Source organism: Prionailurus viverrinus, chromosome E2 (genome assembly GCF_022837055.1).
Source record: "Prionailurus viverrinus isolate Anna chromosome E2, UM_Priviv_1.0, whole genome shotgun sequence".
Taxonomy (NCBI): Eukaryota; Metazoa; Chordata; class Mammalia; order Carnivora; family Felidae; genus Prionailurus; species Prionailurus viverrinus.
This window is the reverse complement of record NC_062575.1, coordinates 49,543,512-49,611,876: the sequence shown is the minus strand read 5'-3', so window position 1 is coordinate 49,611,876 and position 68,365 is coordinate 49,543,512. Positions and strand designations below refer to the sequence as shown.

General features: G+C 54.6%; 4 protein-coding genes and 1 pseudogene across 12 annotated transcripts; 1 reads left to right on the top strand and 4 right to left on the bottom strand.

Annotated features, from left to right (window-relative positions):
- Positions 1–17,802: 17,802 nt before the first annotated feature.
- DEDD2 (death effector domain containing 2) lies at positions 17,803–36,281 on the bottom strand. 3 transcript variants are annotated; one of them, XM_047836380.1, is made up of 5 exons: positions 36,221–36,281; positions 33,719–34,085; positions 32,103–32,225; positions 27,532–27,672; positions 17,803–19,021 (listed from the first exon to the last, which is right to left on the bottom strand). In XM_047836380.1, exons 2-5 carry the CDS (start codon positions 34,044–34,046, stop codon positions 18,630–18,632), a joined length of 984 nt encoding a protein of 327 aa, XP_047692336.1. In that variant the 5' UTR covers positions 34,047–34,085; positions 36,221–36,281; the 3' UTR covers positions 17,803–18,629. The 3 variants fall into 3 exon arrangements, with proteins under 3 accessions (XP_047692336.1, XP_047692335.1, XP_047692334.1); XM_047836379.1 differs by lacking the exon at positions 36,221–36,281 and adding an exon at positions 34,651–35,480; XM_047836378.1 differs by lacking the exon at positions 36,221–36,281 and adding an exon at positions 34,689–35,472.
- A 104-nt stretch (positions 36,282–36,385) lies between these two features.
- On the top strand, positions 36,386–41,277 carry ZNF526 (zinc finger protein 526). 7 transcript variants are annotated; one of them, XM_047835801.1, is made up of 4 exons: positions 36,404–36,513; positions 38,132–38,231; positions 38,397–38,488; positions 38,579–41,277. In XM_047835801.1, the coding sequence occupies exon 4, from the start codon at positions 38,600–38,602 to the stop codon at positions 40,625–40,627; it is 2,028 nt and encodes a 675-aa protein (XP_047691757.1). In that variant the 5' UTR covers positions 36,404–36,513; positions 38,132–38,231; positions 38,397–38,488; positions 38,579–38,599; the 3' UTR covers positions 40,628–41,277. The 7 variants fall into 7 exon arrangements, with proteins under 7 accessions (XP_047691753.1, XP_047691757.1, XP_047691752.1 ...); XM_047835797.1 differs by having other exon boundaries at positions 36,386–36,404; positions 38,132–38,488; XM_047835796.1 differs by having other exon boundaries at positions 38,132–38,488.
- A 2,149-nt stretch (positions 41,278–43,426) lies between these two features.
- GSK3A (glycogen synthase kinase 3 alpha) lies at positions 43,427–53,579 on the bottom strand. Its single transcript, XM_047835803.1, has 11 exons — positions 53,172–53,579; positions 51,091–51,278; positions 49,678–49,761; positions 49,404–49,514; positions 47,130–47,260; positions 46,929–47,035; positions 45,879–45,976; positions 45,703–45,798; positions 45,111–45,297; positions 44,689–44,781; positions 43,427–44,122 (listed from the first exon to the last, which is right to left on the bottom strand). Exons 1-11 carry the CDS (start codon positions 53,452–53,454, stop codon positions 44,049–44,051), a joined length of 1,452 nt encoding a protein of 483 aa, XP_047691759.1. The 5' UTR covers positions 53,455–53,579; the 3' UTR covers positions 43,427–44,048.
- A 4,050-nt stretch (positions 53,580–57,629) lies between these two features.
- ERF (ETS2 repressor factor) lies at positions 57,630–65,144 on the bottom strand. Its single transcript, XM_047835128.1, has 4 exons — positions 64,984–65,144; positions 60,313–60,547; positions 59,819–59,934; positions 57,630–59,713 (listed from the first exon to the last, which is right to left on the bottom strand). Exons 1-4 carry the CDS (start codon positions 65,003–65,005, stop codon positions 58,425–58,427), a joined length of 1,662 nt encoding a protein of 553 aa, XP_047691084.1. The 5' UTR covers positions 65,006–65,144; the 3' UTR covers positions 57,630–58,424.
- A 2,469-nt stretch (positions 65,145–67,613) lies between these two features.
- Positions 67,614–67,712, bottom strand: LOC125153872 (uncharacterized; annotated as a pseudogene).
- Positions 67,713–68,365: the final 653 nt, after the last annotated feature.

Here is a 68,365-nt window from a genome sequence, read left to right as displayed (position 1 = left end):
GGAGACAGGAGAGACCGTAGTACAGGAAACATGGAGGCAGGGAGAGACTAACAGAGGCAGAGAGATGTCAGAGATACACAGAAACATATAAACACAGGCACAGTGCAGGGGGTGAGAAAGAGAGGTGGGGATCGGTAAACGGGGGCACGCAAGCAGAGAGGCACCAAGAATCACAGAGACACCCAGAGACAAAGCGATAAGGGGAAGAGGTCTATGCAGAGAGAAAAGAGATGAAGCGCCAGAAAGACAGCCACAGAGAAGCAGACACACAGACAGGAGATGGAATTATGTATCTCTATCTATAGATATAGAGACATAAAGAGAGAGCGTCAAAGAGATAGACGCAGAGATAAGAGACACAGACATGCAAGAATCAGAGATAGGAGAAAGAACTACACTCAGAGTTGGAGAGATACAGAGACAGGAAGACAGAGACAGAGAGACAGAGACAGAGAGATAGACATGAAGATAAAAGAGACATGCAGAATCAGGGAGTACGAAGAAAGAGCCATGGGGGAGGGGGGCAAAGCCAGATAGACACACGCAAAGACCAAAAGATACAGAGACAAGGCAGAGAGAGACACACAGAGAGACAGAGGCAGACAAGAAGACAGATGATTAGTGAGAAGTAGACAGAGAAATAGACAGGGATTCTGAAAGAACCTAAGAAACAGAAGGAAAGAAAGAAAGAAATATACAGAGAGAGACACAGAAGTCAAGATGGGAAGAGACAGAGACCATGAGAGACAGAAAGCAAAGACCGATTTGAGGGTCTGAGCAGAGAAAGTGCTGAGCAGAGAAACACAGAGATACACAGAGAGACAGTGACAGAGAATGCAGGAGACAGAGAAGGAGACGAAGACAGACACTAGAAGAGGCTTTCTGGTGGACAGAGATCCATGGGGAGATACAAGACAGAGATAGTAAGAGATAAATGAAGAATCAGAAATTGAGACTAAGATTTGGAAGAGGAAGGGGGACAAAGAGACAGAGTCTAGGGAAAGCATAAAGGGGCAGGCTGGGGTGAGAGCAGAGACCAGGAGAGTGACAAGTGGGTCTAGGGGAGCACCCAGGGGGAGAGAGCAGGTGGGGGGAAAGGAGAACAGCAGGGATAAGAAGGGGAGGGGAGGGAGGAGGGCAGTATCCGCTCAGTGAGCACCTCCCCTGTGCCAGGCACTGTAAGGCTGGGAGGGAGAGGAAGGAAAGGGGGGCTGAGGGGAAAGGGACCCTGGGCAAGAGAAGGTGTGCTCTGGGTCCGGGGAGGGTACGTGGCTCCCACCCCAAGTCAGAAGGGGGCACTGCGATGCGGGGAGGAGGATGGGGCTGTGAGTGGTACCCAGACTGACAGGGTTGGGGGAGGGGGGAGGAGGAGGAGCATCGCGCGTAGTCTCAGCTCAGCAGCCACAGCTGCCCAGCGCTTTGTTACCCTCCCTGCTGTCCCGCACAGACTGCGTGGGCACACGGGACCCTTGTGACATGTGTGTGAGAGAAACACAAGAATCACCAACTGCCCACGTGTACAGAGAAGGCTCCAGGGACCTACACTGCAAACGCGGAACAGAAATAAATACAGGAAACACCTACCCCGCGGGCGTACAAAGTAAGTACACGGGACATGTGCAGTGCATAACAGACTCGGAACTACCTACTAACCCCTGTACTCGGCAGCCTCTTGGGACCCACACTGTGTGCACAACACAAATAAATGCAAGAAACACCTATCCCATGCGCATACAAAGTAGGTACAGGGACTTTGGCAGCACGTGCATAAGAGACGTGGAACCACTTAATACCCCCTATACAGAGCAGGGCCCCAGACCCCACGTTGCTTGTGCACAATACAAATAAATACAGGAATCACCTGCCCCACCTGCACACAAGCTAGGCACACAAGACCTATAGGCCATGAACATAAGGGACACAGAATCACATAACAAGCAACTTCCTGGGACCCATACTGCGTGTGCACAACGCAAATAAATGCAGGAAGTACCCTATGGCTCGTGCCTATAAAGTAGGCGCACACCTCACTGACCTCCCTGGTATGAACATGATAGGCACCCAAAAGTAGGTTCTGGGGACCCACAGGCTGCATATAACCCACGGAAATAAACTAAATACCCACCCTGTTCACATACAAAGGCACACGGGTCCCACTAATAAGGAGGGAACTCAAAAGGGGTGTGTGTGATGACAACACAAGAATGGCCCACCCTGGAAGGATCCAGAAGGAACAGTGGGCCCTGCCATGAGTATACCCAACAGACTCCCAAGAACTCCATTGTGTGCGTGCACAGACAGGGGCACTGCAGACACCCCGATGCCTGTTAGAAGGGAAGCTCTGGCCAGGACTAGGGCCAAGGATATCCTGTTCTCTACCTCGCCCCCAGCACCTAAAAGGACACACACATGGCGGGAGCTCCTCCCTCCCAAGAATGTGATAATTATGTGGATGATAAGTACACACTAAGCACTCAAGCTCCAAAAATGTTGATTTGATACATGCAAAGCCCTCATCGAATGCTTACTGGACAGTGTGCTGAGCGGTGATGGTCTGCTGCCTACACAGGAAAGGTGCCTTTTAATGATCCAGGGTGTCCATACGAAGCACAAGCTGACACTGCTCACATCCCGCAGGCACGTCCAGCAGGAGTCTCAAGCGAGCCGTAGCGGCAGGTTCCCTTAACTGCTCCGAGGGCTCCACCAGGTCCTGAGTCAGGACCCCGTGAGGGTTGCGGCAGCCACCAGGTGCACACAAAGATGCACACGGTACACTGCTCACAACACGGGGAAACTGTGTGCTCCCCCTGCTTCTGAAGGAGCCCCGAATCCAGAAGCGCTGGATTCCTCTGAAGAGTGTGCGCACATGTGAGCCTGATGGAGGCTCGGTCTGGGGAGGGGTGTGCAACTCTGCCTGTGCTAGAGAACTTGTGTGCTTAGCTCTTCAGAAATGTGTGTGTAAGCATAACAGTACCTGGTGTGTGCTAAGTGCAATGTACTGTAAGCTATGGATAAGTCGTGTGTGTGCATCTATCTGAACACACGTCTAGATGGATACACGTGCTCACTAATGCAACGCGTCTGTCTGCTCAGCCGCGGCCAACAATCTGTGTAAGTGTGCGGGTGTGGACATCGTTGTGTCTGGGTCCCCAGTCTTCTGTCTCCCTTACAACCTGAGGAGAAAGGGTGTAAGATAAGGGAAATAGAGGCACACAGAAGGGAAGGAGGAGGGAAGTGGCACAGGAAGAGGGGAAGAGGAAAAGAACCAGCACGTGAATGGGGCCTCGAGAAGGAGAAAAGAGGCTCCAAGGAAGAACCAGTGGGAGAGGATAGGTGAGGAAGGAGGAGCACAGGGAAGGAGGAGAATGGGCTGGGAGAAAGGAGGGAGGCTGGCAGAAGGAGAAAGGGAGGCGAATGGGACCCACTGGAGAATGCAAGAAGAATACAGAGGAAGGTGACAAGAAAAGGAAGGGGCCTGGGAATGGAAGGAGGGAGGCGAGGGAAGGAAATAAGAGAGACAGAGGTTCTTCTGGTCTGTACAAAATTTAGAGACTCCCCCAAGGGCCTCCCACAGGCAGGTGTCTAAGTGGGGGCTGAAGGGGAGTGGCAGAAAGCAGAGGAGAAAAGGAAAGAGAAACCATAATGTAGCTCCCCAGCATGGAACAGCCAGTTGCCACCAGCATCCTAAAAAGGTCTCGAGAGAGGGGTTCCTGAGGCCCAGAGAAAGAGGTACACAGAACAGGCCAGGACTGGCATAGAGGCCTCTGAGGGGATGTGTCCTGGAGAAGGTGGGAGGAGAGCCGAGGGACTGGGGGCTCAACAGAGCCTCAACAGAGACTTCCAAAGGCCAGAAGTAGGCTGGAGTGGGCTGGAGAGGGGGGTGCAGAGGGTCAGGTGGAGGGACGAAGCTTAGCAAGGGGTGGAAGAGCAAGGACTTGTGGACTGGAAATGGCCAGGGCAAATGGAGGAGCAGCTGGAAGGCACCGCGAAGGCCATGGGCACCTGGTCAATGAGCCCGGTCTGATGCACATCCAAGGTTGAGAGGCTCTCCTAGGTGGTCTCCCCCAGAGCATTCGGTTCAGTCCCATTTAAGAAAACATCTACCAAGTCCTAGTATGGGCTAGGACTGTGTTGTGAGCTGAAGACACAAAGGTGACCCGAGGCACAACTCTGCCTTCACAGAGACCTTGTCTGAGGGTAGGGGTGGGGGCGGGAAACAGACAATAAATCTTCAGCTATTGATAGCTGCAGAGTGAACCCCAGAGCAAAGTGAGAGAAGCTGGACGCAGAAGACTACATAATGTAGGATCTCATTTATATGAAATTCTGCCCAGACCAAAACTACAGCGACCAAAAAGCAGATCAGTGGTTGAAAGTGCTGAGAGTGGAGGGGGCTCGTGGGGTAATGGATAGGTTTTGCATCATGGTTGTGGTCGTGGTTACATGACTCTGTGTGTGTGTGTGTGTGTGTGTGTGTGTGTGTGTGTGTGTACTCACAATACACTCAAAACTCATGAATGCTATATTTAAATTGTACTGCAATAGGGGTGCCTGGCTGGCTCAATCTGACTCTTGATCTCGGAGTTGTGAGTTCAAACCCCACACTGGGAGTAGAGATACTTAATATACTTAATATAGTTAAAAATAAATGCAAATAGATTGGATGCCTGTGTGGCTCAGTCGGTTAAGTGTAGGACTTTGGCTCAGGTCATGATCTCATGGTTTGTGAGTTCCAGCCTCCCATCAGGCTCTGTGCTGACAGCTTGGACTTGGCTTCAGATCCTGTGTCCCCCTCTCTCTCTGCCCCTCCCTTGCTCATGCTCTGTCTTCCTCTCTCGCTCAAAAATAAATAAACATTAAACATTTTTAAATCAATCAATCAATACAATAGGGGCCCCTGGGTGGCTCAGTTGGTTGAGTGTCCAACTTCGACTCAGGTCATGATCTCACAGCTTGTGGGTTTGAGCCCCACATCAGGCTCTGCACTGATAGTTCACAGCCTGGAGCCTGCTTCGGATTCTGTGTGTGTCTCTCTCTCTGCCCCTGCCCTGCTTGTACCCTATTGTAAATAGATACAATAGGGGCGCCTGGGTAGCTCAGTCTGTTAAGCATCTGACTCTCGATTTCAGCTCAGGTCATGATCTCATGGTTCATGAGTTCGAGTCCTGCATTAGGCTCTGCAGGATTTTCTCTCTCCCTCCCTCTCTGCCCCTCTCCCGTATTCTGTCTCTCCCTCTCAAAATAAACAAGTAAATAAACTTAAAAAAATAAGTACAATATTAAGTATAAAAGATTACACTGAAGTAAAGCTGACCAAAAATAAATACACAAATAAGCAATTATAAGCCAGAACATTAAGACTCATAATAAGGGGGCACCTGAGTGGCTCAGTTGGTTAAGTGTCTGATTTTTGATTTCCACTCAGGTCATGATCTTGCGGTTCTCAAGATCAAGCCCTGTGTTGGGCTCTGTGCTGACAGTGTGGAGCCTGCTTGGGATTCTCTCTCTCTGCCCCTCCCCTGCTCGCACACACACACTCTCTCTCTCAAAATAAATGAATAAATTTTTAAAAAAAAACTCACTAAGGAAAACTGAGTACTCTGTAGGAGCCAAGAGGAGGTAGAGGGGGCAGTGAGAGAGGGCTTCCAGGAAGAAGTGATGCCTGAGATAAGACCTGAAGGATGGGAGAGAGGGGTGAGACATTTCCATGGAGGAGAGTCGTTCACATGGAAGCAGGTGAGAACAAGAAAAGTTCAGTATGTCTTTTTTTTTTTTCTTGAGAGAGAGAGAGAGAGAGAGAGAGAGAGAGAGAGAGAGAGAGAGAGAGAGAGAGAATCCCAAGCAGGCTCCATGTTCAATGCAGGGCTCAATCCCATGACCCTGGGATCATGACCTGAGCTGAAATCAAAAGTTGGACAGTCAACTGACTGAGCCACTCAGGTGCCCCTGTCTTTTTTTTTTTTTAAGATTTTATAATTAAGCAATCTCTATATCCAATGTGAGGCTCAAACTGACAACCCCCAGATCAACCCCCTCCACCAACTGAACCAGCCAGATGCCCCAAAAGTTCTGTATGTCTTGAGCACAGAATGAAAATTGGGGCTAATGAGAGTAGAGAAAGTCAAGGTCCAATATATAAACCCCACAACTACTGGGAGTACCATGTTGGATAAGTACCCCCTACACCCCTAAAGGCCCACAAGAGGGAAACTGTAAGATGGGACGGGGAATTGTGAATCTGTCCCTCTACCCTACAAAAAGGACTTCCTTCCCCTGCCCTTCCAGAACTTCTTCCCTACTCCCTTCACATTGGGATGTCTCTCCTGCTAGAAAACAGCGTCTGCAAAGGGCCAACCCCCCTAATTCCTTCCACAGCCCACATCTACCAGCAATCTTGCAGGTCACAGTAAATCCTTCCAACCTGGATTCCGTGTGGCCACTGCCCCCTGGTGGCTAGAGCCATGCATTACTGAGGATGAAGGGACAATCCCAAAGCCAGGCCTAGACTCTGTCCCTCCAGAGCCCGGTCCAGGCCACTCCCATCACTGTCCCCTTCTCATACTGCCTCCTTCTTGCTAAATCAAGCAGATGCTTTTCAGTCCTATGTGACTTGCCTTCTCTGCAGCACACGGGCACAACCATCTTTGAAAAATCCTCTTTTCATCTAAGAAAGCTCACTCTCTTGGTTCTCCTGCTCTGTGTCTGTTCAGGCAGGGTGAATTTTCCCCCTTTCACAACTGCCTTCTCTAAGCTGGTAGCCCCAAATTTGTCTCCATCCTATCCCTGTCTCCTAAGTTTCAGAGCCAGATATCAAAGTCACCTCAGAATCCAAATGTCCAACCTGAACACCCTGCCTTCCCCACCATGCCCCACCCCCACCCTGATATGGGTTTCCTCTCTCCATACTGGCACCTCCATCCAACCTGGCAGTCAAGTCAGAAAAACGGCCCCCAGCCTTGACAGCCAATTTGTCACGTTCACCTCCAAGTCAAAGTCCCATCCAGTTCATTTACCTTTAAAAAAAAAAAAAATGTTTATTTATGTTTGAGAGAGACAGACAGAGCATGAGCAGGGGAGGGGCAGAGAGAGAGGGAGACACAGAATCTGAAACAGGCTCCAGGCCCTGAGCTGTCAGCACAAAGCCCGACACGGGACTCGAACTCACAGACCGTGAGATCATGCTCTGAGCCGAAGTCAGCCACTTAACCGATTGAGCCACCCAGCTGCCCCCATTCATCTTCTTAATATTAAGATGAGCCATATAAAACTTGCCAATAGTCAACTGGCTGTTTCTTACAAAACAACAGTTTCACAAAATTCAACCTATTTCTCAAATCTGTCCCCTCTTCTCTTCCAGTGATCCCTGCCTCCAGGCCCTCATTCAGGCCTCCACACCTCCTGCTCGGCCTGATGACCTGCTTCCTACCTGGTCTCCCAGCCTCCAGTGCTGCCCTTTCTAGTCCATCCTCCACACTGGCCACCGGGGTGATCTTTCTACAACATGGCTTTGATGAATTCACTCCCTGCTTCAAACTCTTTCAGGGCTCCCCATTGCCAACAGGATGAAAGCCAAAACCTTCCTTAACCAGTTTTTCAGGCCTTTCCCAGTATCTGGCTCCCCTCCTGCTTCAGTCAGCACCCACTACACACCATATACTCCAACAACACCAGACCACCATGACTTCCTAGAATTGGCTTCCTCTGACCTCCTACCCTTTGCACATGCAGTTCCCTATAACTGGAATATCCTTCTCACGCTTCTCCCCCAGGATAACTTCCATTTGACTTCAGGAACCATTTCATAGGGGGTGCCAAGCTGGCTTAGTTGGTAGAGCCCGTGACTCTTGATCTCTGAGTCCAAGCCCCACATCAGGTATAGAAATTACTTTAAAAAATAAAGCATTTTGGGGGCAACTGGGTGGCTCAGGCAGTTAAGCATCTGACTCTTGATCTCAGCTTAAGTCTTGATCTCAGGGTCATGAGTTTGAGCCCCATGTTGGGCTCTGCACTGGGCATGAAGCCTACTTGAAATAAAGTTGTTGTTTTTTTTTTTAAGAAGAAGAACCATTTCGTATATCCTAGGCTATCATAAATCTCCAGTTTATACATTCATGCATTTATTTTTTTTAAAGTTTATTTATTTTTGAGAGAGAGAGAGAGACAGAGCATGAACAGGGGAGGGTCAGAGAGAGGGAGACACAGAATCTGAAACAGGCTCCAGGCTCTGAGCTGTCAGCACAGAGCCCAACACAGGGCTCAAACTCACGGACCGCGAGATCATGACCTGAGCCGAAGTCAGCTGCTTAACCGACTGAGCCACCCAGGCGCCCCTACATTCATGCATTTAATATGCAGAGCTGGAGTACCCATATAAGTACGGCCTCTATGGAAGGTGCTGGGGATTCCAAGAGGGAGAGAATACAATTCCTGCCCTCAAGAGCTCAGGGTCTCGTAGGAGAGACAAGCATATCAATAAATCAAAACACATGATGTGCTGGGACACACCAGCCTGGAGAAATTTTCTTAAGTTTTAAAGGGGAAGTAATGCTCCTGAAGTTGGAGGGGCATTAAAATCAGAGAGGACAGTATGAACAAAAGCATGGGTGTGAGGAAGAGGAGGTTGCGGGCAGGCAGGCAGGCAGTGAGGTTGCTAACGTAAAAACTGTGACAGAAAGATGCTGCTGGAAAGGCTGGATGGTACCCTACCATTAAGCATCTTTTGATCTCAGAGGCCATGGGGGTTTTCATCAAGGACAGCTCTGTGTTTCTGAGAGGATGCATGTGAGGGGACAAGAGTAGAGGCAAGGAAAACCAGGAAGCTGTTGCAATAACGGAAGCCAGAGGTGGTAAGGGCTGATATTGTGACACCGTTACCAGCACCACAGAGCAGGTGACGGGTTTGAAAAACCTTGAGGTAGATCAAGTCAGCAAGGCTTTACATTTGGACATGAGGGTGAAGGAGAGGGTGGCGTCAAGGATGGTGGCCATGTTTCTCAACCGGATGACTGGGTGGATGAAGTTGCCATTCACTGAGATAGGAGAAAATACAAGGAGGCAGAGAACTTATTCAAAGAGGTTCTTTTCTTACGTCTAAGGTGCCCATGGGACGTGCGCTGGGTCCGGTGGTCTATACCAGTTCTGCAGTCGATATTAGGATATTTTCGAGTGCAGAATATTCATGGAGAGAATCTAGGCTGAAGGTCTGGACATCATCAGCATACTGGTGATAGCTAAACCCTTGTGGGTGGATGATGTCTCTCAGGAAGGACATGTGGAATGAGAAGAGCTATGGGCCGAGAAAGGAGCCAGGGGAGAGTCACATTTCAAAGATGTGTAGCAGAGGAGGAGTCCCTATATGGACCGGAGAAGAAGCTGTCAGGGAGAGAGAAGAACCACGAATATGCCACGTCATAGAAGCTGCGATAGCAGCCTCAAAGAGGCACCCAGTGACCCCCGCCTCCTGGCAATCAAGCCTTTGTATAATCCCCTCCCCATGAGTGTGGGTTGGACCTAGTGACTCATTTCTAATGAACAGAATATGGCAGAAGTGATGGGTTATCACTTCCAAGATTAGGTTATAAAGAGACCACAAGTTCTGTGCATGCTTGCACATCTTTTTCCCCTTCTCTCCTCTCTCTCTCTCCTTCCCTTCCCTGATCCCTCTGTTGGATCACCCACCCGGAGGGGAAACTATGGCATGCTATCCGCCCCACACACAACCCGAGCCTTCAGACGAGATCACAACCCCTCAGCTAAGCCGCTCGTGGAGTCCTGACCCACAGAAACTATGAGATAATAAATGTTTGTTGTTCTGCAACGCTGTCTTACAGGTTGATTTGTTGTGCAGAAGCCGAGGGAAGAAAGCTTTTCAAGAGAGAGGTACTGGTCAATGGAGTCAAACACTGCAGATAAAGACTGAAAAACGTCCTTGGATTTGGCAAGAGAATGTCACTAACAAGTTCAGTGCAAACGGTTTCAGTGAGTTGAGGCTCAAGTGGGAGATGAAGGCTGGGGCTGGTGAGCAAAAGCAGGATGTCACAGACATCCACTGTTTCTACCTGTCCAGCATCCATTTCCCCCTCATCCATGACAGCTCCCTGATTTTTCTCTGAGTAACCACCCATGGCCTACCAGATACGATTCCATGAGACTGTCCGTCAGGGTGCCCAGCTGTCCACAGGCCAAGGGGAGGCCATGTGATTCAAGCTGCACCAATCAGAGGCTCTCCCCTGGAATTTGAATCATGAGCTTACGTGACCTGACGCTGGATCCTGGTTGGAGGCTGATTCATGCAGCAGCCAGGGCCCTGAGGAAACGGTGATTCCTTCCTGCCATCTCGATCCCTGCCACAGCCCTGATTCGAGTCCTTTCCGAAGCGAGGCTCTGCAGTCTCTCCTCCCTCATGTGTGCTTGCCACCGTCATTTCCTTCTAATCGATTCCTTGCTTGCTTACAGTTCGCAGGAGTCAGTCTCTGTTGCTTGCAGCCAAAGAACCCTAACTCATACGTGTTCTCTCAAGAATGTCGGATGGGATGAGGAGGAAAAAGGACAGGCACTGGAGGTAGAGGCTTTTTGTTAGTTTTTAAGGCGGCAGAAACTTGGACATGTTTATAGGCTAAGAGGGAGGAGAGAGAAGGAAGGGCAGTTGAAAACAGAAGGGAAAAACGACGGAGTAATACCCTGGGAGTCATGACGGCTGGGTGATGCACAGGTGGAGAAGCTGGGCTGGAACACAGCCTGGAGAAGTGAAGTAAATCTGGGTGTGGATACCTATAGGTTTGAATAGGAAGCTGAAGGAAATGACAACTGATTTGCCTTCATTGTATTTATTGAGACTGGAAGGGTAGGGTCAGGGGATACTCATGGGAGAGTGGTGACTGACAGAGAGGCTGACCAAGATTTGGACTGGCACCCATATGCACTACTTTGCCACCATCCTTCTCTGAGCCAGTGTCAATCGCCTGGACCGAGGCTGGGGATCTGCTGCTAGATGAGGCAGGAGGCCAAGGTGTAAGGCAATCAAGAGTGTGCTGGTCATTTGCCCTTCCAGGTCCACTCTCCACCCTTCTCTACCCATATGGACAACATCACCTGGGCTCCCCTGCCCCCTGACATCTACCTGGGTCCTCCATAGAAGCACCGGCAGGATGTTAGAGTGGGAGAAGGAAGCATCATTCTGGCTATTTCTTCTCCTGCTCCCAGATCTCTGTCAGTACCGTTGTTTCCGGCAGTGGCTGTACCTTCCACAACTTCAGCACCTCTCAGGCATGTTCCATGGCTCTCACCAGGCTCCGGTAATACCATTTCTTTTCCTTACCCCTGCAGACCTAAGGGTGGTGACAGCTTCCTGCTGCTTTCTCCTCCCTTGTTGGTTCCCTCAGCCCTGCCCACACCTCTGCAAATAGTTCCTTCATTAAATTATCTTCAAAATCCCAGCTGTGATGCCCTCTGTTTCCTGCTGGGACCCTGACTGTTAGAGAGCTAGTGAGAGAGATCAGATAGTCTAATCTGAGGCTCTGGCTGGGCAGGGAAGGGAGAGAAACCAGGAGGGGTCTGGCCAACTGGCACCAAACAGAGGGATCAGGGGAGAGGAGCTGTTTGTGAGTTAATGCTGCAGGTGTGATGGCAGAGGGGGCCTGTGGGCCTGGAAGGCAGGTGCTGGGATCAGACTGCAAGATCCTGGATTCTGAGCATGGAAAACAGCACCAGGTGGTGGTTAAAACCAGGCCTTTTGTTTTCTTTTGTTTTAATATAATGTATTGTCAAATTGGCTTACATACAAGACCCAGTGCTCATCCCAACAAGTGCCCTCCTCAATGCCCATCACCCATCCCCCCCCATCCAACCTGTTTGGTTTTGTTTTAAAGATACTATTTTTGGGGGCCGCCTGGGTGGCGCAGTCGGTTAAGCGTCCGACTTCAGCCAGGTCACGATCTCGCGGTCCGTTGAGTTCGAGCCCCCCGTCGGGCTCTGGGCTGATGGCTCAGAGCCTGGAGCCTGTTTCCGATTCTGTGTCTCCCTCTCTCTCTGCCCCTCGCCCGTTCATGCTCTGTCTCTCTCTGTCCCAAAAATAAATAAACGTTGAAAAAAAAATTTTTTTTAAATAAAAAAAGAGGGGCGCCTGGGTGGCGCAGTCGGTTAAGCGTCCGACTTTAGCTAGGTCACGATCTCGCGGTCCATGAGTTCGAGCCCCGCGTCAGGCTCTGGGTTGATGGCTCAGAGCCTGGAGCCTGTTTCCGATTCTGTGTCTCCCTCTCTCTCTGCCCCTCCCCCGTTCATGCTCTGTCTCTCTCTGTCCCAAAAATAAATAAACGTTGAAAAAAAAATTAAAAAAATAAAAAAAGATACTATTTTTTTAAGTAATCCCCACACCCAACGTGGGGCTTCAACTTAAAACCCTGAGATCAAGAATCACATGCTCTACCCACTGAGCCAGTCAGATACCCCTAAAACCAGGGCCTTTAAATTTGGGACCCAGAGTGTCCTGTGTTAGCATCCCAGCCCTATGTGTCAGCCAGGGAAGTGACTTCACCTTCCTGAGTGTGTATCCTCAGCTTTAAAATGAGGCTACTAATACCAACCTTACAGGTTTCTGTGAGGGGTAAGCACATGTAAACCACTTGGCACCAGGCCTGGCAGGTGGGATAAGTGCTCAGCAAATGTTCACTATGCGCACTGCACTTCTAAGTAGTGACTAAGTCCAAGGTGTGGTCACGGGAGTGAATGGCTAGAGTGGGATCAAGGTCAGCAGAGATGAGGTGGAAAGAGATCAAGAGGCTGGAAGGATGGGTCATCACGGGAAGGTTAAGTATCCCAGCAGGATGGTGGCATGGGTAGAGATACAGTCTATGAGGCGGTGTTAGAGTCTTCAGGAATGAGGGCAAGTGACCAGAGAGCCAAGAGATGTCAATGAGGAAGTGGCACAGAGGATGGTGGAACCTGAAGGCATAAGCCTCAAGGAAGCCCAAGTTCTGTGAAGCCAGATTAGAGTCAGTGTCTGCCACACCTAAGCTCCCATAGCCCCTTGTATGTCCCTTTGAGATGCCCCCAGTGATCATATCCGCCACTAAGCCAGAGCTTGTCAACGGAGGCAATGGATCTGACCCATCCTGTAGTAGCTAGAACAGAAGTATACACTGGTAAATGACTGTTGAATGACTGGGGAGGTCTGGAAAGGAACAGAGTCCTGGGTGACATTTAGTAAAGTGGCAGGGCCAGGAGGTCGAGGGAGATGCTAACACCCAGGACTCTCTGGGTCCCAAATTTAAAAGCCTTGGTTTTAACCACAACCCAGTATTGTTTTCCATGTTCAGAATCCAGGATATTGCAGTCTGATCCCAGAACCTGCCTTCCAGGCCCACAGGCCCCCTCTGCCATCACACCGGCAGCATTAACTCACAGAGAGCTCCACTCCCCTGATCCCTCTGTTTTGTTTGGTGCCAGCTGACCAGAGCCCTCCTGGTTTCTCTCCCTTCTCTGCCCAGCCAGAGCCTCATATGACCATCTTATTCGACCTTGTTCCATTCATTTCTCTGCACTCTCTTTTAATAACCTAGTGCCTTACAAAAGACCTCTTATTCAATTTAAACACATGTTTCCTGGGGTCCCTGGGTGGCTCAGTCGGTTGAGCATTCGACTTGGCCTCAAGTCATGATCTCGCAGTCCATGGGTTTGAGCCCCGCGTCGGGCTCTGTGCTGACAGCTCGGAGCCTGGAGCCTGGAGCCTGTTTCGGATTCTGTGTCTCCTTCTCTCTCTGACCCTTCCCCATTCATGCTCTGTCTCTCTCTGTCTCAAAAATAAATAAACGTTAAAAAAATTAAAAAAAAAAAAAAAAAACACGTGTTCCCTGAGATCTCATACATGCTATTTCACCTATCTGGAATACCCTTGCCCATTCTATCCACCTAAAGACTCCCTACTCCTCATTCAAGAATGAGCAGAAATTAGCCATCAAGGGGAAGAAAAAGAAACCACAATGACACCACACTGTTCATCAGATTTGCAAAATTAAAGTGTCTGACAATACCAAGTGTTGGCGAGGATGAGTAAAGAGAGGATGCAAAGACAGGGGTGCCTGGGTGGCTCAGTCAGTTAAGCATCAAACTCAATTTCAGATCAGGTCATGATCTCACAGTTCATGAGATCAAGCCCTACATCAGGCTCTGCACTGACAATACAGAGCCTGCCTCAGATTCTCTCTCTCTCTCTCAAAATAAACTTTAAAAAAGAGAGAGAGGATGCAAAAAGAACTCTCATTCAGTGCTGGTGGGAGAGTAAACTGGCACAAACACTTTAGAAAAATAGTTTGGTGATATGGTAGGCTGCAAAATGTCCCCAAAAGGTATCCACAGCTTAATCCCTGGAATCTGTGAATGTTGTATGTGGCAAAAAGACTGCGGATGTGGTTAAGTAAGGACTTTGAGATGAAGAGTTACCCTGGATTATTTGGATGGTCCTTAAATGCCATCATATGTGTCCTTATAAAAGGGAGGTCATGGGAGATGTGTCACAGAGAGAAGAAGAGGCAATGTGACCGCAGAGGCAGAGATTGGAGTGATGTGGCCACAAGCCAAGGGATACTGGCAGCCACCAGAAGTTGGAAGAGGCAAAAAGCAAACTCCTCCCTAGAGTCTCTGGAGAGAGTATGGGTCTGCTAACACCTTGACTTCAGTCCAGTGAAAATGATTTTAGACCTTGGGCCTCCAGAACTAGAGAGAATACATTTCTGTTGTATTAAGCCACCAAATGTGTGGCAACTTATTACATCAGCCGTAGGAAACTCATATAAGCAGGATCTACCAAACCAAGGTCTATGCTGGACCATACCCATGTCCAGCAATTCCACTTGTAGGTATACCCCTACAGAAACGTCAGCATTTGTTCACCAAAAACCATGCACATGAATGTTCACAGCAGTATTATTCATAACAGCCCCAAACTGGAAATAACCCGAATGTCCATCAACAGTGCAACGCATGAAGTACTTATTTGTGGGATGTTCATAAAAACTGAACCAACTACAAACACGTGGAAGAACTTCACAAACAACACTGAGCAAAAGAAATCAGACGTGACAGAAGGCATACTGTACGATTCCATTTTACATCAAGTGCAAGAAGAGAGAAAGTTAACTACATCACTGAGTGGCATAAAACTAGCAAAAAAACAAAAACAAAAACAAAAAAACGGCAAGGAATTATGACTGTAAAACCCAGGATAGTGTTCCCAGCTGGGGGAAGTAGGGGGTTGTGATCAGGAGGCAGCACATGACAGCAGGGGCCGGGGGGGGGGGGGGGGGGGGCGCGGGGAGGCTCCTGGGGTGCTGGCAATGTATTTCTCAGTGTAAGAGGCGCAGGTGTTGTACAACTTCCTAACACCACCTACCTGTTGTAAGTACTTTTCGGAATGTTATCTTTCACAGTTGAAATGTATCGTGGTGGTGGTCATTTTTAATAGAATGAGCCAGGGTCCAATCCATGAAGCCTTCCTGAGGCCCTCCACTCAGGGCCCTCTGGGCTCCCCCAGCCTCTGCTGCTCATTCGGTCACTGCCCGCTCTGGGTGTGGCTTGCCCACCCCCATCAGAACAGGAGCTCCCCGGGGCCACCACCCCGCCAGAGCGTCGTCAGGGGCCCCGGCGGAGGCCGGCGCAGGGCCAGGGACACAGGCGCCACCACGCCCCAGGCACACGGGGCCCGCCTCACATTACCAGCTTCCGCTGTAATTGTACTGTAATTGACATCGGCCGCAAGCCTGGGCGGAAGGGGGGGGGAGGGGCAGATGGCAGCTGTGAAAATGAAGGGGCGACTGACTCTCCACAGCCACTTACCTCTGACTGTGTCCATCTGTCTCTCTACATCCCATTCAGGAATGTTCCCTAAAGGCCTTCACAGGGCCTGTTCTCTCTGCTGGAACGCTACCTCTCTGTCATTCGGTGGAACTCCTATTCATCCTTCATGAGCCAGCTCCAGGCTCCTCTCGTCTGTGAAACCATGGACTACCTTCCTCTGAGCTCCCACAGGCCCCTATTTCGCCTGGTCGCAGCCTGTCCGTGCCCTGCCCCACGGAATCTTTCTCCACTCCTGAAGCTCTTTGATCTCCCTGGGTTGTCTTTATGGCCTGGGTCTGACTCACTTCTGGGCCTCAAGGGTGTGTCGGTCACCACCGGTGCCCGGCGCCGGCTCTGGCAAGTCCAGGCGAGCTCCACAGCGGACGCGCTTTGAGAGGCTCAGGAGGCGCTAGACAGCTCAAGGTTCCCGCCACCGCCGGCTCCTAGCATGCACTGCGCCTGCGCGGGCTCCAGAGGCCTCGCGGTTAGGCGTCGCTACCTCGGGCACGCGCGTGCCAGCGAAGGAGGCGGACCTCCGGCTGACGTGAGTGGAGTGGGAGGGGCCTGAAGAATAGGGATGGGCGGAGCATGGGCAGGGCCTGTGCCGCGGAACTGAAGCGTGGACGGGGCCCGAATCTCTCCCAGCTAGGAGGCGGGGTCCATCACTCATAAGGGGCGGAGACACACGCTTCAAACCCTGATGGAGAGGCACACCGCGATTTGGCGCAGCAGAGGCAGGACCAGCAGCAGCTTCCACTCCCAAGTACGGAAAGCCCCAAATACCGGAGAACCTACTCCCGCCCAGACCAAGGAGGGTCCCCGAACCGGAGGGAAGGGGTGTGGAAATCCCCCCACCTGTCTCCCCAACCTGCCGTCCACTAGAGGAGTTGTTTTCTATCCTCTAGGCGAGGCACTTCCCCTCCCTGAAGCCCTCTTCTGTCAAAAATGGGGGTAAAGCGGTGCCTGGGAGACTCAGTCGGTTGAGCGTCAGAATTCAGCTCAGATGATTTCACGGTTCATGATGATTTCAAGCCCCGCATGGAGAAGGGGGCGCTGCTGTCAGCACAGAGCCCACTAGGATCCTGTCCCCCCTCTCCGCCCCTCCGCTACTCACACTCTCAAAAATAGTTTTTTTTTTTTTAAATGGGGATAATAGATCTTGAGTGGGTGTCCAGCAGACCTAAGCTCCCTCTCAGAGAGGGTAGAGGTATGACAGTCTGAAGTCACATAGCCACTAGCTAGACCAGGTCTTGACTCCTGGACAGGACTCAACTCCTAGACTTGCCACTCTGCTCCTACACACCAACAGAGGCCAGGGGTCCAGGTTCCCAAATGTTAACAGGAGCCCCCCACCCCCCATGAAATGTTAGCAGTCCCTGCCCACCCCCTCTCACCCCACCCCCATCCCTGGTTCCCTTCCCACGCAGTAAGGAAAACATGGGGTATTAAGAAACCTGAGTTCCTAAGCCCTTAAACAAGGGGTGGGGAAAGAACAGGAGGCCACAACCTCCTGTAGCCACAAGCAGCAGGAAGAAGTGTTGGGCCTCAGGTGGAAGCATGCAGGTCCAGATTTAGGAGAGGACTGTTCAGAAGGCATGAGGCGCCATCTGGACAGGGATTCCAGGCAGAGAACTGTGGCTCATGATCCACTCGCTTTCCATTGCTTTGGGCTAGATATCTAGCCCACCTCAGTGAATAAAATTAACACTGGTTAGTACTCCCAGGAACATCCAAGAGCCAAGCATGTGCAAACGGGGTTGAGAGAGGTATGACCCCAAGGCAGTATTTCCTTTGACACATGAGGAAACTGAGGCCCAGAGAGGTGGGCAAGCCTCTGGCAGCAGCGGCAGATGATACTCCAGCCTCCTGCCCTTCCTCTAGCCTGATACTGGGCCAGGAACTCCAGGATGGGTACTGGGCCCAGGACCTCATCAGCTCCTTCCTCCAGCCCACAAAGAAAAGAGTCCTAGGGAGTCTCGATGCCCACCCTAAGCCCCAGTCCAGGGCAGTTTTATTGGCGCCATTTATAAAAGGCCTTTCCCATCAGCCCCAAGCCTCTGCCTTCCCTTTCTGAGAAGGAAGTTGGGTTTCTGATCCTGGCCCCATAGGCAACACACTTGGTCTAATGCTGCTGCACTGTGGTGTGACATGCACTGCGGTGTGACACGCTGGGTGCAGGTCCATGTCCAAGTCTGCACGTCCAACTCTGGGGGGGCAGGAGGATGTGGAGCCAGGTCTGTGTATGGAAGCTGGGCAGAGCCCTGGCCGGCTGTGGAGATGTGAGGGCAAGGTGAGCAGGCCCCATGTGCACCCTAGCCCCAGGGCCCAGCGGTGCTGGAGTCCAGGGTTGGGGGCAGTAAAATCAGAGATCCTGAGAGAGAAGCCCTGAGGCCAAAGACATGTGTGGAGCAGGCCAGGGCAGCCAGGGGAAATTCCAGAGGGGGCAGTGTGCATGTGTGCACAAAGCCCAGGGTCAGGGACACGGTGTGCAGGGGGCCTTTGGTGAATGTGTAGATGTGCCTCCCTCCTTTCCGGTCTGCATGCCTGTGCCCCTGGCCTCCTGAAGCTGAGGGAACACACCTGGGGGTAGGGTTGGGGGAAGGCTGGGAAGAAAACTCAGGTGGAAGTGGTTTAGGCCTCAGAGCCCACATCCTGTGGGAGAGGCTGTCAAGGGGCCAGGCCATCTGTCCAGTCCTCAGAGCTGCTGGAGTGACAGTCCTCTAGGGGCAGAGATGGATGTCCTCCGGGGGAGAAAGTGGCCCGGAGGCTGGGAGGTGGGTTCAGTCCTTCCAGGTCCAGGATCAGGAGGCCTCAGTTGGGCGCCGTCCTCCCTCCTCCTCCATCAGCAGCAGGCGGCGCCGGCCAGCCTCGTAGTCGGCCTCGTCCACACTGACCAGCAGGCGGACAGCCTCCCGGCCCACGGCCTCACGAAGGGCCTCAGTCAGGAACACGCCCCGCAGGGCCTGCAGCAGGGCGCCACTCAGGTAATCGCCCCAGAAGGCGTCCAGATAGGAGAGCTCCGAGAACTTGATGTCACACACCACGGAGCCCAGGTCCCGGGAGCGCAGCACTGCAGTGGCCTGCCCAAACACGTCCAGCTGCCGGGCCAGCGCCTGGGGCCGCCGGGATGCCACGCCCTGCTCCAAGGCAGGCCCGTGCTCACAGTACTCTGCTCGCACCCTGAGCCGGATGTCTGCGGAGGAAGGAACGACCGGTCAGGGAGGAGCCAACACACGACATACTGCGCAATGGGACCAGGGGGACCGCAACCCTTCCTCCCACCATCGAGCCTCCTCCAACAGGCTCCTCCCACCCCGCCATGGGTTGCACTGCACCTCCCCACATCCTTCCCCCTTCTGATAACCACACCCAAGTACGGGTGACACCCTCATATGGCTTCCCTCCTGTGGCCTGGCCTCTGTTACCTCTTGACCTGGCGACCTCCTCTCCCCTCACGTGCTCCGCTCCAGCCTCAGTGCCCTGCTGCACCGCCCCCCCACCAGGCAGGTTCTGCCCAGCCCTGCCTCTCCTTTGGCTGGAGCTGCTCTGCCCGTCTTCACAGGACTTGCTCCCTCTCCTCCTTCAAGTGCCACCTTCCCACTGAGGCCTCATCTAACCTACTTAAAACTTTACCACCATCACCCTGGCCCCCAACATGTCCAGTCTCCCAGACCCTGCTCCATTTCTTCCCAAGGCACATATCACTTTCTAACCTCCTCTGCACTTTCCTTTATACCGTCACGTTTACCACCTGTCTCCCTGCCGCCCCTGAGTCCCCAAAGGGACTGTTTCATTCACTTGTGCAGCCCTGTGGTACACGGTGGGTGCTCGATGTATATTCGTGAAAGAATCAACACACGAACTAAAGGACCTGCCTTGAGACAACCAGCCTCACCCCCTCCTGCCTTCAGGGACACTCCTGCAGGGCCAGCCACGTCGCCGGCACCCATCCACCCAGTGAGCACCGCCCAGGAATCTCCAGGCTGAAACTGGGCTGGCTCGACTGGTAGCAGGCGCTCTCTTCCCTCAGAGGTGGCTGAGATAGTGGCCCGTAAGCCCAAAGCTGCGGGAGGTCACTTGGCCACCAAGAGGGGAGAGAGCACGAGGACTACTCAGAATCACAGAAGGAGAGGGAAAAACGGAGCTCCCCATGCGAGCCCTGGGAACACCTGGATTTTCAGCTACCATCCACTCCCTCTGTGCTTAGGCCAGCTTGAGTCGCGCTGCTATTGCTTAGAACCCCGCCCACATCTGCCCAAATGAGGTGGCAGCTCCGCACAGGGCACAGGACCTGGGACTTCCTAGACTGGCCCTGTAAATGTGACCTGAGGCATGTCACCTCCCTGTGGGATTACTGAACTCCCACCCGTGACTCAGGCTACTAACAGAACCTCCTCCCCACACAACACGGCTGCCCTGAGGATCAGCTAGGAGCTGGAAAAGACAACAAGCACTCCGAATTTATTTAAGCCACAAACACACCATGTAGCAGGCCCTGCTATCACCCCAATTTACAGGTGAGCAAATGGAGGCAAAGAGAAGCGAAGTGATTTGCCCCAGGTCACCTGGCCAGGGAGTGGCAGCCCTCCACGGAGGTCACTGAGCCTCCGGTGCCCCAGAGGACAGCTTCAGGTCAATGGAGACGATTCTAACCCAAGAGCCTCCAGGCACCCCCTGTGTGACCTGGAACAAGTCACAGTCTCTCTGAGCCCAGGTTCTTACCTGAACGGGGAATTCTGACTCTGAAAGATTGTTAAAAGGATTAAAAAGAGAGCAATGGATGGAAAAGGACCAGCTAGCACAGTAAGCCATGCCTGACAGGTGCTCCAAGAACAGCAGCCGCCAGAAGCTCCAATGTGCCAAATGCTTTAGGCCAGGCCACCGAGCAGGATCAGCCTTGCGGGGCAGGGGTTGTCAACCCATTTGACGGATGAGGAAACTGAAGCTCTGGAAGGGGGAGGGCCATGTCCCCAACTCCCTTTACCTTTCACAGTGTCAGCCACAGAGCACAAGGTGGAAGACCGGTCTCTGCTCCCCCAGATGACTTCTCAGTACCACCCACTTCCTCTTCCCACCCCAAACCCCAAACCCTTCCTCTTTCGGCCTGGAGGGGAACCTCACCCTCTCAGCTCAAGGCCCAAGGAAACCTACCTGGCCTCGGCCCCTAGGACTTCCCACAGCACCAAGACCCAGCCCCCTCCACCTACAAACCACCTAAGACCTCTGGGCCCACATCCTTGCCTCCCATGAGTGTCTGACCATGCCTTCAGTCGGTGGGGGCCAGGGAGCAGGGGACTGGCAGGAGCAGCACCTGTCTAAGGCCACACAGGGAAGCTCAGTGGCAGAGGCACGGAACCAGGTGGCGGAGTCCGACAGACCTTGAGGCGAGTCCCGGCTCTGCCACTCTCTAGCTGTGGGGCCTTGGACATGTGACCTCACCTCTCTGAGCCTCAGTTTCCCCATCTGAAAAACATAAACAGACAAACAAGAGGCCCCTGCCGCACGACGTGGTCATGAGGGTTAAATAAGGCGACTCATGAAGCACTTGCCCCAGGGCCTAGGACCCAGAAAGCACCCAGAAACAGGAACTGCGATTTCAACACCCACCTCTCTAGCCCACAGCCCCTGCCCAGGCCTGGCCTCTCTCACTTGGACCCGAGTCAACCTCTTCTGCTCCTTCGGTCCCAGCTGCATTCCCCCATCCCCTGCCCTCCAGGCACAAGGGCAGTGCCCCCAACACAAGCCTTACTCACACAACAACCTGTCCACCTCCTCCGCCCTGCAACACCCATTCGCCCAGCAAGTCCCAGCCCACAGAACGGCACACCCTATGCAGGTGAAATCCTCCCAGATCGCCTTTCTCCTCAGCACAGATCGGCACTCAACCCGTGGCAGAAACTGTTCACCCAGAGCCTACCCCCCACCCATGGCGGGTAGAAGGACAACAGGACCAGGACGGACTAGTGTCTGTCCCATCCATTCTTTCATTCAACAGATATATTTACAAAGTGCCAGGAATGCTGGCGTGATGTGCATCCCCCCGCCACAAGTGGGCCTGGAAGATCTGGAGCCCCAGTTAAAGAGCACCTCTCAGGGGCCAGGTCCTACCCAAGGGCTCTCCCAATCATGGGCCCCAAACCCCCACAGCACTTTCCTCATCCCCACTGACAAGTGAGGAAATCCTTCACCAGACCACAGTCCAACCTCGGGTCTGGAACCCGAGAGTGTGGTACACAGAGAAAGAGGACAAGGAGACTCCACGAGGAAAAAGGAGACCTACACAGTATGTGAGCCACCTCTCTGTCCCTGGCCCTGAATCATGGGCACCAAGCTCAGTCTCTCTCCAAAGCTTAGCCCTCACCAAAATGACGGAAGGGCAACAGCTGACACATACATAGTATTTACCACAGCCTGCACACACGTGTCACATTTATTAAGCCTCTGATTATCCCTGCAACCTCATACGGCAGTGCTATTACCTCCTTTCTGCAGATGGGGAAACTGAGGCACAGAGGATGAATCACCTGCCTAAGGCCACACAGACAGGAAATGGCAGGGCTGGAATTCCAACTGGGGTGCCTGGCTCCAGAGCCTGAGCTCTTAACTACCCCTGTCCTGTTTGCTGCCTCTCACACAACGACATACAGAAACCTGGAATTAAAAGACATGCCAAGGGCCACGAGAGAAAATTAGAGCGAGCGAGGTGTAATTTAGATGGCAGTGATCAGACAGGCCCTCTCTAGGAAATGACACTGGAAATAAAATGTGAAGAACAAGTAGGTCGAGAGAGAAAAACCAGGGGAGTGAAGAGCAGCATTCCCGGAATACAGCATGGCCTGCACGCCAAGTCCGGAAGCAGGAAATGCACTTGAGGTGTTCGCAGGCTGGGGTCGGTGTGGCAGGACCTCGAGGAGAAGGGCACTAGGGCACGACTGAAGGGGTGGGGCCGAACCCGGTGGAGCAGGGAGTCCGGGGCCTCCCAAGGTGACCACACCCCTCCGCACCTCCAGGGCCTCCTACGTAAAACCAGCACCTGCTCTCCGTGGGGCCGCTTTGGGGATGACACAGCTGGATGAAAGTCAAGAGCTGAGGCCAGTGCCTGGCACATGATGAGCCCTCGGAGGGCCTCAGGAAGGACGTGACCTCACGCCAAGACGACTCCAGCTGCACTGCGGAAGCAGCAGGGGGGTCAGGAACAGGGCCAGGGCAGGAGTCAGGGAAGGCCAAAGGTGGCTGGGCCATAAGAGAAGAAGCAGACGTGCAGAGAAGCGGACTGCCTGGCCCAGGTGCGCCACTGAGGAGGAGCAAGGCTCAAAGAGCGTCTGGCACCCGTGCGGCCAAATCGTTTCCTCTGGCCACAGTCCCTCTCCACTAGGGCAGCTGTGCAGAGGCTCCCTGCCCCCAGGGCAGAGGCTGTGGCTACACTGTCTTAGTGAGCAGAGATGCTCTGGCTTCCTGCACGCAAATGGGCCCCAGCACCCCCTGGTCCCCCTGCCCCTCCCTTCTGGGGCAGAATGAGACGCCAAGGGAAACGGGAGGGGAGTCCCAGCAGGTGCTGGTTTTACAAAGGAGGCCCTGGAGATGCAGAGGGGTGTGGTCACCTCAGACCGGTCACCAGACTCCAGGGCCAGCACCATCCTCCTCTGGACACAGTGGCACCCCATCCCTTGCTTTAGTCTCTTCCCCGAGACATGTCAAACATTAAGATTCTACTGAACAATAAGGAGAGGCTGCCACCAACAGCAGAGACAAAATCAGCAGCCGCTACCTGCTTCCTGATGGAAGGCCATGATACCACCTGGGAAGCGAGCTTGAAAATACAACAGAACATCAAACCAGAATCTGATCAGACCTCTCCAGACCTGGCCACCAATTTTCAGGAAATACAGACAATAGGGGAACACATTCAATCCCTCTACCGCAGGATGCAATTGGCAAACTACAGAACTACTTTCAACAACTACAAAGCAAGGGGGACAAGGGAGAGAAAACGGCAAGATGGGGAAATCTCTGATATCAGGAGAGGGTTAGGAGAGCCAGCACTCATGAGACAACTAGATCTTACGAGCGCTAATTAGACAGGGTTTTTTTGGTGTGGTTTTTTTTTTTTTTTTAAGGAATTCTGATCTTTTAGAAGTACACAGTGGAAAATCTACAGATGAAATAATAAGACACCTGAAATTGACTCCCAAACAACACAGATGATGCAGCAAGATCACCCATGAGTTGACAGCTGCTGAAACCAGGTGAAAGAGGGACAAGGTTCATCACACTGGCGTATCTGCCTCTGTACCTTCTCCACAGAAAACAGGGAAAAAAGCAAAGCTCATCCTGTCACTCAAATCCTCTGGTTGCTTTCCATCATTTAAAAAAACGAGGGGCACCAAGGTGGCTCAGTCAGATGAACGTCCGACTTCAGCTCAGGTCATGATCTCACGGTTCATGAGTCCAAGCCCCGCATCCGGCTGTCAGCACAGAGCCCACTTCAGATCCTGTGTCCCGCCCCCCCCCCCCCCCTCCGCTGATGCCCGCCACCTCCCCCACTTGTGCTCTCTCTCTCAAAAATAAATAAAACACCAGGGCGCCTGGGTGGCTCAATCGGTTAAGAGTTCAACTTCAACTTCGGCTTAGGTCATGATCTTGCGGTTCATGAATTTGAGCCCTGTGTCAGACTCAGACCCTGGAGCCTGCTTCAGATTCTGTGTCTACCTCTCTCTCTGCCCTTCCCCTGCTCACACTCTGTCTCTCAAGAATGAATAAATAAACGTTAAAAAAAAAAAGTTGTTTTTTTTTTTTTTTTTAAAGAGTCGGATGCTTAACTGAACCACCCAGACGCCCCAACTGCTCATCTTATGGACAGGGCCATTGAGCTGACAGCTCAGAGCCTGAAGCGTGCTTCAGATTCTGTGTCTCCCTTTCTCTGTTCCTCCCCGACTCGTGTTTTGGCCTTTCACTTAAAAATAAACATTAAAAAACAATTAATAAACAAACATTAAAAAATGTTCTTTAAAAAAAAAATAAATGGAAAAAAAAAAAAAAAAAAAGCCCTGGCCCATGGCTGCTGGCCCCGCAGGATGGGCCCCACCCCCTCTCCCGGCCTCACCTCCTAGCTGTCTCCTTTTGCTCCTGACTCCAGCCTCGCCAGCTTCCTCACCATCCCTTCATCACCACCAGCTCACTCCTACTCAGACCTTGGCACCTGCTGTCCTGTATATATAACCCTCTTTCCAATCATCTACATGCTCACTCAGTCTCTTCCAAGGGGGCTTCTGAGACGACCCTACCTTGAAAATGCCTCTTAAACTGCATTTCCCATCACTCCCCACCCCTTGCCCTTCCTTCTCTCAGTCACCACCTGAAGTTTCTGTCTCCTGCCACCAAACCATGCACCCTGTGAGCACAAGCGTCTGCCATCCCCACCGTACCTAGCATGTAGTAAATGCTCTGAGAACACACGTGGGAGAAGAGAAGGAACTGACCCTGCCACTCTGCACGGTCGGGGCTATCACCCCTACCTCAAGGCTGTCTTGAGAATTCAGGGCCAAGTGACTAGCATGCCCAGCACAGCGCCCAATGGATGTCTCTGAAAGAATGGAAACTAAAGAGGTCCTGTGTCCAAACCCAGGATACTCCAGATGTCCCTCCCCTTTGGAAACAGAGTTTAGTCTAGTTCTACCCCTCTCGGGAGGGCAGCTGACTAGGGCTTAACCCCCATAGCTCTCACACAACAGGAGGGGACAAGAACGGCAGATCACTCGGGTCTGGAGGCGCCTCCTTCCACCCTTGGTATTAGACGTTGTTAAAGGTGAGCCATCCTGGGGGCGCCAGGGTGGCTCAGTCAGTTAAGCGTCCAACTTTGGCTCAAGTCATGATCTCACAGCTCGAGGGTTCGAGCCCCACTTCTGGCTCTGTGCTGACAGCTCAGAGCCTGGAGCCTGCTTCGGATACTGTGTTTCCTCTCTCTCTTGGCCCCTCCCCGAGTAGTGCTGTCTTTCTCTCTCTCTCTCAAAAATAAATAAACATTAAAAAAAAAAAAAGGTGAGCCATCCCTGCTTTTTCAGAGGAAACAACCAACAACCAGGGCCCTACTGGGGAGGGCCTCCCTCCAGCCCCACCCTGCCCAGTGAGTCAGCAGTCAGACCTGCTTACAGTCCTCCCAGCAAGCCCCAGCCACACCCAATGTAAGCACCTCCCTGCCACAGCCCTGCCCTCAGGGAAGAGACCCGAAGCCTCTGCTGCCAAGTAGAGACCCTTCCCCAGCCTCCGCTCAGCAGGCTCCCTAGGAGGCAGTGACTCCTTCTGCCAGCCAGGTAGCTCTGGGGGGCTCTGGTAATTACTGCCTGCCTCGAGGAAGAGTCACACCGGGCAGCCACCCCCACAAGCTGGGGGCTGTTGAAGGACACTGGCTGGCTCTATTGGTCTGTTCCTCCCGGCAGCACTCAGCACAGGTATCTGTAGCCTCATGTGACACTCGGGGGAGGAGGAACCAGAGTGGTGTGGGCTGAGCGAGAGAGAGAGCGTGCCCACCCGCACCCGTCTACTCCCCTTAGGACCAGGGAGACTTTCTCAAAGCCAAAGTCTAAGCACGAATCTCCCCCCTACACCCCATCCCACCCAGCACACCTGCAGGCCCATGCAGCCTTGTTAGTCCACCCCTTCTCCGTAACAGAACTTCCCCAGGCCAGACCTTCGGCCTCACCTGCTCAGGCTGTGCAGCCTCTTTACTCGATTCTCTGCTTCCTCTTTGTTCAAATTACTTAACACATCCTGGCAGAGCATGCCCTATACGCTTAGCACGGGTCTAAGTCCTTTATAAATCGTAAGTTGTTTATTAACTGATCTTCCAGATGGAGTCGGAGTTCCGTCAAGACCAAGTATCAGGGCACTCCAATCCTCTGCTGAAAACCCTACATAACACTCGCCGTATGGAATAAAATCCCAACTCCCATCTACTCCAAGGCCTGCCGGGCCCAGCATCTCGGCTCCAGCCGGGTTCCTCCACCCACTCCCCACCCTCTGTTCATGGCACTATCTATAAAGTGAGCTTCAGTTTCACTGATCTGTCGCCCTACTAGAAGGTCGCCTCCCCAAGGGCAGGGACCTCACCGCTATTCCTGTCCCAAGCACACTGCACAGTAACAGCACGAAGAGGCACAAACTGGTAAGCAGCGCACAGCATGGGCCCCAGGCCAGGTGCTGCTGTGAATGTATTACCGGCTTAACTCATTTTCTCTCGCCACAACCCTACTTGAAAATCACCACTGTCAGCCTCATCTTACACAAAAGAGTTCAGCCACCTGCCCAAGGTCAGACAAGCTATTTAAGTGCCAAGACCAAGAAATGAACCTGGCAGCCTGTCCCAGGATCCTCATTTTTCCCTGTGCGATATTCCACCACTGCAAAAGAAAAGACTATAAAATACATAAACCCATGAAAACATTTACTGAAAAAGCAAATGAAATTGAGAGCAGGGAGTGGTCTGCAAAGGCTTCCTGGAGAAGGTAGCACCTGTGATCTTTCAACTCCGGACCAGACATAAACAAGCAAGATAATAACAGAAAGGACATCCGAGTCCAGAAGGACAGAAGCCACTGCCTACCCACTAGGTGTGCCACACTCCAGACGAGTGCCTGTCTCTCCCACCCTGTGTGCAGCCTGTCACAGGCTCCATGCATGCATTCACCAAGGCCCGCAGACACCTACCACAGGTCACTTTGCCTTCTGAGGCAGGTCTGGCTGGCTCCTGCTGCTGCTGGGGGGTGGCTGGGGCCCCTCTCCGCCGCCGTCGGGCACCACCACTGGGCCGGCCCCGACTCCGCCGCTGCCGCTTGGTCGGTGGGGAACCTGAGGAGGGAAAGACAGGGCATGCTGAAACCAGGATAACAGAGCACTGAGGCAGGCGCCTGGAGAAGAGCTCAAGGCTGGTCTCCATGCCATGAGACCCTGGGTGAGCCCCTCTGCTTCCTGAACCTCAGTGGCCCTGTCCATAAAATGAACAGTTGGGGCACCTGAGTAGCTCAGTTAAGCATCTGACTCTTTTTTTTTTTTTAATGCTTATTTATTCATTCTTGAAAGAGAGACAGAGTATGAGCAGAAGACAGAGAGAGAGGGAGACGCAGAATCTGAAGAAGCAGGCTCCAGGGTCTGAGGCTGACACGGAGCTCAAATTCACGAACCGCAAGATCATGACCCGAGCTGAAGTCGGATGCTTAACCGACTGAGCCACCCAGGTGCCCCAAGCATCCGACTCTTGATTTCCGCTCAGGTCATGATCTCAGTTTGGGAGTTCGAGCCTCGCATCGGGTTCTGCACTGACAGCGCGAAGCCTGGTTGGAATCCTCTCGCTCCCTCTCTCTCTGCCCCTGCCGTGTTCACCTGTGTTCTTTTGCTCTCAAGATAAATAAAATAAACATTAAAAAAGGAAAATACATAACCAGTAAGTATAACCTAGCATCATTCAGAAGAGCACACCCCACCCCCCAGCAGTCCCACATCTGACCCTGAACAAACCCCTGCACACTCACACCAGGAAACAAGCCACTGGGGCATTGTTTATAACTATCTAAATGTGAAAGCAATGTAAATATCTGACAAGTAGTACAGAGTAACTTCCCGGAGTAGCCTGTTTAGTGAAATAAAGTAAAATATAATATAAGTGGCTATAATTTGCCACATTTTACATTAAAAAAAGAGAAAACAAGAATACATACATACTTGCTATTTTTATAACACAAAACACCAAAGATAAATCGGAAATAGTGAAATTGGTTACCTATTCACTAGGGGGTGGGGGCAACACTGGAAATGATACTTCTAAGAACATCTTTCCTATGTACCTTAGTTTTGACTTTTGAGTCATATAACCGTTTTACATATTCTAAAAATTTAAGAGACCAAAATAACACCAACCATAAAATTAAACAGAAACAAACGAATCTAGCTGTGTATGTGTGTATATATATATGTATACATATATATATGTATATATATATATATGTATACATATATACACACGCACATATATATATACACACACATATATATATATATACACCCATACATATAATTAGTAACACGAACGAGAGAATTATTTCAAGTAACTTGGAAGAACATTCTGACTGTATAAACTCTCAGTGGGATATACTCCTAGGACAGGAAGAACCACAAATAAATGGTATGTTTTGTTCAGTAGATGTAGTCAGCAGTGGTACTGACGTCATATTTTCAAAGCTATTTTATGAATGTTGTAAAATGAAGCAAATAAATCCATTTTCCCAATGTTATTAAGAACCAAAATTCTTGGGGTGCCTGGGTGGCGCAGTCGGTTAAGCGTCCGACTTCAGCCAGGTCACGATCTCGCGGTCCGGGAGTTCGAGCCCCGCGTCGGGCTCTGGGCTGATGGCTCAGAGCCTGTTTCTGATTCTGTGTCTCCCTCTCTCTCTGCCCCTCCCCCGTTAATGCTCTGTCTCTCTCTGTCCCAAAAATAAATAAACGTTGGAAAAAAAAAAAAATTAAAAAAAAAAAAAAAAAAAAAAAGAACCAAAATTCTTAAGGGGGCCTGGGTGGCTCAGTCTGTTCAGCGTCCATCCGACTCTTGATCTCGGCTCAGGACATGATCTCACAGTTCTTGAAATCGAGCCCCGAGTTGGGCTCTGCACTGACAGCGTGGAGCCTACACGGGATTCTCTCTCTCTGCCCCTCCTGTACTCGCTCTCTCTCAAAATAAACTTAAAAAATTTTTTTTGAAAACAAAGAAACAAAATTTTTAATGTGAAGAAAAAAATCCTCGTAATACTAATTTTGAATTGAAAACACCAATAGAAATTTTTTTTTATTTTTTAAGTTTTATAGGGTTTTTTTTGTTTCTTGTTTTTGTTTTTGTTTCTGAGAGAGACACAGAGTGCGAGAGAGCTGGGGAGGGCAGACTGAGAGGGAGACTCAGAATCCTAAGCAGGCTCCAGGCTCCAAGCTGTCAGCACAGAGCCTGATGCAGGGCTCGAACTCATGAACTGTGAGATCATGACCTGAGATGAAGTCTGACGTTTAACTGACTGAGCCACCCAGTTGCCCCAAATAGGAATTTTTTTTTAAAGCAGTCTTTAACTCCGTTCACTAAAAGAACCCAGAAAAATGTGCCTACTCGGCACCCAAGTCTTGGTCTCTACATGCCAGTGCCTCTAAAAGAAACCAGGCTTCTGGAAACAGCAGATTGCAGGGCTGGAGAGAGAAAAGTACAAGCTGAGTCCAGGACGCCTTACAGTGGCACAGAGCAGGCAACCCAAAGAATGATGGAAGCAAATCAAAAAGACAGTAGGAACTAGTCAATCTGAACATCAGGAAGAATGACTAACATATTCTAACCCAGTAAATAAATAATAACACGAGTCCATAGTGACACTCCCCCACCCCTCAGGACAAGAGAGAGAGAAAAGACAAACTTTTTTTTTTTTTAAGTAAGCTTCATGCCCAGTGCAGAGCCCAACAAAGGGCCTGAACTCACGACCCTGAAATCAAGGCCTGAGCTGAGATCGAGTCGGACGCTTAACCAACTGAGCCACCCATGCGCCCCAGAAAAACTCTTGAAAGACTACATGCCAGCTGATAGACATTGAAAAAACAGTAAGAAAATCACCCTTTTGTGAACACCAATGTAATGACCAGTTCAGGCAGAGATCAACAGTGCATGCTAAACCCACAGGCGATACCGCTGGGGAGCTGGATGTGCCCAAGTGTCACCCCATAGGTTATTTACTAACCATGAAAGGGGAAAATGTGCCTTTATAAAGGACAAATATGGCAGACAGCACCTTAAGCAAGTGATCAAACTTCCCCCTCACAGCAAGAAAAGCAGACCTTAAGCTGCCTGATGCACTCTACAGTGAGGCACACAGCATCGACTGAGGAACATTCCTGCCAAAAACATGTAACCTGAATCTAACCAAGCCTCCTGACCCACTTTTTTTTTTTTTCTTTTTGCACCTTACTTTCACCTCACTAAGCTATTACTCCTGGAAATTACCCAAGTTTCAACTTATAAACTATAAACAATGCCCAGTGGCTGTTGCCACACTTGTCTCCTGGTGTGAGTATTGGGGGGGGGGGGGGAAGAGTGGCTTCCCACGTCACAGGAGATACAGGGGACAAAGGAACCAGTTAAATGACACCAGCAGGAAATTATCAGGCACTTCCTGAAATAATCGCGACATTCTACAAAACAACGGGCCTGACCAGGTCAATAAGGTGACGGATGTCATGGGAAGAAAAGAAACAAATACACAGTTGGGGAGAAGTTTGGGTTCTAAACTAAGAGATTAAGGAGACATAATAATTCAAAGCAGAGAAACTCAACTATGAGTGAGTCCTGAAAGTAGAGTCACTCTTGGGGAGATTTGAAAATGAACCATTAGGATATCAGAGAATTAGTATTTACCTTCTCAGGTGTGATAACGGTCTGGAAGTGGTCTACAACATTCTCCTTATTCTCAAGAAATGCCTGCTATTTAGACGGAAAGTGTCCCGATGGCTGTAACTTCCATTCAAAGAGTTCAACTAAAAACCCATCGTTACGTGTACATGCACATAAAGCAAAAGTGGCAAAATGTACGGGCACCTGGGTGGCTCAGTTAGTTAAGCATCCAGCTTTGGCTCAGGTCATGATCTCATGGCTCATGAGTTTGAGCCCCAAGTCAGGTTCTGTGCTGACAGTTCAGAGCCTGAAGCCTGCTTCAGATTCTGTGTCTCCCTCTCTCTCTACCCCTCCCCTGCTCGTGCTTTCTCTCAGAAATAAATAAACATTAAAAAAAATTTTTTTCTTAAGTGGCAAAAATGTTAAAATTACTGAATCGAGGTGAAAGATATGAGCGTGTTCACTGCATCCATCTTTCAATTTCTCTGTATGTTTGAAGTTATATTTGAATAATTCAGGAACTAGGAAAGAGGAGGCTGCATAAATGAATTGGCACGGCAATTAAAAGCAACCAATTAAAGGTCCTCGACACGAGTAAATCTCAGAAAGGTATCCAGCAAAGACAGCCACGTGAAGAATACCCACCATGTGAGGTCATTCGGATGAACTATAAAACCACAACAAACAATTCCATTCATTGCTTCTGGACACATACTTTTGTAGAATAAACACACACATACACACAAAGGAATGCGGAGACAGAATGGCCCCTTGGTCCCCTTCCTTAATGGGCCAGGATAGAGCGGGTTCATCAGGATTCAGAAGGAAGAAAGGGACGCTGCCATCGTGCCCACCCGCCTAGGCTCACCTGTCTCCCATTGGCCCTGCTGGGCATTTGAGGTACTGCTTGACTGGCGACGGCGACGGCGGCTGCCTTCTGTCCTTTTTGAGGAAGAGCTGGAGGTGCCATAGTTGTAACGTTCCGGTGACACTTCACGGAGAGAAAAATGGAAAGAAGTATTTACAGCATCTGGCACCCTCCTAGGCCCAGCCTCCAATTCCCACCTGGAGATAGATTACTGCTCCACTGGGAGCCCAGGTTCCCCAGAGGTCGGAGCCCAGTCATCTGCTCCCTCTCAAAGGCTTCCTGCCCGGTGGATGCTAGATGCCTACAGAGATAGAGAAGACTCAAGACCTCCCGGGGCCACCCCACCCCTATCTACAGCAGCTCCAACTATCAGGGTTATTCTGTAAGCCAAGTCATGGTCAGGCCCCTGCAATGTTGCCCCCAGCTCTCCCTGAGGCCCCAAGGAGTAAGCACGGTCCCCAAATCTTCTCTTCCGTAGCCTAACCTCCAAACACATTTTTCCAAAAACACTGTCTCTTCTTCTCTAGTGCTGCCTTTCTCCTGGTTATCTCTAGGCAGGGGAAGGTCACAATCCCCCTCCCCAACTATCCACTGCACCCCTAATAACCCAGCCAAGAGCTCAACAACTCAATCCCAAGACACACAAAGGACTCCTGTCCTTTAAATCCTTGAATTCCTCATCTTCTTAGAACTGCTCCTCCATGAGTACTTCCCTCAGAGGATTAAGGGCAGAGCCAAGCCCTCAGAGCCCAGCCAGCTGCCTTTGAATCCTGACTCCCACACTTTCTACATGTGTCATTTGCATGTCCCTGTGTAAAGTGGCTTATCTCCCTCTCTGCTCCTGCCACACAGGTCTCTGATGATACCAAATTCATTCCTGACCCAAGGGGTGAAAGCCTGTCTTTCCCTCTGCCTAGCATATTCTCCTGTGAGATCTATGCACATCAGCAGTACAGCCTCCATTCAAACGTCGCTTTCTCAGGAAAATCTTCACTGGTTATCCAATCTGAGAAAGGCCGCCTTCGCTATAAACCGCTGCCTATTTTCTATATTCTGTTAACTTTGCTTTAATCTTTTTATAACCAAACCTAAAAATAAATTACCTGCTTTAATGGCTGCTCCCCTCCCCCCCCCCCCCCACACACTAAATATAAGCTTCATGGAACACACACTTTGTCAGTCCCAACACCTTGTAACTTCTGTGCTCAACACACAGGATTCAGTTCTTATATGTAAGCAAGCTGCTTAACTCCTCTTAACCCTGTGGTTTTCTCTGTATGGTGGGAACACTAAAAGAACTTCCTCATGGGATTACTAGGAGGATATAAGGGGATAGTTCACACGAAGGGCTTACCATGGTGCCTGGCATGAAATAAGGCCTCCATAAACACTGCCCACAAACCTCACTGATGTGGCCAAATTCCACAAGTTCACCTGTCCCAAAAAGCCATGCCTCCTCCCTCTTGTGTTCCTCATTGATACTCTGGGAGGAGGGGCGGCGCGGGTTGGGACATAGGCTGATATGGTGCTGTCCATATCGCTGGCAACCATAGAGTCCTAGAGAGAGAAAGGCCCTGTCCCCACCGGAAGTCTGTCATCCTCCCATTCAACCTTACCTGGACGGCGCCGCTTGCGCGCCAGGTGCGGCAGCAGGTCGTGGCGCGCCAGCACGCGCAGGAGTTGCCCCAGCAGCCGAAGGTTGCTCTCGTCGCACTGCCCGCGGCGCTCCAGCTCCAGCAGCAGCTCCAGGCCGCTTCGGGCGCGGGCCAGACCGCCGGCCGCGCCGGGGGCCTCGTCGAGCAGGAAGGCCAGCAGCTCCAGCTCGCACTCGGTCAGCTGTCCGCCCACCACCTCGAACATACGGTGAAGCGACAGCATCCCGTAGTAGTCCAGACATTCATCCTCCTCCCAGCTCGGGGCCGGGGTCAACCCGGACAGCGCCATACCCGGGGGAGGGGGGCGGCACAAGCTCAGAACCAGGGCCTAGAACCCACACAGAGGGGAGGGGGCAATGGTCAGCGACGCGGGGACCCGGACCCCACCCCCGCCAGTGCGTCTCCCCAACCTCGATCCGCTGGGCAAGGCTATTTTCACAACCCAGCCGTCTCTGCCTCCCCCTTCCCCCAGAAAGGAATGGTATCGCCCGAGGTCCCCTAGTAACAGGTCGAGACGCTAGACCCCGCTCGTCCTCCCAGACCCAGCCCGAACGCCCCTCCTCAGGTGGTATGTCCCGAACCAGCCTCCGGACCCGACTACGTGATTCGGTCCGAATAAGCGCGGGGGCCCATCCCAGGGCACCCTGCCAACTGCCCTTTGACTCTGGGTGGCACTGTCCGGACGTGCCCCTTGGCTCCGGCCAGTGGTACTGTCCGATCAGAGCCGCGACTCCACCCAAATCATACCTTCCGAAAGCGACCCTCTGCCCCCCACAAGTGGAGCCTACCAAAGCAGCCCTTCGCCCCACACAGGTGGTGCTGCCCTAACCCGACCCTCTCGCCCTGCAAGGGCGGTACCGCTCTCTCCCCAACACCCAAGTGGTTCCATCTACCCGCCACCAGTCGCCCTCAGGCCTCTCTGGATCCTCACCGGGTTCCGGCGTCTGACGACTCCTGGGCGACGGCCGCAGCCACTTGTTTTGGATCTTTCTGGCACCTTCTCTATTATTACGCCTGCGTCACCTCGCCCCTCCTCCTTCCCCCAACTCGCGCAGGTGCGACCGCCACGCCCCTTCGGCGCAAGCGCAGAGTGAAGCTTCTAAGCCCCACCCCTCCGGGCCCGCCTCCAACCGTAGCGTCTAGCTCGCCAGTGCTGCGCCTGCGCAAAGCGAGAGCGATTCCGCCTCTGAACTGGATCTGGTACCTGGTTGCAGGGTTCTTCTGTGAGCCCGTGACTTAACCCGTCGGGTCCTCGTTGCCCCCCATGTCAAATCCATCTCATGTACTACAGTTCCATCCTAATCACGACCTAGACGCCCACATTACCACTGCTCCTAGCTGCCCATGGCAAAGGACCACAATCCCGACAGTCCTGGCTTCAAATAGCGCCTAGGCCCCTTTATGATCAGGAATTGGACACTCCCCCATTACACTGCCCCTTATTCCTAATGGCAACCTACATCACAACTGTGCCATCTCGTGCCCCCGACTGAAATCTCCCTTCATCCAACACAAACCCCCATAGCTAAGTTCTTCCCCTGATCAAGACCAGGAAGCTCCCGCATCTCATGTTAGGAACCAATACCTCCTTCCCGATTGCAATAGACCCCTCCATCCTGGCCGTGCACCTCCTGATGTCATCCATCACAGTCCCCCATTACAGTCAGACACCCTGTCCCCGTCTCAAACACCCCTCCCTCTGAAACCCTTTCCAATCTCTGCCCTCCAAGGTCACAGGGCCTTCCAATACCCCCTCTTCTAACCTGCACCTACAAGTTGCACTCTCTCTAGCAAGAGAACTGGAGTCCAGGCTGTGTGTCTGAGCAGCTCCCCGGGGCAGGGCCTTGGGCGCGGTGGCCACCCCCCCAACACCCCCCCACACACACACCTTGGTGAGTCAAGGCCAAGGCCCGCACGTGCCTTGAAACAAGTCCCCTACCCAGAGTGGTTCCCATCCCTGGGATTATCTCTCCTTAGAAGGCAGGAGACCTGGGTCCTGATTGGCACTGGCTTAGCACTGGCTCTACTTGGGCTGCAGCAGTGACCTCGAAAGAGTCCCTCCCTTCGATGGCAATTGTCACCTACTGAAGCCCGGTGAATATCCTTAAATCAACCGAAGAGTGGGAGGGAAGGGAAAGCAGTTTTACAAACTGGGAAGGACTCTGTCCATGTTACATGGGTTATAGGGAGCACCCACGGTGTATCAGGCCCTGTGCTGAGAGCTTTTACGTGTTTGTTTCATCCAATCCCCTCAACGGCCTTTGAGGTGAGTCAAGCCCATTTTACACACTACTAAAAGTGAGGTCCAGAGAGGGGAAGTACCCTCCAAAGCTGTGTCTGCCTCCAAAGCTGTGCTCTCGGAGATGCTCAGCCTCTTCAGCCATGAAATAACACCTCTGTCAAGGTCTCCCGCCACCCATTCCACTCCCTGGGCCCTCTTTTCCAATGATGCCCTCTTCTCACCGCTTAACTTTCTGATTCTTGGCAGAGCAGCCCAGGAGAACTGCGCAGGCGCTTGTCTGAGGCCCGACTCCGCCCACAGGGCACATTTGTGTGCGTGGAGAAACTCGCCGAACCCCGCCTGAGCGTCAACACGCAGGCGCGGGGGCGCGTGCCCTCTGCTGCCAGCTCTGATTGGCTGCCACGGGTAAGGGCACCGCCCAATGGTAGGTGTGGATAGTGAGGGGTCTCGCACGCCTGGAGCAGAGAGGGTCTGTGTCAAGAGCGGCGGGGGCTGCAGGAGGCGAGAGAGACGGGTGAGGGCGCCGCGGGGCGGGCGGGGGAAGAGAGCACTGGGCGTACGGAGGGGGCGGAGGGAGAACGAAGGGGACACTGAGGGACGAAGAGCCTTGGGGCCTGCGCTAGGGCGGGAGCGGCGCGGAGTGGAAGGAGAGCGCTCCTTCCTATGTGCCCTAGAGCATTGATTAAGCTTCTGCGGCGTGCAGGACCCTACCCTTGAGCCCGCCGCCCCCAGCCCTTACAGGGTACTCTCGTGCTACGGAGTTGAGAAGTGCGTTCGGTGAAATGGGATGTGTAGCGGAAAAGTTGAACTTCCAGGCCCCTGGTGGGTTCTTTCCTGGAAGGACTTACTGATCTATGGTATAAAAAGCCCCTGTCTCTCCCTACCGATAATACACAGTCCCATAATTGGGAAGGGAGGAATGTGGGCGAAAAGTCCGAATTTTAGATTACTCGAGGCAGACTTCTGGAAGAACATTCACTGGGTGCCTACTTTGCGTAAGCCTTACCCCAGGCCTTGGGCCTCGCCCCATGGGAGTTCTCTGGAGTGTGGGGCTGTAAACAAGGAAGAACTGAACTCTTGGGCTCCGGGTTGACTACTTTCAGGAAGATACCTTACTGGGTGGCCGTTGTGTGCAGGGCCCAGGCGACTCGTATATTAGTGAGGGAGTTGGGATTTGTAGTTAAGAAAAAGTAACTCCTGGGCCTTTAGTGAATCATTTATTCGAGGAACATTTATTGGATATCAGCTGAAAACAGAGTCATGTGCTAGGCTGTGTTGTTGTGGAAATTCACGGTCTAATAGGAAAGTTGGCCTGGTGGAAGAAGTGGAATGGGCACAGGGAGAGTTAAGCTCTCATGGCCTCACTTCCTGGAGGGAGCATCATTCATCCACAGAGTATCTACTGAGTACCTGCTGTGGGCTAATCATTGTTCTTGGTGCTGGAACCACATCAGTGATGAAGAGACTAACATCCCTCCGGGAGCTTAATATGAGCAACTTTGCATGCCTGGGTGTAAGCTGAGTTCCACCAGCCCTCTGGCACTAACAGATGAGTTAAAGACTGAGACAGTGGAGATTGGATTCAGAAAATTAGCAGGGGGTGGGAGGGCAGTCGTTTACTAAAGTGCCTCTGAGCCCCTGCTGTGTAAAGAGGCCTGGGCTGAGCCCACGCATGTAGAAGGGGAGACAGGGCACATAGGTGGAAGTTCAGAAGTTAAAAATCCCTGGCCCGGGTCCGTGGTTTTGTTGGTGACATCAGCCCCTACAGTGAATCAGATCTGCCCTGCCTGCATGCTCAGTCTGGAGAGGAGCACAGACCTCAACCCGGACTCATGATAGTTGCTATGATAGAGGTGGCACAGGTTACCATAGGAACCCAAAGGAGGAAGGAGTGGATGGACATCACCCTGAGAATGTAGAGATGTTGTCAGAAAAGGCTTCACAAAGGAAATGCTGGGCAGGAGTTTGCTGGACAAGAAGAGGAGAGAACTCTCTTGGCAGAAGGAATGGCAACCGCAAAGACTTAGGACTCAAAAACAGCATCTCTGGAGAACTCCAAGTCATGGTTCTGTCTAACCTTTCTCAAGTACCAGGGTGTTTGTGGTCAGTACTACTTTTACCCCGTTTCACAGGTGACAAAAGAGTCTCGGAGGAAGTAAGTGGTGGAACGCAGATTCAAGCCAAGGGCGGTCCGGTCCAGAAGCCTGCGCTCTCAAACTCTGCTGCATGTCTGTGTGTACATACAGTAGGAGGAACGGGGCTGAACAGTGAGGAAACTACAGGCAGACGATGAGAGGCATAAAGAGAGGTGTCCTTAGAAAGGGTGCAACTGGCCCTGCGGGTAAGGAGGGAGGGTGACGTCTGAGGCCAGACTGAAAGAGGCTGTCTCTCTCACAGATGCCCGGCACCCTGGGGCAGGGGTCGGCTACAGGTTCATTGAAGACTGAGGCGTGAGCACTGGATGCAGGCTTGCCGATTGACAGAGGCCGGTGAGCGACAGGATGGGCAAGGAAGCTCTTGAGACATCCCTGCTTCTCTCAGGTTCTCGATGTTTCACCAGCTTCCCCTTTTTTCTCCAGGCACTACTCTCCCTCCCCACCATGGCAGAGGTGGCGGCTGAGGTGGCCGAGGCGGCCGAGATGCCAACACAGATGTCACCAGGGGCGATGGAGACGTCAACACCGATGTTAGGAGAAGTGACGGAGATGTCAACAGAGGTGACCGAGATGACACCTGGGGAGGCCCTCGCCTCCTCCCTTTTCTTCCAGCACCACCAGTTCATGTGCTCTGAGTGCGGCAGCCTCTACAACACGCTGGAGGAAGTTCTCTCTCACCAGGAGCGGCATGTGCCTGCTGTCACAGAGGAGGAGGCGCTGGTCACCCAGGATGCTGGCCTGGAGCCAGAGCTCATGGCGGGCACCGAGGATGGGCCTTTCCAGTGTGGGGAGTGCAGCCAGCTCATCCTGTCCCCTGGTGAGCTCCTGGCCCACCAGGACGCCCACCTCCGGGAGTCTGCAAGCCAGATCCAGTACCAGTGTGGGGACTGCCAGGAGCTCTTCCCCTCTCCTGAGCTGTGGGTGGCTCATCGCAAGGCCAGGCACCTTTCTGCTACGGCAGCCGAACCACCGGTGCTGCCCCCTCTGCCTCCCCCGGCACCTCCCCTCCCTGCTCCACCCGAAGTGAAGATGGAGCCCTACGAGTGTCCCGAATGTTCCACCCTTTGTGCCACTCCCGAGGAGTTCTTGGAGCATCAGGGCACCCACTTTGACTCCCTCGAGAAAGAAGAGCGCAATGGGCTCGAGGAGGAGGAAGAAGAGGAGGAGGAGGAAGACGACGAAGAGACGGAGGAGGAGGAGGAGGTGGTGGCAGAGGTTGGTGATGACGCCACGGGAGGCGACAGGGCCACAGCCGGCCGGGCCCGGGGCTGTGGGGACTGTCCCCCCCGCTGGACGTCAGCCGAGGCACGCCGGCGACACCGGCGGGCATCCCGCGGCCCGGCATCGGCAGCCCACCCCTTCCACTGCGACCAGTGCCAGCGCAGCTTCAGCTCGGCGAACCGGCTGCTGGCTCATGGGCGGGCGCACGTCGGCGGCACGCACGAGTGTACGACCTGCTCCAAGGTCTTCAAGAAAGCGGCGTCGCTCGAGCAGCACCTGCGGCTGCACCGCGGCGAAGCCCGCTACCTCTGTGTGGACTGCGGCCGCGGCTTTGGCACGGAGCTCACGTTGGTGGCTCACCGGCGGGCACACACCGCCAACCCCTTACATCGCTGCCGCTGCGGCAAGACGTTCAGCAACATGACCAAGTTTCTCTACCACCGGCGCACCCACGCGGGCAAGAGCGGGGCGCCCCCCGCGCTGGCGGCCACCTCCCCGGCTCCGGCCGAGCCCTCGCCGCCGCCGCCACCACCACCGCCGCCCCCCGCCCCGCCCGCCCAGCTGCCCTGCCCACAGTGTTCCAAGTCCTTCGCTTCGGCTTCCCGACTCTCCCGGCACCGGCGCGCCGTCCACGGGCCCCCCGAGCGGCGTCACCGCTGCGGAGTGTGCGGCAAGGGCTTCAAGAAGCTGGTCCACGTGCGCAACCACCTGCGGACACACACGGGCGAGCGGCCCTTCCAGTGCCACTCGTGTGGCAAGACCTTTGCTTCTCTGGCCAACCTCAGCCGCCACCAGCTGACCCACACGGGTGCGCGTCCCTACCAGTGCCTGGACTGTGGCAAGCGCTTCACGCAGAGCTCCAACCTGCAGCAGCACCGGAGGCTGCACCTGCGGCCCGTGGCCTTCGCCCGCGCACCCCGCCTCCCCATCACCGGTCTGTACAACAAGAGCCCCTACTACTGCGGGACCTGCGGCCGCTGGTTCCACGCCCTGGCAGGCCTGCGACTGCACCAGCGTGTCCACGCCCGAGCCCGGACCCTGACCCTGCAGCCGCCCCGATCGCCACCTCCTGCCCCGCCCCCGCCCCCTGAGCCTCAGCAGACTATCATGTGTACGGAGCTGGGGGAGACCATTGCCATCATCGAGACGTCCCAGCCTCTGGCACTTGAGGACACGCTGCAGCTGTGCCAGGCCGCCCTGGGGGCCGGGGAGGCGAGCGGGCTGCTGCAGTTGGACGCGGCCTTCGTGTGACGCAGCCGAAGAGCAGCAATAAAAGAGTTTGGTTGCAACAACAATCGTGGGCACCTCCGGGAGAGAGGGGACCACCCCCTGGCAAGCCACTCTGGCACCTGATTGGGTGCCAGGATCCACCCTGGCCTCTTACCCACTGACTCCTCACAACGGCCCTGCCGGGTGTGTCTTGTCACTTTTCTCTGCCTCAGGGTAAACTGAAGCCCTGAGACGGGACGTGATCTGTCCCGGGTCCCCCCGGTGCATTGCAGAGTAGCGTTTGCCAAGGCTCTTTGCTCCGCACCTGTCACCCTGGTGCCCAGCAACGTCAGGTAACCTTTCCTGAGCCCCGACCACGTGCCAGACCTGTGCTGGGCACTGTTGCATACCTCTGCGGGTTCTCGCTTGTCCCCAAGACTGTCACCTTCCCTGGACCCTGGGCATACAGGACTTGGCTCTGCCTGGTGGAGAGAGAGGTACTTGACTTCTCTGGGCTTCCTTAAGCTCACTTTTGACAATATGGAAGGAAATCTCTAGGTACCCACATACTCAGCTGCAGGCTGGGTGATGCTGGAACCCCGGGAATGACTCAGACCCAGACCCAGGCTCTACCCCAGGAGACGCTCAGTGGCAGTGGAGTTCACACAAGTACAGATGGCCTTGCTCTCTGAGTGTGTGTCATTGATTCATTCAGCCTGGGAGTCCACGGGCCTCCCTCCCACATGCCGGGCCATGCCGGGGGCCAGAGAGGAGTCAGGCTCCTGCCCTGCCCCTGGGGAGCAGGCAGATCTCAGTCCCGGGATCCTCAGGACTGTGCTGGGGATGCACAGGGACGGTGGTATCCCCAAGCAGGGAACAAACCCCTTGGAGGAGGTAGTCCTTGTGGAAAACTTAGGAATCCACCAGTGAAAGAGGAAGAAAACGTAACAGGCAGATGACACTGCAGAGAGGGTGAGTTCTTGGTGTACTTGGAGACCGTCCAGTTACAGCCACAATGACAGCACACATGACCACCTAGCCGTGGCAGGCACCACAGCTCACACTGCACATGGGTTGTGACCCGGCGGGCCCGTGTGGTGATCTCAGCATTAGCCCTGCTGTACAGATGAGAAAACAGGGACAGGCACTCACCCAGGGTCTCACACTAGGCAGCAGTGTCGCTGAGATTTGAATCCAGGTGGTGCCTTCAGCCCACATCTGTAACCAGCACCGTTGAGCGAGTGCGACGTTTGAAACCGGTGCAGGGGTAGGGATGTTCAGGGATTTGCTACATCTGGAGGAGAGGTGAGCCAGTGTCACCGAGCAGTTGGGGTTTGGTGAGGCCTTGAAAGATCAGAGGCCTTAGGAACAAGAAGGGATCCCCAACCTTTTTGAAGTCTACCTAGAGTGGCAGTCCTTCCCTCCCTAAACAGGAATAGATGACTTATGGCCGGTTCCTGGGGTAGGCTCCCACCAGGCCTCTACAGACCAAAGTGCTCAGGTGGGGAGGCCTGGACCTGGGAAGGCTGTGAAAGTCAGACTAAGTTGGGGTAGCGGGGACGGTCAAAAGTGGGCCTTAGGGCTCCCCGGCATCAGGGTGGGGCAGGGGGTTGGCTGAAGATGGTCTAAGGGGAAAGGATGGGGCCAGACCAGGGCCGAGGCCATGGGAGTGGGAGGAGGGTGAGGCACATCCTCACTGACCTCATGGCTGAACAGATATGAGCAGTAGAGAGGTAGGGGGGCCCCGGGAGTGCCCCTTGCCCAGACCAGCCCTTCTGTCCTGCTGTGGTCTCCTTGCTAGATGCATTTATCTTACAAACAAGGTGATATCCAGAGGGTCTTGAGCAGGAAAGGCCAAGGATTGTTCTGAATAGTTTATAGGTGCCCGTGGGGCTGGCCCAAACAAACTGGAGAGTTCAGATGCCACAGGAACAGTCCCTGAACTCTTTGGGACATGTTCAAAACCCCTTCCCTTTTGGGGCTCAGTCGGTAGAGCACGCAACTCTTGATCTCAGGGTCGTAAGTTCAAGCTCCCCGGTGGGCGTAGAGATTACACAGTAACCAAGAAAAAAAACTTCCTTTTTTCTTCACAAGTGAAGTCCAGTGGAGGACGTATCAGTTGCTCCTCCTTCCACTTTTGAGGCCTCCTGCCCTCACATATCATTGGCACCACATGGAGGAGTGACCATTTCCCTCTGCCCGTGGCCCCACCATGTTTTCATGGAGGAGGGAAAGAAACCAAGTTGTCTGTGCCAACCTTCCCAGGCTTGTCGCTTCCCAGCATCCCTAGGTATGGGCTGGCTATGTGCCCTCTTTAAAACAGAAACGAAAGCTTGGAGATCTGTTAGGGCTTGAGGACAGCTACTCTGCCTGTCTGTGCCCACTAAGGGTCTACATCTAGGCTGTTTTGGCCTGAGTGACCCCTCATCATTCAGTGTCCCTGTGAAACAGCATGTAGCTTAGGCTATGAGACATAGAGCCATTTGTTCAAAGTCTCGACTCCGCCACTTCCATTCTGTGGCCTTGACCTCTGATCCTGTTCTCTCAACTGTCGCCTGGGGATGACAGTGCCTGCTTCCCTCCAGATCAGTGCTGGGTCCATGAGGCAGGCTCCCACCAGGCCTCTGCAGTGGATAAGCCAGACTCAGTTTGTCACATGTGCAGAGGGGAGCTGAGGCACAGGAAAGCTGGGCCTGTGAGGCAGGGCCGGGACTCAAGCCTCCAACAGTCCAGCATGGTGGGTTCACTCAGCCCTGTTCCCCTGCCTGAGAGGTCCTGTCCCAGAACAGCCCCTCAGGCATCACCCTCACCTCTGTGGAAACAAGGCAGCCAGACAGGAAGCAGGTTTTCATGCCAATAATTTATTGAACGGAGGTCTGTACACAGGCAAACCTTACTGTGGAAACTAAGACATCAGGAGCTCCCCCACCCACCCACCCCCAGCCCTCCAGGGTTGGGAGAGGAGGGAGGAGACCTTAGGGGCAGAGGACAGGAGGGGGGACAGCTGTAGAAGGGGGACGGGCCAGGTTGGACGGTGTGAATCGACGTTTTCTTTAAGAAAAAAATTATAACAATCTATTTACACCCGAGGGGGAAGGAGGAGCAGGGAAGGGAGGAGGAGTAGACGGGATGGTCTGGTTCTATTTACAAGGGACACAGGAGGGGAAGGGGGTTGGAGGAGTGTAGGCCTGGGAGGAGGGGAGGGGGCCGAGGGGGCAGGAGGTCCTCATGCCTCCAACCCCCTGTCCTTCCTTCTCTTCCCTCCCCACAACCAGTTAAAATCCTCTTAAAAAGCCCACCATAGGGTGAGGCTGGTGAGGGAGGGACTGGAGGTAGGGACAGGGACTCATTTACCTCTGCCCTCTAGTCTAGGGGCCCAGCCAGGTCAGGAGCTTGATGGGCTATGGTCCCCCTTCCCAGCCCCACTGGAGGCTCCCAGATGGAAGGGTAGTTGGTGGGGCCCTCAGGAAGAGTTAGTGAGGGGAGCTGTGGCGTCGGTCGACTGCCATTCCGAGCCGGTCTGAGCCTCACTTAAAGCTGAGGAGGAGGAAGAAGCAGACAGTTACCCTTTGCCTTGCAGACCTCCATCCCTCCAAGAGCAGGAACTCGGTGGGGGATGCTACATCGGAAACAGACAGCTGCCACTTTGGGTCCAGGGTTGCATGCTCAAATGCCAAAGGGCCAGGTTGGTCATGGACGGACTCCAAAGAGCCAGGCCCCACATAAAAGAGGGCAGCTGGAACTTGGCCCCGCTGACAGCACCGCCCCGAGGAAAGGCAGTCCCGCACTGCCCAGTCGGATTTTCTTCCCCAAGAGAGACAGGAAATCTGAATTTGTACATGCAGTGGCCTCAATTTTTAAACGTGGACAACAAATTTAACTTTTTGTTTGTGTGTGCATGCCAAACGTTTGCCTTTGGCTTTCCAGTTAGCACTTAAACACAGATATAGACGATAATAGCCTACAAAGGTGACCATCAAGGCGTATACGATCAAAGTGTCAACAGTTTCCACACATGTGCAGGAAACTCTGGGGCTGTGGGAACAGGCCCGCCTCCCAGGCTGAGAAAGGCTTTCATCTGCCACAGATGGCCCCTGACTTACCTTGTGAGGATGGAGTGAGGGTGGCAGTGCCCGCTGGGGACCTCAAGTGAGGAGGGATGAGAATGGCGTTGAGAGATGGTTGGATGGAGAGTTCTAGGGACAGGAATGGACATGCCCAGTCAGGAGGCAGGGCACTGGGAGACAGGGTCAGGGTTAGGAGGGGGCACCAGGTAGGGACCCAGCTCTTGGCAAGGGTGTAGCCACTGAATGCTTTAAGTGAAAAACCAGAGGGAGCCTCGCACAGGTGATCACAGGGCATGGATTAAGCAGGGTCAAGTCTCCTGTCTTGGAGGCATCTCCTGAGCCCCCAGGCCCTTCCTGTAGCCCACCCTCAGCGCCCCACTCCTGTCTGTAACACCAAGCACTCCTCCACATTCTCTGCCTGCCCCTCCGGTTCCCCAGATCCCAGGCTGTGCCCTCACCGCCAGGACTGAAATTGAAGAGGGGGGGAAGCGGGCGGTTGTTGGGAAGCTGGGTTCCGTGACATCGCAGTTCATCAAAGAAGCTGTGGGCGCAGGCTTCCAGAGGGGACAGCCTTGAGGACGGCGTGTACTCCAGCAGGCTAGAGCAGAGCGCGATGGCCTCCGGCGGCGTTCGAGATTTGAACACCTTAGGGGGAGGGGACAGAAGTCACCAGGGTGAAATGCCCCAGCACTGGGTTAGCCAGCATCGTGCTGCTACGGGGCCTGCAGCAAACGTGACTGGGTCCCGCACACCCACTTTCTAACTGAGGCACCACCACTGAGGGGCAGTCACCTTCTTTCAGGTGAGCAGTTCCCCCAGGTCCCATCACTGGACGGGCCCTGCTGGGAGCCTGTTTCCCCACCAGAAAAATGGCACTGTCGAACTTACCGTCAATCCTCACCTTCTCGAGTATGGGAGATGCCATAAAATTGGAAATGGGATGAGTTACTAATCCACTCCCAAGCCCTGACTCTATAGCCAGGTCCCCAGGCCAGCTGGCCTCCAAAGGGGACCTCAGCCATGCTGCCTGAGCCCCTAGCCCTTCCCCACCTTTGTCCAGGGGTGAGCTTTAATCTGGGGAAACTTGAACTCCGTGTAGTTGGGGTTCATCTCTCGGATCTGTTCCCGGGTTGGTGTTCCCAGCACCTGCAGAGAAAAGGAGGGGTCTGAGCCAAAGCCCCTCTCCCTTAGCCACCCCCCCCACCCACACTGTGCCGTGCCCTCACCTTGATGATCTCCACCAGCTGGTCTACCCCACTGTCCCCGGGGAAGATGGGCTGGCCCAGGAGGAGCTCAGCCAGCACGCAGCCAGCTGACCACACATCTGAAGGGGGAATGGGGGAGGGTCAGGGCTCCTCCACCCATCTCCTCACAAGTGCTTCCAATCCCCCCCACAGTCACCCCGAGGGTGCCAGGAGCCCATTTTCTCAGCCCTGAGAAGCAGCACCCTGCTCAAGGTCCTACAGTTTAGAACGCCGGAGCCTGATGTTGAACCTCCAGGTCTGACTGACTGTGCCGCACTCTCCAATCTAAGTGTTTCCAGCCTTAATTGCCTCTCTCCCCTCGGTGACCCCAGTAAGCCCCTTCTCTACCTCTGGCCTCCAGATGGCCCAACATACCTAGAACAGGCATCTGTGTTCTTCGGGCCTCGGGAAGATAAAGCCTTAATTTCCAGGCCTAGCCTTTATCCTGCCCACAGGAACAGCTGCAACCTGGGAGTCTTGCCCCCCTCCCTGGTCTGTACTTGACCCCCAAGGCACAAGTTCACACCTAAGGACCATTCAGTTTCTCCACACTGCTGATGAATGTTCTCTCCAAACCCTTTCATGCCCCCGCCTCTTGCCTGGAAGGTAGTGCTGCCATCCCCACCAATGGGGAAAGACACAAGGCCCTGTGAGCAAGTCACACCCTCGCGGTAAGAGAGCCACTGATTCCCCCAAGGTCACTGTCAGCCCCTCCCCGCCAAGGCGAGAAAAGAGGGCTGACTGGGAGGCTCCAGAGCCCGCATGGACTCTGGAGTCAGGTCAGCTTTCAAAGCCCAGCCCTGCCCAACCCCAGCAGTGCGAATGCAGGCAGGCGGCCTCCCCGCTCTCAGCCTCAGACTGCTCATCTGTGAACCGAACATACGGCAGCATCGCCCTCCAAAGTTTGTGAGGACTGGATGAAAGAACACACGTTAAAAGCTTTTATCGCCGAGCTTGGCAGACAGCACACAGAAAGAACTCAAAAACTGCCATGACTGCCGTTGCCCACCCCCACCCTCCGGGAAGTCTGACCAATGGACGAGGTGTAATCAGTGGCTCCGAAGATCAGCTCCGGGGCCCGGTAATAGCGAGAGCAGATGTAGGAGACGTTGGGCTCCCCCCGGACCAACTGCTTTGCGCTGTGGGAAGAGATGGGTGGGAGTAAACGCAAGGCCAGGGTTGGGGTCCCTCCTCGCCCCTTCGGCCACCCAGCGCACCCCAGGTCAGACCCACCTGCCAAAATCGCAGAGCTTGAGGACAGCAGTGTCAGGGTCCACCAGCAGGTTCTGGGGCTTGATGTCGCGGTGACACACGCCCTGGGAGTGGATGTAAGCCAAGCTCCGGAAGAGCTGGTACATGTACACCTGGGACAGGCAAGGGACAGCACAACTGTGGCCCAGGGCTGCCCACGGAACTTGCCAGTGCTCCACCCTCTTGGCCTCAAGAGCCCTCCCAAGCACCTCTCCAGTTGACTCATAAACTCTTCTACTGCCCCTGGGTCCTCAAACCTTACTCTGCACCAGGCCCACTTAGAGGGCTTGTTAAAACAGGGACCTCTGGGGGCGCCTGGGTGGCGCAGTCGGTTAAGCGTCCGACTTCAGCCAGGTCACGATCTCGCGGTCCGTGAGTTCGAGCCCCGCGTCGGGCTCTGGGCTGATGGCTCAGAGCCTGGAGCCTGTTTCCGATTCTGTGTCTCCCTGTCTCTCTGCCCCTTGCCCATTCATGCTCTGTCTCTCTCTCTCCCAAAAATAAATAAACGTTGAAAAAAAAAATTTTTTTAAAAAAAAAGGGACCTCTGGGGCCCCCTCCCAGTTTCTGATTCAGTAAGTTCGGGATGGGGCATTTGCGACAGACCCCCTCAGGGCTGGCACTGCCCCGCACCTTGAGAATACTGCCTCAGTCACACACCTCAGCAAAAGCCTGATAAACACACACACACACACACACACACACACACACACACACACACACACAAGGAAGGCCTTGCGGGAGCCAGTCACTCAGCTCCAAAACCACTGGCTATAGGAAGGGCTCGGCTTCCTTCAGCTGCCAGTCAAAACCACCCACGGGCTCGCCTCCCTCCAGCTGGATTTTCCTGCCACTCTCCCTCCCACTGGCTAGAACGTAAGTGCCAAGAGAGCAGGGATCTTTGTGTGTTCAGCGCTGCTGTGTCCCCCAGGACCCAGGCCAGTGCCCAGCACATAGCAACTGCTCAGGCCGGCTTCCTGGGCCCCCCTCCTCCATTCCCACTGCCCTTGGCTAGAGATGCCGCTTCCTCACCCTGCACCTAATGATCTCCCAGAAGCCTTCCTTGATCCTTCTCACCCCCAAAGCAGGCAGGGCCGGGGGCCTCATGTTTCCAGAATTCCCTGTGTTCCTTCTACTATGGCAGTTGCTAGTAGTTTTATAGTTCTTTGTAACGACAGCTATCTACTCCACTAAACTGAGAGCTCTTCAGGAACAAAGCCTGGGTCTCAGTCAGTTAGGCCTCTGGAACTGCATTGGGTTCAGCACACAGGTAGCCACAGAAGGAATTCACCAAACCAGAGGACTCCCGTCCTGGGAGGCGCAGTCCCCCAGCACCAAACCCTGATAGAGCTCTGTAGCTCACCAAGACCCAGGGTTCTTAAAGCTAGCAGGAGGATCTTCAGCCAACCTGAACCCACCCACCTCCTCCCAGCGCAGAAGGCTGCTCCGGGGGTGCCTGGGTGGCTCAGTCGGTTAAGCGTCTGACTTCGGCTCAGGTCATGATCTCACAGTTCGTGGGTTCAAGCCCCGCGCCAGGCTCTGTGCTGACAGCTCAGAGCCTGAGCCTACTTCGGATTCTGTGTCTCCCTCTCTCTCTGCCCCTCCCTGGCTCACACTCTGTCTCTCTCTCTCTGTCTCTCTCTCAAAAATACATAAACATTAAAAAAATAGTAATTAAAAAATAAAAAAAATTAAAAAAAAAGAAAGCTGCTCCGGCCTCTGTTCTCCACAACATCCCTAGGCTCATTCATTCATTCATTCATTCACCCATTCATTCAAACACCTCCTGAAAGAGACTAACACCCGGGGCACAGCACCAGGCCCTGGGGAATGAACCCAGGTTCTGTGGACAGCAACCTTCCTCCAACCCTGCCTCCTTCCTACTCCCCTCTGCCAAGGCTTTGCAGGCCAGGACTCTGACTTCAGCATCTCTCCCTTCACATTCTTGGTCCCCACCCCAATTCTAACTCCACCAACAATACTGGTGCCACTGGGCTCCCAGGGTGGACCCGAGCAGGTACCGTGCAGTCTTCCCCAGACCCCAGTCAGCCTGCCTCCCTGATTCGGTCAGGCCTCAGGTTGGCTTGCCCTGCATTTGGCAAGCTCTGTCTATGGTGGTTATGGAGTCAAGAGCAGGGAACACACAGCCTGCAGAGACCAACATAAAGTTGGGAGGAAGAAGGAACCCACAGAAGGCAGGAGGATCCAGAGCCCCTGGCTTTGTAGGCCTGGGTCCCAGCAGCCTGCCCGCCTGCCCACCTTGACATAGATGATAGGGATGGTCAACTTGGCCTTGGTGAAATGGCGGGCCACCCGGTACACTGTCTCGGGCACGTATTCCAGCACCAGATTTAGATAAAGCTCGTCTTTCTGCAGAGAGCAAAGGAGAGGTGTGAGGCACTGTGAGGAAAGGGGGGGGGGGGGGGGAGGCTTGTGGGGGATAACGGGGGAAGGACTGGCAGTCACGAGAAAGGCAGGCAGGAACACGGGTGGAGTCAAGGTGGAAGACTCCCCCGCATGGGCAAGGCCTCACCTTCTCTCCACTGGAGTAGAAAAAGTATCTCAGCCTCACAATATTGCAGTGGTCCAGCTTACGCATAATCTGCAGCTCTCGGTTCTTGGGAGCAAAAGGAAAGTGCCTCAGACAACGGCCGACTCTCCCCGCCTCCCCTCCCTGGCACCCCTCACCACAGCCCTGCTCCTCTACTCCTGCCAACAGAGCCAGGTGGCTACTCCTTGCGTCCCAGCTCCAGGGCCCCTCTAGCACAGACCCTAATTCCTTACCACTACCCATTTCCCTCCCCCACAAGCTGAAGGCCTGTGGACTAAACCCAACCTACAGATCAGCTTTCTTCAGCCCACTGTTGAAAAATTCCCAATGCGTTGCTAACATTTGAAAATCAGGGGTCTCCATGTATGAATCCACTTTTCCTGCTTGTCTTGAAAAATCAGATGATATGGCCACACAAGGCCCGAGTGCCAACAGACAAGTACTGGCCACCCAGCCCACCCTGGTCCCCACTCCTCTCTATTGCCTCCCCTGGAGGCATCTGGGCCCTTGAACCCTGACTTGGATCTTAAGTCCCAGACTCCAGACTTCCATCTTCCCAGAGCCTCAGTCTCTTCCCTATTCTCTGTTCCCCTGAGTTCTGGCCTCAGAATTCCCACCCTCAGATCCCTCGCACTTCTGGGACTCCACACTAATCAAATTCTGGCCCACACCCTGGAGCTCCTCCTGCCCAAGGGTTCTCACTGCCAAGACCCAGTCCCTGAACTGGTTCGCTCCCAGCCTAGGCTCAGTTCGTTTATATCCAGGCCAGCCTAAGCTCCAAAATGCCAGTCCTTGCAACACCAACTGTCCCTCGACTTCTACCTCTTCCATCTCCTTTTGGTTCCCTGGACCTCCACTAGGTTATAGGGCACATCTGTCCTCAGGGGGACACCAAGGCACATGGTTCGGTGAGCAGAGTACAGTCTGGATTTCATCCTGCACTTGCCAAGCACCTGGGTCAGAGCACGACCTTCACAAACACACTCATCACCCTCTACCAGCTTCCTTTCTCCTCTGGGCAGAAGCGTAACTTAGCAGGTAAGGTGGAAGGCTTCGGAATCAGACAAGCCAGAGGCTAGTCTTGCTCTCAAGTCAATTCTCTTATCTGAGTCTCAGTCTTAGAATGAGGATAAGACACCAGTGTCCACCCTCAGAGAACCTTCATGTGAATTAAATAACAACTCGCCTAACAAAGCACTTCACCCAGAGCAAAAGCCCAACATCAGCTCTGGGCTCTCTTGGAACCCACACTCCCATCTTCCACACACTTTTCCACTCCTTTCTCTTCTGGCTCATGTTCAGATCCCGTGAAAACCCAAATCCAGCACCCTCACTAGGGTGCTCTCACCCATTATGCCTGGTCACACCTCCTTGTCCCCATTTGCCCCAAGCTACCTTGAACCTCTTGTCCTGGAGAACCTTCTTGATGGCCACCAGTTCCCTGGTCTCAGCCAGCCGTGCCTGGTACACGACCCCAAACGAGCCATTGCCAATCACTTTGATGTCTGTGTAAGCCACCTCCTGGGATCGCTCTGGGCCTTGGCCTAGAGTCGCTACCACTGTGGTCACCTTCCCGCTGTCACCTGGGGAACAAAGGGGACACACATCCACTGACCTTCCCCCTCTTGCCACCACCCAATCACAGGGCTGTGGGGAGGGAGGCAAATCTCTATAGGATGCTCACTGGGGGCCTTTGTCTCTTCTCTGTCTTTGAGCAAAGGTGGCTGCTGGATGCCTCTGGGTGCCCTTTCTCCTCTTCCCTTCAGGGAACCCTAAATCCTGCTGCTTCTCTGGGTGGGAAGACACTGACACTTAAACTTCTTGCTGTTCAAGGATTGATAACCCAGAATTTCTACCTCTAGTGAGCAGCAAATCACTGGTCCCGCTTGGTCTGAGGGCATCCTCATACTCTCAGATGATGACTGTATCCACTCTGAGCTTCCTGCCTGCTGGCCCCACTCCTGACTGGGAAAAGCCTGACCTAACCTCTCCCACTTACCAGAGCAGTGACCCTGAGGCACTTCTACTTTAGGAAAGCACTAGCCTTTCTCACAGCTTGAGGGACAGTGACCACTAAGTCCCCCTTGCTAGAGCTGATAACCACCACTATTTTTTAGTGGCAGAAAGGACTCCTCCAGGTATGAGTGACAAGGTCATGACTTTCACAATAAGCCCTTCCCCAACTACTCTGGAGTTAGAAAAGGCGCTGACCTGGCCTCCTCATCTGTGTGGTCCAGAGTTCCAGACCCCTTCCTGTATTTGGGTGGTCCCCCATGGACAAGTACTAAGTCGTGAGACTGATGAACCTGGCCTCCATTAACAAGGGGCCATCCCAGCCTCAGTCCTTTGAAGGAAAGCTGTAAGTTCCAATTCCATTCTCTGAACAGCAGCAAAGTTTTGTGGCATTCTTAGGGAATAGTGACCTCTTTTCTTTGGTGAACTTTTCATCAATTTCCCAAAGAAAAGGGGTCACTGATGAACCAAATTTGTCTTGAGGGGCACTGACACCTTCTTTTGGAGGAAGATGATCCTATGTGGCTATTCTTCGAGAGCTAATGACACCATACCTCAGAACAATGATAAGGGTAGAACCTTAGATCCATATTCAATGGGGAACTGTGACCCCCCCTGACACTGTTCCATTTTTTGTGGAAGGAGACTTACCGAGCAAGTTTTTTTTGTTCTGTTTTGTTTTTAAGTAAATTCTACCCCCAACGTGGGGCTCGAATCCATGACACCAAGAACAAGAGTCGCATACTCTACAAACTGAACCAGCCAGGCACCCCAAGCCAAGTTTTTGGAAGAACAGTGCCTATGGACTTGTTTGGCAGGGTATACTGATTCCCAGTCTGTCCTCATTTCTAAGAAGCACCAACTATTAATTTCCACCATTGGGGGTACAGTTCTATCTGTTATGGACAAATGATGGTAACAGGTCTTGCATTTTAAAAGGAAAGACTGCCTGGGTACCAGTTTGGGAAGCCCTGGCCCTATCCTTCTGGGGACACAGTAACCTCAAATCCATTCCTATGTGATATTCACTCCAAACCCCCATCGTCTAAAGGGGAGCAAATTCGATCCCCTTTTTGGGGTGACGGTGATCTTCTTTTTGGGAACAATACCCCTTTAGCCCCATTTGCAAGCGAGGATGACTCCTGATCCTGTTGTCTAATGGATGGCAACATCAGATTCCTGTTTTTAAGGCTCAGGGACCCAACATCTCAGTACTAGAAGAACAGAGACCTGCGACCCCTGTTTCTTTGAGGACCACTAATCTAATCCTAATATCCAGTCCTAAACTCCAATTGATGGTAACCCCTCAAATCCCTTTCTCTGGGAAGGGGAGCGCTCAAATCCCATCTTTGGAAGCACAGGGAGCTGGACCTCCTATCTGGGCATATGGAAGAAGCTGATCGACGTTTGAAGGGCTTCGGGAACCTTGATCTCCACCCTCCACGGACGCCGCTAATACTCACGGCCCAGCTTCACTCCGGGCGGCGGGAAGCTAGTGCCCGCACCGGGGCCGCCGCTGCCTCCTCCGCCGCTGCCGCTGGGGCCACCCCCGGAGCTCGAGGCCCCCACGCCCCCACCCATGGCTCCGACTGACGCCTTCCCACCGCCGCTGCCTCCCGGACCGGAGGCCGAGCCCCCGGGGCCGCCGCCGCCACCACCGCCTCCGCCGCCTGGCTCCGCGAACGAGCTGGTCCGCGCCCGGCCCGAGCCCCCAGGGCCGCCTCCTGAAGGCCCGCCGCCGCTCATGGCGCCGAGCGCAGGCCCAGGCCACGGGGCTCGGGCTGCCCGGGCTGCCCCCGCCGCCGCCGCCGCCGCCTCCCCCGGGCTCTGGCCTCTTCCAGGCCGCGCCGCTCGGGCTCCGGCTCCGGCCCAGCGCCCGCCGCGGGGCACGTCGGGAGATGCAGTCCGCCTGCCCTACGCGCCGCCGTCGCCGCCCTCGGTCCGCACAGAGAGCCGCGAGGCACGCCGGGAAATGGAGTCTGCAAAGGCCTCAGAGCCCACCGCGGGGGATGACGGATCGCGCTGCACGTCAGGAAAGAGTTCTGGGCAATAAGTCAGCCAACTGTGTCGACTGCGGACTCTGAAGCACATTGGGAAGCGGAGTCAGAGTCGCACACTCACACACTCACTCCATTGCAGCAACTGTGACCCCTAAATGTGCTTCAAAAATGTAGTCGCAGCCACTCTTTCGGTGAGCTTTGTAGGCCGATGCACGCCGGGAAATGGAGTCCAGACGCTTATTTAGTCTATTGGCCGTGTATGCCAATCCGTGCCAAGTGCACGGTGGGAAATAGAGTCTGCGCCGGTGCATCCGCAGATACCGGACCGTGAAGCAAGCCGGGAAATGGAGTCGTCGCCACGCCCTCACCGCATTGCAGGTGTAACGCGACTTCCAAAGCACGCCGGGAAATGGAGTCCCAGGTACTACCTAAGCCCCAAGTGGACACTGCAATTATGGAGATAGGCTGGGAAATAAAATAGGTACGGCGTTCCTCTGCATCTCCTACGCTATGCCGCAGTCCCTACCGGGAAATGTAGTCAACACCAAGGCTTCAGAGTAGTTGCTACAGTGAACTTTGTGTCTTCTGGGAAATGAAGTTCAAGGCGGCCTCCCCGTTTGACTGAGCGGGAGGGATCTACGAGGAACCCGAAGCATGCTGGGGAATAGTCCAGTCAGGATCCTGACCCTTTGTGAGATGAGACTGCAGAGGCTTGCTGGGAAGTGGAGTCCAGCCGGTACTTTTGGGAAAGCGAGAGCCGAAGGTGAAAGACATCAATCCCCCCCGGGAGCCTGTAGAGTGTTCAACGCCTCCTTCCCCTCCCCCAGGTCCCAAGAAAGTGACGAAGTCTATCAGGGGCTGCGGGAAAATGGGAGCCCAAACATTACAAATTCCAAGTTTCCACTAATCAGGGAGGAAAAATCCCCCGCAAACGACTTGGGAAACAAAGTTCCTAGTGGTCTCTCAGAACAATAGCCTTCAGATACAATCTAGCTTTTTCTACCAACGTGGGTTGCACCAAGAGGCTGAGAGGAGAATTAAAAGAGGTGAAAAAAGAACTTCTGATTTGAACCCTCTTTCAGCCTTTTGCGTTCTCCCGCTTCCCAAGTTTACAGGATCCAGGAGGGCCCAAATCAAGGAATCAAGGAAGCCGACTGTTAGGAGTAGCCTCAAGTTTTGTGCACGGACTATGTCGCCCTATTTATCGACTAATACCCGGGAGGACTCTATCCCCAAAGGACGCTGGGAAACGGAGTTCGTGTGAGGGTGTGTGTGTGTGTGTGTGTGTGTGTGTGTGTGTCCCGGAAATACTTGGAACTAGAATGAAATCATCTTCAGCCCTCCTGCCTCGTAGAATAATGGGAAATGGAGTCTGTAGACCTTCACTTTAATCTGAGCCAGTGTTCATACTAACTGTCCTGCCCTTTCTAAAGCCTGAAGAAACTTTCATACACTCGATCTAACTGCAGTTCTCAGCGGGCACAGAGCAGACAGTATCGCTCAGGCCTTCTCGGACTACATTAACCAGAAGGCAAAGCGCGGACATACTTCCGCTCCCTTTTCGATGAATGCAACTGCATTACGAACAGTTCAGAGTCTGGGAGTCGTAGTTTTTCAGCCAAATGGTGGTTGCTGCCCTCTGACGGCAGCTCGAAAGATGAAAAGCAAAAATCTGAATCAAGCAAGCCCCAAGCCTGGGAAATCCTACACTGGACCAACAAGGCCCAAAAGGACAGCGGAGCGGGGCGGGATGGCGGCAGTTACTTAACTGCCAGAATTCATAGCACATGCGCAGTGGACGACGCGTGGGCAACCGACAGGAGGGGATTGGGGTCGGTGGGAGTCTGAGGGCGACCGTCTGAGGGAATTTTAACAAGATGTTTGCAGGGGTGAGAACGTTTGTTGAGGGGTGCTAGGACAGATTGTCTGTGTCTATGAGGGGCCTGTGGTGTCGGGAGGTGTCCAGGGGAGTCTGTGAAGTGAAGGGGTCTTACTGGGGACCAGTGGATAAGTCATAGGGGACTTGAGGTGTCTTTAAAAGGTCTGTGGGATGCCAAGAAACTACTCCAGACTGAGGGACCCGAAGGGGTGAGCAATGTTTAAGAAGCACCAGGAAGGAGAATCGGGCGCCTGGGGCAGGGGGGGGGGGGGGGGGGGGTCTGGGTCTGGGGATTATAGGCTTGAAGAGAGTCTCTGAAGGATGAATTAATTGATGAAAAATTGTGAGATCGACAAAGGGCTTTCTACTGGGATGTGGAAGACATCGAGGGTGTGGTCTTGCAGAAATTGAATAGATTTCTAGATTTGGGTGGGTCATTAAAGATTGGCGGAGCTGCTGGAGTTTACAAAACTAAATTCCACCTGTGAACCCCACTAGATCAGAAATGGGGGCAACAAGTCTGACCTAGAGAGCAGTTCTAAAGCCGAGCACTTCTTAATCCATATTGGACCTGGTGTTCTGAAGGCACTGAAATCGAACTGAGACACTCGTCTGGGTCCTTCCCCCCCCTCCCCGCAGTGATAACACCCCCCTTTCTCCATCACACCACCACCACCACCAGCAACTCAGTTGCATCTATGTTGCCAGGAGACATGCCTCATCCCAACTTCCAGAAATAGCCCAGTGGCCCCCACCCCAGGGAGTGACTTACATCACCCAGGAGAGGGAGCAGTTGCCCGCAGGCTGCCAAGGGAGCCTGGGTTTCCTGCCAGTACCCCAGCCCTGGATCTTCTCTTCACTGCCAATCGACATCATCTGGGACCACCCACCCCGGGCTGGCAGGAAATGAGGGTGAAGCCTGAGTAGATAAGAGTTGCCAGTTCCTTCCCCCTCAGAGTTGCACAGGGTGGGGTTTCTCCATGAAGCCAGTCCAACAGGCCTGAGCCCTCAATTCCCACCTCATTTCTTAGCTGTGTGGCCTTGGGGAAACTCCTTCCTCTCTCTGGGCCTCAGGCACCTCACCTGCACTGTAGGGGTTGGGCAGTCTCTAAGGACCCTTTCAGCTTGGATTCCTTCTCCTGGCTCTTTCATCCCTGAAGCAAGCTCTCCAGCCTGAACTTCTAGCTTTAGGAGCTCACCTTTCAGATCCTATGATTGAAACCTTTGTCTAGATCCAACTGTCCTGGCCTGAGGAAAAGGAGTTGTTGAAAGAACACAGGCTTCAGAAACAGACCTCTTTAAAGTCCTGGCTGGGGTTAGGGCCTTGGGCAAGTCATTTAACTGAACTGCTTGCCCCCACATTGCTGGGTGTTAGAAATAAAAGCACTGCAGCTAACTAGGTATTAGGTACCTGGTACATAGCACGTCGTCGATCAGTAACAACCAGGATTAAGCCTGTCCCTTAACTCGCTGGCAGGGGATGTTCCCTTGCTTTGACAGAGACCGCTGAGGTACCTTGCAAGGTCTGCATTTCGAGAGTTGTTGCAGGCCTGTTGCCAAAGTCCCCTTCCAGGCCATGGGGACACCGAGAGGGGAATACACAGAACCAGAAAGGAAAGGCGTTTCAGGTGATCAGAAAAGCAAGGACAATAGGGTGGTGGAATCTAAAGCGCTTCCAAGGATAAGTGGATCCCCACAGAATAGGGGAGCTGTCAGAGGGCAAGAGTATACCTGAGACGTTTATCATCAGGTCCTGGGGGTTATATGCCCCTGAGGTCAGATCATTTTCCAGGCCTCGATTTGACCCATTCAGATAGGGTCAGACCTTCTGGCCATAGATACGTTGGAGAGCCAGTGTAGGTTCCTGTCTTTCAGAATCAAACAAAGGCTGTATGTGACCTTTTAGTTGTTGTACCCAACACCCAGGACAGATCACCACATCCAAAGGTCCAAAGTTTTATTGTTTTGAATACATTCTCCAGCAGCCCCCCAACTTCCCTCCCCCCCCCCACCCACTGTCCCCAATACAGAATAAGGCTTGACCACAGACCCCCACCCCAGGGGCCCCAGCTAGGAGGCAGAGAGGGCTTCCAGTTTGGTTTCAGGGCACCCCCTTCCCACCCCCCCCCCCCCACCCGCCTGCCTATGGGCTAGTCCTAGGAGCAGCTGGGGGTGAAGGGGTTGGACCAGTGCTGGAATGAGGGGGGAGGAGTGGGAGAGGGATAGCAGGCACTTGTAGAGATTTGTGGCCTATGGGCGGCACCCCTCCCCCTCCTCTGCCCCCCACCCCCCCAACATGGAATTTTTGGTTCATCATAAAATGTCCCTCCCTCCCCTGCTGCAACCCTGTGGGGTATGAGAAACCCAGGCACTCAGGGCCCCTGGAGGGGCAGGGAAGGCAGGATCAGGACTGAGGATGGACGAGAGTGGAGAGGGACAGGGACAGGAGGCAGAGAACAGGGAGGGAGACAAGGCTTTTACTTCCTAAGCGATTGTAATAAAAAACGTTCCTGGGCATTGAGGCTGGAGCCTCAGTTCAAATATAAATTCCCCAGAATGGAGGTGGCCCCCTCAACTCCCCCCACCCTACCCCCCCCCCTTTGCCTGGAGCTTAGAAACCCACAGATAGGGGAAAGCCCCCAGCCCTGGACACCCACCCACCCTCACCATTAAAAAAAAGAAATTAAAAGTTTTATACAAAACATGGGGCAGGAAAGGGGAGGAGGCAGGGAAGACACCAGAGAGCTGCCCTTACCTCCAGGGCTTGGGGGGGGGGGGGTTAAGGCAGCAAAAGAAGCATGGGAGGTGGGGGGAACAGGGCCCCCTGCCCACAGCCCTCAGGAATCTCGATGCTCCAGAGAGAGCTGGGCTGTAGCGTGCTGGAGGTCAGAGCTCACTCGCCTTGGGGTGAGGGGCCCCCCGGCCTCCCCAGGCCCCTCCCCCCGCACCTTCTTGTCCTCACCCTCATCCTCCAAGCCCCCAGTGGGGCCCCCACCCCCCTCCAGGCGACAGTCTTCACTCCAGCGCCGCTTAAAGCGCAGCTTGAGGGGCATGCACTGGGCTGCCCCAGGTGTCTCGCCGGGCTCGGGCTTGGGGGGCGCAGGTGGGGCACGAGGGGTCTTGAACACCTCCCCATCTTCCTCATCCTCATCGCTGATGTCAGTCACCTCCACTTCCTCAGACTCGCCTTCCGAGATGGGCTCCACCTTGATCTGTGGTGGCGGTGGCGGTGGGGCCAGCGCCCCCACCCCCTCCGCCAGCCCGCCTGAGCCGCCGCCAATGCCAATGCCACCACTCTTGTCAGCACCTGCTGGAGCCTTCTCCCCAGCTGCCCGCTGCCGGCGTCCCAGCGGGGGTGGCTGGAGCTTAAACTTGAATGGGGAAGAGGAGGAGGAAGAGGAGGACGAGGCTGAGGAGGGGACCGGTGGGGTCTCGGGTGCCATGGGCGGCAGCGGGCACTTGTCAGGGCGCTGGGGCTGGGGCACCACCAGCCCAGGGTAGTGCAGGAAGGCGCGGGGACTGAGGTGGTAGTTGTAGACGCTTTGGGTGTGGGCCTGCAGGTACCGTTTCATGTCCTCAGGGCTAAAGGAGAAGTGGGAGCCTCCTCCTGAGCCACTGGGGCCCCCACCACCACTGGGGTACATAGGGCTCAGCGTGGGTGAGGGAGTGTAGGCCAGGTGAGTGGGCGTCATGGGCAGAGCTGGTGAGAGCTGAGGCGGCAGTAGGGAGCCAGGCCCGGCCAGAGGCGACACAGGGAAGGGGCTCAGGGGCTCAGGGCCACCCCGGGGCCGGGGGTAGACTCGGAAGACGCCAGGGTCATGGGGCAGGCGTGCCAGTGGGGGCCCGCGGAAGGCACCCAGCTCTGGAGGGCCTGGCGGTCGGGCCCGGGGGTCCTCTCCCAGTGGCTCTTCCAGCTCTGACGTGCCATCGCTACAGTCACTGACTGAGCCTCGACCCAGGCGTCGGGCCACCACAGCCGAGAAGAGGGAAGATGAAGATGAAGAGCAGGCCGGTGGTGAGCGGGGGTCCTCGGTGGGGGACAGCACCTCGGAGGGCGTTGAGGGAGGGAAGCGGAAGTGGCTGCCACCCGATGGCACTGGTGGGGCGCTCTGGGGCACCGCACCCCCTGGCAGAAGAGGGGAGATGTGGTGTCAAGGCCCTTGGCCCAGCCTGGACATACACACAGACCCTCTGCTTCTTCTGAACCCATGCCCACCAGCCCCATACTCACCAGCCAGCCCCACATCGATGAAAGGGTAATTAACCAGCACCAGTTTGTTGAAGTTGAACTTGTAGGTGAACCGTTTCCCCTTGGTCTTGTGCAGAATGCGTTTGTTGTAATAATAGCTGTGGATGTAGAAACCCATCGAATGATCAGTCAACGGGACCAGAGTCTAGACCCCATTCCTTGACATGCGTTACATGCTGCTCACAAAGGGGGACCAAGAAACCTGGGCCACACAAGAGAAATCAAGTGCCCGGAAGGAATGAAAACTAGCTCTCCCCTCAGGCTTGGGGCCAAACTAGACGCCACACCCAAGACTGTATTCTCTCCGCAGGACACCTCTACACGACAGATGGGCTCAGAGAAGGATTAAGACTTGCCCAAGGTCACACAGCTATGATTTGGCAAAGGATCAAACCCAAAGTCTATTCCCATGGGTTACGGGTTCCCCAACTAGCGGGGGCTATCCATGTCTGCTCAGGGGTCTCTGCCCTCCTCACCGCAGGGCCCGGCTCAGCTTGTCATAATTCATCTGGGGCTTGCACTTGCGGACGCCCCAGAGCCGAGCCACCTCATCAGGGTCCTTGATGACGAATTCCCCGTAGTCCCCCTGCCAGGCGATGACACCCTGGTATTCCTCCTTCCGCAGCAGCTCCAGGATAAAGTGCCACAGCTGGATCTGCCTCGAGCCAGGGGACGACTCCGGCTTGTAGGCCCAATCTGGGAAGGCAAACCCTGAGGACAGGAGGCAGGGGAGTGGCCCCGGGTCAGGACACAGAGTCCAGGGCTCCAGGTCCCCTCCCGGGGTCCACCCTCCTACCCCACCCTCAACATGGGGAAATCTGTCTCCCCTCTGCCAAGTCAGGACCTGGGTTAGAGGGAGACAGTGTGTGTCTGTGTGTAAGGGGGCTAGACGGGAGCCGGGGGGAAGGGAAGCTGGAGCCTGCTCCAGCGACACCGGGAGAAACAGGAAACCGTCGGCGGCGGGTCCCGGGGCCAGTGCCAGGGGGCCAGGCACCAAGCCAGGCCGGCGGGCAGGGCTGCCAGTGGGGGAGGGGCAGGAAGGGGCACACGTGGCCAGCGGGTTGGGGCGAGCCCCCCCTCAACCCCCACACTCCCATTCAGGGCCAGTTATACCCCTCCCCCAACCCACCCCACAGTTCCAGTCCCCTCCTGGGAACATAACACTGTCTCCCTCCCAAAACGTATCAGAGCCCTACTCCCACCCCAGGACCTGATGATTTTTTTTTTTTTTTTTTTTTTTTCTTAAAAGGACCAGGAGGAGTGGGGTGGGGTGGCTGGTTGACGATGAGGTCAGCGCTTGCACACACAGAGGCTTCTGTCTTCCCTGGAGAGTGAAACCCAGACTGTCTGCCCCCCCCCCCCCCCACAACGAGCCCTAGACCCTCTGTGCTGCACTGCCCTCCCCAGACCCAGGCACATGGACCCAACCTGGCTGGAAGGCCCCAGCCCAGGCCTGAAGATTGAACAAGCAATGCTACAGCCCGTTCCCCCTTCCGCCTTCTCATCCTCAGCTTCTTCCCTGCCCACCTGCCTACCCGCCCCCAGCATTAACCTTGGGTAGAGGTTGGTGGTGGGCTGGCTGGTCCCTGGAGGGGGTGGGCAGCCTGGGGGGGGGGGGTCGATGGGGGGGGGGGGGCTGCGGTTGTTGTCATTTCCCAAACCCCCGGGTAATCAGGGGACATCAATAATTCAGCACTAGGCAGCCGGTAATGGAGGGGTGGGAGGAGGGAAGGGGAAGAAGAGAAGGAGGGGGAGGCAGGGCAGGGGCCCTGGTGCCACCAGAGGGAGAAGGCCAAGGTGGACAACTAAAATGGGCGGGGTCCCAAGTCACAGTCAGGCTGCACTGGTCAGCCTCTGGCCTCTGGCCCCTGGCCCCGGCTCAAGCCTCAGCTCAAGCAGGTACGAACCAGGCCCAGGGCAATGCTGAGCCTCCCTCAAAGACACCACTGCAGTCTGGAATCCAACAGGGGATACTTCCCCTTGGGGACACAGGGGTTCAGCAGTTCCTACTCCCACAGGGACCACCTCTTCTAAATCCAGAGCTGAGTCTATCCCCCACAGCGACCCAGCTTCCTGAGCCCTGGCCTTGGGTAGAATGGGATGGCCAGCATTCCCCTCATAGTCCCTGCCCCATTCAGAAATCCCAGCCTCAAACAAGCCCCTCAGGGCTCCAAGGATACGACCTCCAGCTGGTCACAGACCCAGAGTCCTATACCAACAACAGCCCCTGCTCCATTCAAAGTGACAGCCCCTGACAATGCCTTCCTTAGATCGCAGCATCCGTAGCCCCATTCCTCTCTTAGGAATCCAGGTGTTCATCCCATTATCCTCACCCTGCTGGAGAATGCAGGTCCCAGGGTCTTCTTCAGGGGCCAGAGGCCCTTGAGAACCCAAGTGACCAAATCGCTAGCTCCATGTACCCTCTACCTCCTCCAAAATGCTCCTACCCCCCATTCAGAGCACCAAGCTCCATGCTTCTCCTACCTAAGCTCCAATCTGGTTCTCAGACCCAAAAGGGGGGGTGGGGGGCAAAGCCCCTGAGACACTAGTCTGGGGTTGGGGGTGTACTGACTTTCACCCTCCCCCCAAATTAAAGCCACCCTTTCCAGCCCACCCGCCCCAGCCTCCTTGTCCCGGTAACCAGGCAACGTGTGTGCAGCGACAGTCCTGGGAGCGGGGGAGCAGGAGGCTAAAAATAAACTTTGCAGAAGAGGAGTGAGAGAGACTACATGCAACACAAAGGGAACTCGGAAGGGAGGTGGGGGGCTCTGGAAAGGCCTCAAGCTGCATTCCGGGGGCTGTCCCAGGCTGCCTTGTTAACCCCCCCTTCCCTGACCAAGCTCCCTCTGGGGCTAGGACCCTGGATCCCAACCCAGGCAGGGACTTCCCCACTCCCAGGACCACCCCTACCAGGCTTTCCTCTTCGGACATGGCATACATGAGGGCCTGTTCCTGGCTTTGGGGGGAGAAGAAGAGCGGGGGTGACGTCAGGGTGTCTCAATGGGGCTCTGTTCCCCAGGCCTTGGAGCCAGGAGCCAGGCACGGGCAAGGGGAGCATGTGTGAGTGTGTGTTGTGTATGGGTCCACGTGCTTAAACAGGGAACCACCGGGCCTGCACCAAGAAAGCTTGGGGGAGAGGACCTCTGGAGCATGGGGGACAGTGATAGAAGGAGCAAGCAGCTGACACTGAGAGAGGGGCTCAAGACACTTTGAGACAGGGTGGAGAGGTAGCAGCAGACAGACAGGAAGGGCTGGGATGGCAGGGACCCAGAAGGCACACCTGGGTCCCACAGAGGTGGGGTAGGGATTCTCCTAGACAGACTGGAAACCTGGGGGGCAGGGGGCATAACTCCTGGGCACCCCCCAAATTCACATGACTGGCCAAACTTTTTTTTAAAGAGACTATGGGGGTCGGAAGGGAGTGGTGGTGGTAGAGGAAGAACACGCCGACCTCCTGGGGGGCCCTGCCACCTCCCCCACACTCCAGGCAGCCCTCGGTGGCGCCAGAGCCGGGAAGAAAACAGGAAGTGGGAAACAGCCGCGGCAGAGAGGAGAGGGGCCGGGATGGAGGATCGGATGGAGGGGCGTGCAGACGGACAGACGCACCGATGGACCGATCGGGAGGCCATTCCAGGCCCCCGCCCCTTCCCCCAGGCGGAGAACCCACACGCGGCTCGGCCCCAAGACAGGGTTAGGGGAGCGGCCCAGCCGGTCCCACCAGGCAAAGGCCCGTAGCAGGGAGGGAAGACGAGGCGGGGTTGTCTGGGCGCCTAGGCCCCCTCCTCGGGCGAGAAGAGGCTCTTGCTGCCCCCAAGGCCCAGCAGCCCTGGAGCCTGTGGGAGCCAGAGAGTATGTGGGACGCACGTGACTGACCCTACAGCACTCCGCACCCCTGCCCCACCCCCCTGCCCCCCTCCTCGGCCCCAATCCCCAGGCGCCGGAGCCCGGCTCGGAGCCCTTTAAGAGCCGCCCCCACCCGCCGAGCGGGGGGGCGGGGTGGGTGGGCCGGTCGGGGCACACACCCGCACACAGGAGCCCTAGCCGCGGCCGCCGCCGGGGGAAGGAAACAAGTTTGAACAGCGGCGCCCGGCCCCCTTCCCCCTCCCCCGTCCCCGCCCCGGGCCGGATTCCGACGGGGTAGACGGGCAGGGGGCGGCTGGGACCCCTCCCCCCAGCGCGCTCGGGCGCAAAGTCCAGCCCGCGCGAGCCCGGGGGCGGCGGGGGAGGGGAGGGGGGAAAGTCCGAGTGGGAGGGGGGTTAATCCCGCTGCCCCCCGCCCGCCAACAGGGGGGGGAGGGGAACCTTGGCCCCTTAAGGAGGAGCAAGTTGGCGGGGAAGAGGGGGGCGGAGGGAAAAGACGGCCGGTTGAAAGAGAAGAGCTGGATGAGGGAGGGGGGGCGAAGGGGGAGCCTCCGCGTCCCCCCCACCTTCCCCACCCTCCTCCACCCCGGGGCCCCGGCCGCGCGGGAGGAGGGTACCCAGGTCTCCCCGGAGCCACCTTAAAGCCGCGCGTTCTAAGGTCGGAAACAAAAAGTTCCTTTTTCGAACGTTCGGGCTGCGCTTTGGAACTTTGCGACTCGGCGCGGGCGGGGGAGCGAGGAGCCGGCGGAGACGGGCGGGGGAGGGGCGGCGCAGCCCGGACCCCGAGTCCTGGGCTCCCCAATCACGCCCTCCTTCTAGAAACCATCCCGTATCCCCTCTAAACCGGTGCGGGGCACGCGCCGCGGTGAAGGTCATGGGCCGGACCGCGCAGCGCAGAACCGGGAATAGCGGGCCCTGTGGACAGCCCCCCCCCCACGCCCCGCACACGTCCCGGCCCCCAGAGTGCAACGTGACAGAGCGGCGGGGAGGGACCCCGCCACCCCCGTGATCCCGGGAGTGGGGGAGAACCCAGCTCTCGGGAGTCCAGTAGGGAGAGGACCAGGACTCGCAGCGCCCACACCACTCCGCCCGGACCCAGAAATTGGGGGTCCCATGCAGCACCCCTCGCTCGCGCCACGAGAAGCAACAGGTCTCGAGTGCTTGGGGTCCCCCCAAAACTGGGGATCACTCCGGCTGCCCCGGAACCCTTCAGCCCCCCCCAAAGTTTCTCTGCCTGGTTTCCCCGGGCAACAAGTCTCCCCCACACGTGCTGCCCCCGCCCCCACCTGTGTCCGCCGGGGTCTTCATGCTGGGGGGCCCGGGGCTAGGCGCCCCGACTCCGGGCCGCAGCTCCCGGCGCCCGCGCAGCCCCGTCCCGTCCCGCGCCCGTCGGGCCGCCCTCGGCGCTTCACCCGGCCTCGCCTCTCAGAGCCTCTCCCCTCCCCGCCGCCGCCTCCCGGGTTAATATCGCACTCCGGGGCCGGGACGCCCACGCCCCCCGGCCGGCGACGTCACCGCCGCGTCGCCATGGAGACACTGCGCCCGCCCCCTCCCCGCGCACTCACACACACACATACACACACACGCGCGCACGCACGCACACACACACACACACACACACACACACACATACACACACACACTCGCCGGCGCGCAGCCACTGAGGACCGGCCGGCTCTGGGCTTAAAGGGGCCGCGCGACAGGGGAGGAAGGAAGGAGGGGGTGGGGGTGGGATAGGGTCCTGGGGGTCATGACCCTTTTCCGAGGCTCCTAGTCTGCAGATAACTTAAGTCCTCCGCGCTCGTGACCTGTCGCCCCTCCTCCTCTCCTGCCCACTGTGGAATCCAGAGTTTCTTTTGGGAGCTTGTAAGTGGGGGGGGGGGGGGAGGGGGGGCTCTGGAAGGGGTCAAAAACTTTTGAAAGGCATGGACCTTTCGAGAGGGGGCAGAATCTTCACTGCAGGGGGGCAGGGTCAGGACCTTGGAGGATGATCAAGACCACATTTCTCACCCTGGCCTTACCCTGCCCCCCCCACCCCCCCCCCACACACACAGCCCTGAGCCTGAATGGGGGCAGCTGTCCAGGGGTGGGGTGGAATGGGTGGGAATCATTTCCCAGCATCGGAAATGGGGAGGCGGCTGTGCCCTCCGCTCCTCCGGGATGGGGTCTTGGCCTTCCAGATAGCCCCAATCCCAGCTGGGGAGGAAGTGACCAAAGAGAATGCATTTGGGAGCATCCCCCCCCACCAACTCCATCCCCACGCTGCAGCTGTCCTGGGGACACAGCCGGCGCCGGAGGTACCCCCACCTCCACCACCAGGGCAGGGGGTTCCGGAGGTGGGCCAGGATGCGAGGGGGCGACCAAAGTCTGAACAAATGTGCTCCCAAGGGGCACTGGTGGGTCGCCAGGAGAGAGGAAGGTAGGGCTTAAGGATGAAGACCAGTGCGTAGGGCAGTGCTAAGTCTGTTCTCCGCAGCTGGGAGGGATGGATGGAGCCTGAGGCTTCAGGAAACAGGAAATAAGCGCTGATCAGATGGCTAGCGGGAGCCGGCACAGGGTAGAGGGCAAATAGAAGCAATATCCACAGACCCAGCCCGAAGACAGAGTTTCAGAGAAGACTCTTGAGGTACCAAAGGAGGGGAATATTGCAGGGTGGGGGTGATGCTCAGAGAAACGGAAACAGAAAATGGGCAGGGAGAGACAAGCCACAGGGTGGGAAGGCCAGGAGGGTGACTCTGGCTTCTTAGGGCTTCAACCCTTTGCTGGGTGCCTAGATGCATTAGAGCAGTCCCCTAACCTGTGCCTCAGAAGTCTCTAGCCTCTTCCTCCGTAGAGACCAGAGCCTCCCGGGGAAAGCATCACCTCCCTGTGGAATTATGTAACCTTGCCTACGGACAGTGCTGCTCCCCCACGGATATTGTAACCCTCTGGGAGCAGTGTGGTCCAGCAATAATAATCACCATCATTGTTATTATAACAGCTCCCGAATTCCTAGCGCTCATGATGTGCCAGGCACTGGGCCAAGCATTGTCTGGGGCATCTTGTCATTTGATGCTCACAAAATCCCAAAGTGGGAAATTGCTATTGTTATCCCCACTTACAGATTAAGAAGGTGAGGCTCGGAGGGGAAATCAGTCCGTCAAAGTCCTACAGCCAGGAAGTGTTGGAGTCAGGATTTAAACTTAGACCTATCCAATTTGAAACCACATCCTTCACCATCAGCTTTACTGACACCTTTACTGTCTACCTCCCCTCAGAAAAAGACAATGCAAAGTTTCAACAATAATAGGTCTGTAACAACTTTAGTGATCCCACACTCCCACCAACAAGACACAGATGGGGTTGCAACCCTAACTTTGCTACTTCTTGTCTGTGACATAGAGCAAGTGAATTTTCCTCGTTGAGCCCCAACTTCCCCATCTGTAAAATGGGGATATTATTAGACCCTACATGACCAGGTTGTTGTAAGAAATTGGGGGTATGAAGTAAGTATGTAGTAAATACTGGTAATAAATTATTAGCAGAATGAGCTATATACCCTGTGGATAATGTAAGCACCCCTTACCCTACAGACTCCAACTAGATAATAAATACAGGGTACTGACAGTGTGAAATTGCCTTTTTTCTTTTTTTAAGAGGGAGAGAGAGCACATGTGCATGCAAGCCAAAGTTCAGCTCAGGTCATGATCTCACACTTCATCCGTGAGATTGAGCCCTGCGTGGGGCTCTGTGCTGACAGCTCAGAACCCGGAGCCTCCTTTGGATTCTAAGTCTCCCTCTCTCTCTGCCCCTCCCCTGCTTGAACTCTGTCTCTCTCTGTCTCGCAAAAAATAAATAAATAAATAAATAAATAAAAGTTGAAGAGTCATACGCTCAACCGACTAAGCCACCCAGGCACAACTCTCCCCCCCTTTTTTAAAATAGGGAACAATTCACAAATTTGAGTGTCACCCTTGTGCAGGGCCCATGATTCTAACCCTCTCTGTATCATCCCAGAAATTGCCTCTTAATGGCATAAGTCCCACCCTGACCCAGTTGCATAACTCAGTCCTGCTGTTCCTATGAAATACAATCATGGGTAGCGGGCAGGCATCATGGTGGAGACTGAGCCATCAGAGAGAGTGGGAGTCCCTGGTGAAAATGCCCCCTGAGTAGTGTGACCTCTGGCAGTTTATGAAAACCTATCCACAGATCATGTAACCTCCAGGGGGTCAATGTGACTCTACCACAGAAGTGTGGACCCTCTTGGATAGTTCACTTGCCTTGTGAACACTGAGAGCCAATCAGGGAAGGTGAACCCCACCGTTACTGTATGAAACACTCACATATCACAAACTTGGCAGAGAGACTATTTGTCACCACTGATCATTCCTTAAAGGCATGCCATCCAGTGAAGGCATATGGAAGGCCATATCAATTCCAGTGAACAAGGGGACACTTCCTCCCACCCTCTCATTCCCTGTGGGAAAACTCCACCTGAAGGTCCCTGAAGCTAAGTGAAAAGTGCAACCTCTCATAGACCTAAGACATGGCTACAGTGAACAGTGTAATTCTCCAGGGAGAAAACAACTCTGTCCAGACGGTGGAAGACACCCTCACTCCCATGGACGTAGCTCTTCTTGTTCCAAGTTACTGTCCTGACAGTAGATGACATTTATGCTGTTGCTG

Bases quoted from the DNA above. Each gene is read 5' to 3' on its own strand.
- DEDD2 (XM_047836380.1), bottom strand. From the start codon at position 34,046: ATGGCGCTGTCCGGGTTGACCCCGGCCCCGAGCTGGGAGGAGGATGAA. The intron at 32,226-33,718 runs GTAAGGTTGAAT...CTCTCCGTGAAG, and splicing joins GCGCAAGCGGCGCCGTCCAG to TGTCACCGGAACGTTACAAC. The intron at 19,022-27,531 runs GTAGGTGTCTGC...CTTCCTCCGCAG, and splicing joins AGAAGGCAAAGTGACCTGTG to ACATCCGGCTCAGGGTGCGA.
- ZNF526 (XM_047835795.1), top strand. From the start codon at position 36,421: ATGGTAGGTGTGGATAGTGAGGGGTCTCGCACGCCTGGAGCAGAGAGG. The intron at 36,514-38,578 runs GTGAGGGCGCCG...TTTTTTCTCCAG, and splicing joins GCAGGAGGCGAGAGAGACGG to GCACTACTCTCCCTCCCCAC.
- GSK3A (XM_047835803.1), bottom strand. From the start codon at position 53,454: ATGAGCGGCGGCGGGCCTTCAGGAGGCGGCCCTGGGGGCTCGGGCCGG. The intron at 49,515-49,677 runs GTGAGGCCTTGC...TGCTCTCTGCAG, and splicing joins TCTACTCCAGTGGAGAGAAG to AAAGACGAGCTTTATCTAAA. The intron at 44,123-44,688 runs GTAAGTCAGGGG...CCTCCTCCTCAG, and splicing joins CCTCACTCCATCCTCACAAG to CTTTAAGTGAGGCTCAGACC.
- ERF (XM_047835128.1), bottom strand. From the start codon at position 65,005: ATGAAGACCCCGGCGGACACAG. The intron at 60,548-64,983 runs GTGGGGGCGGGG...TCCTGTCCTCAG, and splicing joins GAAGACCCCGGCGGACACAG to GGTTTGCCTTCCCAGATTGG. The intron at 59,935-60,312 runs GTGAGGAGGGCA...CTACATCCACAG, and splicing joins AAGCTGAGCCGGGCCCTGCG to CTATTATTACAACAAACGCA.